Here is a 72,089-nt window from a genome sequence, read left to right on the forward strand (position 1 = left end):
GTAAACTAACAATTTGAGTGTTTCAAAGTGTCCATAGCGTAGAGCTCGAAAAGACAAAACCAATGTCTGTCAAATCACTCAAATCGGAGTTTAACTGAAGAAGTAATGGTCAAAACAAGTTAGGAGAAAAATCCAACGTGGCGGGTGACATGGACAAGTGGACTAATCCTACATGGTGGGTGATATGGACAAGTGGACCACTCAGAAGTTGACATGTGACATCAAGAGGACATACTTATGCTGACGTGACATCCAACAATCAAACAAATTAGAAGATGACATGTGACGCTTTGAATTGAATAACTGCCAGTTGTTAATAAATGCTTGTCTGCTATGCATGATGATTCTTGGTTATGACATAGAAGATTAGGTCATGTTAGCATGTATTTGATTTCAAATATTTCCAAGAAATCTCTTATTCGAGGTTTTCCAAAATTAAATTTTGAAAAAGACAAAGTTTGTGATGCATGTCAAATGGGTAAACAAACTAAGTCATCCTATAAAACAAAGAAAATGATTTCTACTTTAAGGCCTTTGCAACTATTACATATGAATCTATTTGAACCTACTAGAGTTGCAAGTCTAAGTGGAAAACATTATGCTTTTGTTATAGTTGATGATTTTTCAAGGTTTACTTGAGTTTTATTTTTATCTCATAAGGATGAGGCATTAAAAACATTTATTAGTTTTTCAAAGAAAATTCAAAATGAAAAAAGTTTTATGATTTCAAAAATTGGAAGTGATCATGAAGGAGAATTTGACAATGCAGCTTTTGAAAAGTTTTGTGATGAAAATGGTTTTCTCATGATTTTTCTTCTCGAAGAACACTATAACAAAATGGTGTTGTAGAAAGGAAAAATCGCTCTTTGCAAGAATTAGCTACTTCTTTGTCAAATGAGTATAATTTACCAAAATATTTTTGGGCTGAAGCTGTTAATACTGCCTCTTATGTGATGAACCGTGTTTTAATAAGGTCAATTTTGAATAAAACTCCTTATGAACTTTTTAATGATAAAACTTCCAATATCAGCTATTTCAAAAGTTTTTGGTTTCAAATGTTTTATTTTGAAAAATAAAGAGAAATTTGGAAAATTTGAGTCAAAAATTGATATTGGCATATTTTTAGGATATTCGGCATGTAGTAAAGCATATAAAGTTTTTAATAAACAAACCCTTGTAGTTGAAGAGTCAATGGATGTTATTTTTTATGATCTCATATTACTGCTAATAAAGTTTCAGCTAGTGATGAGTTAGAAATGCCTTTTGAGAATTTGAACTTTAAAGATAATAACTCGAAAGCTATAGTAAATGAGACTCCACAAGTTCTAGAAGAAACCATTCCTAAGGATTGGAGTTTCTCAACTCATCATCGGAAGGAGTAATTATAGGTGATGTATCCCAAGGGGTAAGAACTCGATCTTCTTTAAATGCATTAAATAATGTTGCTTTTGTATCTCAAATTGAACCAAAGTCTTTTAAAGAAGCTGAAGTTGATGAATTATGGTTAATTGCTATGCAAGATGAGTTAAATCAATTTGAAAGAAACAATGTTTGGGAATTAGTACCACGTCCTAATAATCATCCTGTTATTGGTACTAAATGAGTTTTTAGAAATAAAATGGATGAGTCTGATGATATTGTTAGTAATAAAGCTAAGCTAGTTGCACAAGGATATAGTCCGGAAGAAGGAATAGATTATGAGAAAACTTTTGCTTATGTTGCTAGACTTGAATCAATTAGAATGTTGCTTGCATTTGCATCTCATAAGAACTTTACTTTATATTAAATGGATGTTAAAAATGCTTTCTTAAATGGTTTTATAATGGAAGAAGTATATGTTGAACAACCTCCTGGTTTTGAAAGTGTTGAAAATCCAAATCATGTTTTTAAATTAAAGAAAGCTCTTTATGGTCTTAAACAAGCTCTTAAAGCTTCGTACGATCGTTTGAGTAATTTTTTGCTTGAACAAGGTTTTAAAATAGGACTTATTGATACTACACTTTTTATTAAAACCAAAGAAAATGAAATTTTGTTAGTGCAAATTTATGTAGATGACATTATTTTTTGTGCCACTAACATTTCATTATGTGAAGAATTCTCTAAGTGTATGCATAGTGAGTTTGAGATGAGGGGAGAACTCAAGTTCTTCCTTGGGCTTCAAATCAAACAACTTAAAGAAGGAATCTTCATCAATCAAGAAAAGTATACAAGGGATCTACTCAAGAGGTTCAAGTTCGATAACGCCAAAATAGCAAAGACTCTGATGAGCACTACCACAAAGCTTGATAAAGATGAAAAAGGTAAAAAAGTAAATATAAAAGCTTATAGAGGTACGATCGGATCATTGCTTTACTCAACTGCGAGTAGACCGGATATTATGTTCAGTGTATGCTTGTGTGCTAGATTTCAATCATGTCCTAAAAAGTCACACTTTCATGCTAATTTTTAAATACTTGTTTGGAACTGTTGATTTTGGTTTATGGTATCCTAAGAATGCATCTCTTGATTTAATTGCTCATTCCGATGCTGATTTTTCTGGTAGTTTAATTGATAGGAAGAGTACTAGTGAAACTTGCCATTTTTGGGTAGCTCTTTAGTGCCTTGGTTTAGTAAAAAGCAAAATTCTATTGCATTATCTACTATTGAGGCTGAATATATTGCTACTGCTAGCTGTTGCTCTAAAGTTTTATGGATGAAACAAACATTGCATGATTTCGGTTTAAATTTTGCACATGTTCCAATCTTTTGTGATAATACTAGTTCAATTAATTTAACCAAGAATCCCATTAAGTATTCTAGGACAAAACATATAGATATTCGACATCATTTTCTTAGAGAACATATGCAAAATGGAAATATTATACTTAATTATGTTCACACTGAAAAACAAGTAGCAGATATTCTTACTAAACCATTAAATGAAGAAGCATTTTATAGGAATGGACTTGCAGTTGAAATCATCGCATTTAATTGTCTAAACGTATTTGTTAGGGAGATAATTTTTTTTCTCTATGTATGATTGAGGGGGAGAATTTTTTTTTCTACCATGCGATAATTATCTTATTAAGGGAGAGTTGAATTTCATGAAATTTTTTTTTGATAATATCAAAAGGAGGAGAATATAGCCACTTTGAGAATGTGTTTTCTTGAGTGGTTTGTCATCATAAAAAAAAGGAGGAGATTGTTAGCTTTATGGCTTCAATCAAACCAAATATTTTGATGATCACAAACCAAGTATAAACTAACAATTTGAGTGTTTCAAAGTGTCCATAGCGTAGAGCTCGAAAAGACAAAACCAATGCATGTCAAATCACTCAAATCGGAGTTTAAACGAAGAAGTTATGGTCAAAACAAGCTAGGAGAAAAATCCAACGTGGCGGGTTATGTGGACAAGTGGACCAATCCTACATGGTGGATGACATGGACAAGTGGACCACTCAGAAGTTGGCATGTGGCATCAAAAGGACATACTTATGCTGACGTTGCATCCAACAATCAAACAAATGAGAAGATGACATGTGACGCTTTCAATCTCTACAAATCTATTTCCAACAATTTCTCTCAATCTCCTCAATCACTCCCAATCTCAATAATTTCTTAATCTCCAGCAATTTTTTTAATCACCATAATTATATTTTCATTTCATTTTCTTACCTCACCTCTTAATCTACACCTTTCATCCTTTGTTGCCCTAAAACCAATGGCCAAAATTCATCATCGAAACTCTATTTAAAGCCACCAAATTTCACCATTCTATACATCAACTATCAAAGCAAAATCTTTTATTTTCAAATACTCCTCTCAACTTTTGCAAAATCTTCATTCTCTCATACACATAATTTGTTTTTTTTTTTTTGTGAGAGATTCATTAGAGTGTGGCTTTTAGCCATTACTTTGGTGCAAAATTTGTGTAATCCACTTGTTTTTTTGAATTCTTTATTTTCAAATTGGGTTTTGTATTAAGGTGTGGGTACACCTTGGGTTGTGAGAAAAGTAAATTGGTTGGATCCTGAACTAGTAAAAATGATCTTAGGTTTCTCTTTAGCCTAAGACAAAAAGAGGATCGATCGGTTTGGTTCTCACCCGTAAGAGGGCTACTGCAGTAAAATACCCAAGAAGGAGTCTCGGGGAGTGGAGTAGGAATTTCCGAACCACTATAAAAATTCTCGGTGTCACTGCTATCTTCTTTTCTCTCTTTTAAATTAAGTATTTATCTACTTTGAATCTTGGTAGATTGCATATAGGTTTACTTAAATATTTTGTTCAATATTTCCTCTTCTTGTTAATCTTCTTTTATTGATTGCATAATGGTTCATTACCTTGAATTTATTTTTAATTTTTAAAAAGTGGTAAGCAACCCTATTCAGCCCCCTCTAGTGTTGCCATTCAATCCTACACCCATTTCATCAATTGAATTACTTGTAGAAATATTCATTTACTCGATGAAAAGAAAGTTGCATGTCTCTCTTTGTTCATGGTGTAAACAAGTTTGTTATTATTAAGCTATCTAAGGACAGGGATGTAACATGAGTTCTAATGGTTATGTCAAATGAGTTGGAGAGTGACTGTTACATCGTTGTGGATACTGTCTATGTAAATACCAACATTGATCCTAGAAATGGAAGTGCAACACTAGTGCAGACCACTGCAAATATCGATATTGACCCCAGAAATGGAAGTGTGACACTAGTGCAGATAACTATAGATATTGACATGTACCCCATAAATGGGAGTGCAACACCAGTGCAAACCACTGTAGATACCTACATTAACCCCATAAACGAAAATGTAGACCACAACTCATCATCAACTCACCAATAGTTATATATATATCTATTGATACATATATGTTGGGATGACTAATTTTGTCCTTAAAATACTTGGTCTTCTAACTATTTTTAAAGTTGATAAATTTAGAGTATGTTATTTTTAACTTTACTATTTTCTAAACCACCAAAGATAGCATATTGTTTCTATATAAATAAAGACTTATTTTTGTTTTATAAGTGAGAAAGAAAACCTTTTCTGAGCATGTTTATCAATTCCATTCGGCTTCGGCGAGTGCACGACTGGGTTCGAATTTTTGTTAAACTTGGGGAGCGATCGACAAACATACGATGTAGCACCATGGTCATGTCATAATTGCTTTTAGAGCAGTGGCTTCATCCACGACACAACAATCTTTTCCATTCAATCCTTATTTGTTCCAACAATCTGAAAGCAATTAGGAGCAATGAAATGGAAAAAAAAAATCTGGTCGTAGTAGCGATACATGTATGGTGACTGAGTCTATTTATGGATATACTATATTTGGCATTGGTGGTTCGTGGGCATAACACTACAGATCTTGGTTCGGGCATTGGGTGTTCAGGTTCATCTTGTAGTCATGCCGCATTGTATATCTGGATGCAACAAAATGTCGGTCGCCAGTTTGCTCGTGGATCTAGTGGTTTTGCACATCGGGTGCTGTTCGTGAAGAAGACGTCGCCGAAGCGAATCTGCATGTGGGTCGCCTTCCACCATACGGATTCTGCACGTGGGTTGTCGTCCGCTGATCAGATCTGCATGTGGGTCGTCGTCCGCTGGTCGGATCTGAACATGATTTGCACCTGTTAGCCGAAGCTGCCGTTCGTGGACTGCAGAAGCTTCAAACTGACAAGTTGCACCGGATCTGAATGTGTTATCGCACATCAGAATGTCGCTATAGCTGCTTCTACGTCATAGGTTGCTGGAGAGTATGTGATCTAGACCAGATCCACCATTTGTGCTACTGTGCCGCTTTGTTTATGGTCGGAGATAAGTGGGTATAAGTTGATAGAAGATGAAGGAGAAAGGAGGAAAAAAAATTAATTCCTTTGAGCGGCTAGAGGAAATAGAAAGAAAGAAAGGACGGAAAAGAAAAAAAAAGGAAAAGGATGGTCCATTGGGCGGCTAATGAAAAAGGAAAAAATGGGGAAGGGTTCTTTTCCTGGAAAAAGGAAGAGAGATGATGACACCTTTTACATCTTGTATGGTTTAATCATGTGAGATTTTCTCTGTTATTAATCTCTTAATTTTCTATGTTTTACAATTGTCTATTGGCATGATACATTTGAAGAAAAATAATCCTCTTGGCATTATTGCCAAGATGGATTGTGCGCAAAAACCACAATTGTGGGGGAGGTCGAAAATTTTGAAAGAAGGAGAAAATTATAGAGCAATAGCGAAGGAGAAGGTAGATTTGGTAATGTTTAATATATTTAATATATGCTTAGTTATCAATTATTTTTTTAACATATTTAATATATGTTTTTATCTACCATGGGCTTATAATACCGGTTGTTGGCAAGTTATTTGACTTGGCCTTTAATTAGTTGTTCTAATTTGGTTGAATTTTGTCCAAGATAATTGGAGAGTTAAGTTGATAAATATATAGGCGGGTTTTGAATCCTATATTATGAGCGTAAAATTTTGATGTTTATTGACAATTTTATGCATGAGCTAAAGCAAGTTTCTCTGTTTTCTTCTTTATAAAATTTGTAATTATTTATGATAATTGAAATAATTGCTACAGTTGTTTTGAGATGCAGCTTAAAATTTTGAAGAAGCAAATTGAGGTAATTGAGTATCTCAATTTAAGTTTATCTTGATTTAGGGGTGATTTGAGATCTTGCTTGACTATAGTTGAATATATAGTCTTATTTTGATTGAATATATACAATTATTCGTTAGGAATATTTTATTGTGAGCATGTCTATGATCTCAAAATGAATAAATTGTACATTATATGGTGCATCATTGTCGTCTTATTTTCTAATGTCAATTGACGATGAGATGTTGCTATTTAAATTATTTAGCAAACAGTGAAAAATATCATCTTAGTGAAGTTTATTGACATGATTATATTAAATTAAATTAATTATTGATAGAATAATTAATTTGAGATATTATGGTTATAATCATGTGAAATAAAATTCTTTTAATTACCTTCTTGATCGAAAATAAGTAGAAATTGATAGACTTACCTAAGAAATGGAGCTGTGAAACAGTTGCTCAATAGTGAAGTTATTTGTCTAGAGTGTGTGATGTACTGTGAAAATCCATAGCTCTCTATTTGGTGGTCTGTATAGACTTGATAGATAATACACTTATGTGTGTGATGTACTGTAAAATCCATAGCCCTTATTTGGGTGGTCTGTATAAACTTGATAGATAATACATTTATGTTGTGATGTAGTGTGAGAGTCCATAGCCCTTTATTTGGGTGGTTTGTATGGACTTGATAGATGATGTACGGAGTCTTCATAATTCAATTTTTGAGTGGTTCATCTGTGATAGACTTGATGAAGCAATAACGTGATTGTGAAGGTGGGCCGCCTTCTATGAAAGAGTTAAAAGGTATCTTTCTAGAGCTTTCACGATACGAACCAATGTTTTATGTGCATGACAATTAATAGCACTTGATTTTATCGTAGGATCAAAAAACAAGGAATAAAATGTGTTGTGGGAGTCTCTACCATACTTACTGGAAGTTCAAGAGGTAACTCACTTTCATTATTTAGGTTGTTGCCTCACTTCACTATGCATTAATTCAAATCGTAAGATATTAATGATTAAGTTTATTTTCTTTCGTTGCTCAGAAAATGTATTTTTTAAGAACTAGGGGGATTGTTGGGAATGAATAATTTGTCCTTAAAAACTTAGTCTTCAAGCTATTTTTAAAGTTGATAAATTTAGAGTATGTTATTTTTAACTTTACTAATTTTTAAACCACAAAAAATAACATACTGTTTCTATATAAATAAAGGCTTGTTTTTGTTTTATAAGTGAGAAAGAAAACCTTTTATAAGCATGTTTATCGATTCCATTCGACTCCGACGAGTGCACGCTTGGGTTCGAAGTTGTGTTAACCTTGGGGAGCGATCGACAAATATACGATGTAGCACTATGGTCGTGCAGTAATTGCTTTCAAGACAGTGGCTTCATCCACGACACAACAATCTTTTCCATTCAATCCTTATTTGTTCCAACAATATATCGTGCATTATGTTAATAAAGCGACTAAAAAAATACTTGGTCATCATCATCTTCTATATTAGAGATGACAAGTGTGACCCTTTGTTTCTTTGTTTTGTCCTTGCTCTAGCCTCCTTGTTAACATGAATCTAAAGTTTTGAATGGATGACAAGACAACTTCGAAGAGACGGACGACAAGGATGGAAGGCAGGACGACAAGATTGCACGGAGGTGGCAATGAGGAACGGACGACAACTTTGAATGCGACAGAGAATAACTTGACAAACCAAAGAAAAAAATGAAATGAATGAGAAGAAACCCTTCAACTTCAGGTGATAAGGCATGTTTGATTTTATTTGATTTGATTTCATAGAGTTATGCACCTTATAAACATATATATCCCTCCCACCAATAAATTTTAGATTTTATATTTTAACTTAGAAACTATTAGAGTTTGTTACTTATGTTTGTTAGAGTTTGTTAGTATATTGTTAGTTTTTATTACTTATTGTTAGAGTTTGTTCCATATTTTATATTTTTCAATTGCACATTTGGTCTATATATACAGACCTTCTTTTAGTGAATTGAATAAGCAATAATCCAATTGCTCTCAAAGTTCTAATATGGTATCAGTTGAGACAATTTTTCCTGAGAGTTTGTGATGGTTTGGGTTTTCGTCAGAAATCTTTTTAGTGAGCCATCTTCTAGCCACTTTCAAACTTTTTCAAAGTTTTTTTTTCTTTCTTGCACTTTTCATTTCCATGGCTGATGAGACGTTGCCTCCAGCCTCTAATACGCCTAATCCAACGCTCAATTCTTTTTCGGGTGTTCTTTCTTCTCATGACCAATCCACGAATCCATATTTACTGCATCATTCTGATAATACAAGTTTAGTTCTTGTATCTGATCTATTGACGAAAGAAAACTACACTTCATGGAGTCGATCTATGACCATTGCGCTTACAGTCAAGAACAAGATTGGGTTCGTTGATGGCTCAATCCCATGTCCTTCAGATGAATCGCTTTATTCCTGGATTGTTTACAACAATGGTATTATTGCTTGGATCTTGAACGCTTTATCCAAAGACATTTCCGCTAGTGTTTTGTTCTCTGATTTCGCATGCGATATCTAGTTGGATCTTAAGAAACGATTTCAGCATCAAAATCTTCTCTGTATTTTTCAACTTCGTCATGATCTCTCCACTCTAGTTCAAGATCAACTCTCCAACGGGTCTTATTTCACCCGAATTAAGACTATTTGGATCGAGTTGACATCCTATCGCCCGTAATGCACTTGTGGCAATTGTTCTTGCGGTGGAGTTAAAGCCATGGATGCTTATTTCCAAACTGAGTATGTAATGGTTTTTTAAATGGGACTGAATGATTCCTATAGTCTGATTCGCGCTCAACTTCTTCTTATTGGGTTTGGCGCCCTTAACTCGTATATTTGTAATTTATGAACAAATTATTTATTCAATAAAGAGTTATCTCATTATTTCTTTGCATTACTCGTATTTCAATAAACTAAGATCCAAAGTTATTTAATGTAACTGGAAGAGTATATATTTGATATACAATGTATATTTAATATACAATGTATATATTTGATGTACAGTATATATTTAATATGCAATGTATATATTTGATATACGGTATATATTTGATATACAAGTGGATAATATTCCAGTAATGACCTAAATGGTCTATTGTACACTGGTAACACTATGGATATAACCCACTTAGTAATAGTTACAAACGATTTTATCCAGGTCGTTCATATAGAGACATGCGAGTGCGGATATCCTATATAATAAATTTGTATAAGATCGCGAAATCATTAATCATTGGCTCTAACACCGTTAGTTAAAATATTGTTATCTCATAGGATGACCAGGTAACTTGGTTTTAATCTTGAGCGAGTTATGGACTCTTGCCTATGAGGGATCATCCTTTAATTTGTATGTCCCGGGTTGCCGACTCAATAATCCTACAATTTTGAGGACAAGACCAAGTGAGGAGCTGAAAATATAATTACGCAAGATGAAATTCACTCATTCCAGACTTTAGGGAAGTAGATGAGTGTTCCCTTACATGCTGACTCCAGGACTTGAACAAAGGGCCCTACCCTCACTAGCCCGAGAGGGACTTCCGGTTATTGGTCAGACCATAACCAGGTTGTTCATTAGAGGAGCAGTGATATTTAAGGAGCAAGTTGTAACTGAGGAGTAAAACGGTAATTTGACCCAACTAGAGTTACAATCACTCGTGAAGGATTGACTTGCCGTTAGTGGTCGTACATCCGTGGACACAAAAATATTCTGCAATGAGAAGAGTGCAGCTGCGGGTCTTTAGTGGAGTGACCCGCAGTTAACGAATGTTGATTAACTCGGTTAATGAGTTTGACTGATTAATCTCGTATTGTTTGAGCTTCTGATCTGTAAGTCCATTAAGTCCCTGCTAGCTCACAATGGGTAAACGAGGATCAAGATTTTGAGAGAATTTGAAATGTTCAAATTATATATCAAAGAATGTATATAATGTATATTATGATACATGATAAATATAGTTTATTTTTTAATAAAGATTCAAATTAAACTATATGTTAATGAGATAAATATTTGAATAGGATTCAAATAATTAATATGAACTGGATTCATATTAAAACTATAGGTTATATAAGAGAGATGCATTTGAATATGATTCAAATATATAGTTTTAACTAAATATGTGATATTTAATTAATTGTTATTTATTTATTTAATATTTGGATTTAAATTAATTAATTATTAATTAGATTAATAATTAATAATTTAATTAATTAATTAATTGTTAATTAATTTAATTAATTTGTTTATTATTAATTAAAAAGAAGAAGACATACTGATGATATTGAGATTTCCCTAGATTCATGAGAAGATATCCTATTTCCAAAATGATATCATATCCTAATGGTCTTATGATTTTCCCTCTCTATAAATATAATAGTAAGTTGAACCCTAAAGGGATGCTAAAAAGGCTAAAAAAAATCTTTCAACTCTCTTACTCTCTCAATCCCTTCCAATTGGATCCCACAATCCAGATTCTCAACCAAAGGAAGATCAAGTGGTATTGTTTATGGGATCACATAAAGAATCTTTAAAGGTAAAATCCAGCATTCTTCCCTGTTTTATATTTTTCTATGTTTTAAATTTCAAAAGAAATTCAAGAACGCGTTTTACTGCTTCCGCTCTGGGATTCACATCCCCTTCATTTCTCATGGAGTTTGAGCCCTCAATTAATCGAGCATTCTCGTTTGTTGCCCAAGAAGCTCAACAACGTGCGATTTCCTTGCCGCAGCCTCTAATTTCTTCAGCTGCACTTATGGCGCGTTCTTTTGCTTCTAATTCTTCTTCTTCCAACTTTCAGGAAAAGAAGAAGGAACGCCGCTGCACTCATTGTGGACTTCATGGCCACACGTCGGATCGTTGTTACAAACTTCATGGGTATCCTCTTTGCTATCGAACTATTGGAAGTCGCAATTTCTCCCCATCGCCTCCTTCCAAAACAGTCGATACTTCTTCCAAGTCTTCATCTGTTTCTTCAACTGTTCCTGATTCTTTGACTGGTCTTAAGTCTGCTACAGACTCACCTATCTAAGGGTAAAATTGGTTCTGATTTGGACCCTGGTTCTTCACATGTAGCAGGTATCTGCTACTTCCCTCCTTCAATTCCTGTTGAAACTTGGGTAATTGACTCTGGGGCCGCTGCCCATATCTGTTTTTCTCGAGAATGCTTTCCTTTTTTGAATGATGTTTCTGATTTTCTGTGACATTGCAAGATCAATCTCATCTTACAGTGGAATTTATTGGGGATATTCAATTAACTTCCACCTTGGTTATTCATGATATATTATTTGTGCCAAGCTTTTGATTCAATTTGTTATCCGTCGGCACTTTAACGAAGGAGTCTTCGCTTATGGTTAACTTTGTTTCTGATTCTTGTCTTATTCATGACAAGTCATCTTTGAAGACGATTGGCAGGCGTAATCTGTGGCATGGTCTCTACATTCTTGACATGGCTCGTTCATCCCTTGTTGCTTCCCGTAATGTTTGCAATGTTGTTTGTATGTCCTCTATTACTAATTGGCATGCTAGGCTAGGTCATCCCTCTAAAAGACATTTATCTGCTTTACAAACTATTTTGCCATTTTATCGTAAAGTTGATATGGTTAATAATTCGTGTTTGGTTTGTCCACTGGCTAAAGAAAACAAATTGTCATTTGTTTCTCATAATTTTGTTGCAAATCATCCTTTTGATCTTGTTCATTGTGATATTTGGGGGCCTTATCAATCTTCTACACATGCCGGTTTTTGTTATTTTCTTACGATCATGGATGATTTTTCAAGATACAATTGGCTTTTCTTAATGAGACAGAAGTTTTATGCATTGATGTTAGTTCCATGTTTTTTTGCTCTTGTTGAAACCCAGTTTGCAAAAACCATTAAGTAATTTCGTTTTGACAATGCTCCTGACTTGACTTTCATTGATTTTTTCCACACTAAGGGAGTTTTGTATCAATACTCTTGTGTTGCTCGCCCTGGACATAATTCTGTTGTTGAAAGAAAGCATCAACATTTGTTAAATGTTGCTCGATTCTTGTTTTTCCAATCTCGGGTGCCCATTAAGTTTTGGGGCGAATGTGTTCTCACTGCCTGGTTTTTTATTAATCGTACTTCATCTCTTTTGTTGCATTGGAAGACTCCTTTTGATAGATTACATGGTTGCATTGCTGATTATTCATCCTTATGGGTTTTTGGATGCCTATGTTTTGCTTCCACCTTGACTGCTCAACATTCTAAATTCCATCCTCGTGCTATTGCCTCTATTTTTTGGGTTATACTCAAGGCATGAAAGGTTATCGTTTGTATGATATTGAACGTGGTCGGATTTTTGTTTCTCGAGATGTTGTATTTCATGAAAATATTTTTCCATTTTATAATATTCCTCATGATGGTGTTAATGTTGATCCTTTCCTCGCTGTTGTTCTTCCAAAATCTTTTGATTTTCCAACTTAAGCATATGGTGGCAGAAGTTGGTTTGGGTGAAGAACCACTACCTGTTGATCACAATGATTTTCCCCACTGATGTAACTACGTCACCTAAGGAAATATTGGCTGCGTCCTCTCCTAATGCATCTATTTTGGCCCATGATGATTCTATACATATTTCTGATCCACCTACTAATATTCATTCGACCTCTACTGATACATCAGTTGGTGTTTGAAGATCTTCCAAGGATGTCCGTCGGCCACCATAACTTCAGGACTCTCATTGTAGCCTTGCTCACTCTAATGTTTTGGCCCCTTCTTCTTTGAAGTATCTATTACAAGAGTATCTGTCCTATGATAAGCTCTCACCTGGTTATAAACGGTTTATTCTCAATATATCTACTCATCATGAACCTTCTTTTTATCACCAGGCAGTCTCATACTCTCACTTAGGGGCGTCTCGAGATGATATGTGGCCTTAGGCAAAATTTTGAAATGGAGGCCTTAATATGACTATTTTTTCAGTTGAACTTTATTTGATTAGATGTTTCATTTTCAAAAATATCATTATCTACCGTTTTTGTTTATGTTTTGATTTATCTATACCTACTATTTCTTCTATTATTTTATCATTTTTATTACTTTTACTTCTACTAAAAAATTTTATTGATATTTTTTCATATTCAATCCGTTTTTGTAGCACATTTTTTAGATTCAATAAGTTTTTATATTTTATGTTTTCTTAAGTCTTTTATATCCATATTCATATTTTTTTTTATAGACATATTAATATTCTATATTGAAACAAGTAAACAAACCTAAACAAATCTCCGTATTGAACAATATGAAATACATTTTCAAAAAAGTAAAATAAATGGAACGAAAAAACTTAAAATAATAAACTTTGAAGCTTTGGGTTCTATTCTAACAATTTGGATTGAAATAATTAAGTTAAAATTAGTATTACCTACCGATTATATTTATGGTAGTCTTTTTTTAAAGAGAAAAGAAAAATTTTAATTGTGAAAAGAATAAATAAAAAGAGAAATAATACAGATGATCTAAAATGAGAGTTTTGAAGGGTTATGTTAATGTTTTTTTTAATGAAGTTGGAAAGGTTTTAAACATGAAGAAAAAGATAAAAGTGACAAATTTTGGAGGTATCAAATTAGAATTGAGAGTTCTTTGGTCTATGATTTTAAATATTCAGAACCTCTGTTTTCGAGAATGGAGTGTTAGTATCCGACAAATTTATTGTGAAGCCGATTCTTGTGCAGATTGGCTTGCTAGTCAAACAATGTTTCTTCCTTTAGGTTTACATATTTGTGAAGAGTCTCCTAATAGTCTCTTTTTTTCTATTGATTGCGTATGTAATGGGGTCTCCATGCCTCGTCTGGTCATTTTTTTCGTCTTATCATTTTTTTTGGTGGGCTTTAGTCTCATTTGCTTCCCAAAAAAAAAAAATTAAAATCTAGAGAAATTTATATGACAAATTGATTATGGGTTGTATATTTAATTAAAGATTTTTCTCAAGAGAATTATATTTATTATTAGTTTGTATTTTCAATATTGTAGGAACAAAATATATGGAAAAAATATTATTTTATATTCCAAAGTACATTTACAAGTAAGAACTAAAATGAATAGATAACAATATTATATTAGATTATATATACTAATATATGAAAAATGTGAGCCTTCTCGGATTGGGGGTCTTAGGCGATACCTTAAAACCCAGCCCTACTCTCACTGGCATGATACCATGAATGCCGAGTTGCTAGCCATGGAGTCTAATAATACTTGGTCAGTGGTGTCATTGCCTCTCAGTCATCTTTCTATCGGCTGTAAATGGGTTTACAAAATCAAGCACAATCCTGATGGATCCATTGAATGCTACAAAGCAAGGTTAGTAGCTAAAGGTTATACTCAACAAGAAGGTCTTGATTATATTTAAACTTTTTCCCCATTGGCCAAGTTAGTTACTGTCAAAATTTTACTCACTCTTGCTGTTTCTCGTAACTGGCCCTTGATACAACTCGATTTAAATAATGTATTTTTGCATGGCGATCTATTTGAATAGGTTTATATGGATTTACCATTGGGTTATAAGCATAGTGTGGTAGCACCTTAGGGGGAGCGATTGGTTTGTAAACTACACAAATCAATTTATAGCCTTAAACAAGCATCTAGACAATGGTTTGATAAATTTTTCCATGTTCTATTGCTTCTTGGTTTCGCCAGACTAAATATGATTATTCTCTGTTCTGGTGCCACATTTATTGCTTTCCTTGTTTATGTAGATGATATTATCATCACTGGTGCTTCTGTTGAATTAATTGATAGTTTGAAAAGTCATTTACATGCTGCTTTCAAACTAAAAGATTTAGGTCCTTTGAGATACTTTATAGGCCTTGAGTTAGCTCGTTCGGCCAGTGGTATCATTCTCTCTTGGCGGAATTATACTATTTAGCTTCTTGAGGATACAAGATTTTTGGCATGTAAACCTTCTACTTTGACTATGGATCATAATCTCGAGTTACTTGCTTCTGATGGTTCTCTCTTAGATGATCCTACTATGTATCACCAATTGATTGGTCGACTTTTATATCTTACTGTTTCTCAGCCGGATATTACATTTGCTGTTCATAAGCTTAGTTAGTTTGTTGCTCAGCCACGCCAATCTCACCTTGCTACCGTCCATCACCTTCTTCGTTACTTGAAGAGTTGTCTAGGTCAAGAGATTTTGCTATCTTGCTCCTCTTCTTTTCAGATACGAGCATTCTCTAATGCAGATTGGGCTTCCTGTTTGGATTCTCGCAAGTCAACTACTGGTTTTCGTGTGTTCCTTGGGGATTCTCTTGTTTCTTGGAAGACCAAGAAATAAATTATTGTTTTTCGTTCTTCTGTTGAGTCAGAGTATCGTGCTCTGGCTATCACTATTAGTGAGATTATTTGGCTTACTCATCTTTTGAAGGACTTGCAGATTATGTTTCAACCTCCTGCTATCATTTTTGGTGATAATCAGGCTGCCATCCATATTGCTTCAAATCCTTCGCTTGATGGACGTACGAAGCACATCGAGCTTGATTTCATTTTATCAGGGATAAGATTGTAAGATGGGCTCATTAACTTTTGCTTGTTTGGTCTGATTCATAGTTGGGCGATATCTTCACCAAAGCTTTGCCTCATTCTTCTTTTTCTCATTTACTTTCCAAGCTGGGTGTTTCGAATATTATTTCCCCATCTTGAGGGGAGTATTAGAGTTTGTTACTTATGTTTGTTAGAGCTTGTTACTTTGTTAGAGTTTGTTAGTATATTATTAGTTTTTGTTACTTATTATTAGAGTTTGTTCCCTATTTTATATTTTTCAGATGTACATTTGGTCTATATATAGAGACATTCTTTTAGTGAATTGAATAAGCAAGAATCAATTTGCTCTCAGAGTTTTAATAGAAACTTATAAATTTTAAATGTTAGACAAAATCTGAATAATTTGTTAGTCAAATTTTAAATTAATTTTTTATTTATCTACTTTTAAAATAATTGATTTCAAAATATATAAGCATCAAATTTTAAATGAGATTTTAGTAGTTTAAATTTGATTCTTAGATTTTAGTTGTTTAATTTTATTCTTCGTTATTGATTATTTTGATTTGATTTCTACCGTTAAGGTTTGTTGTTTTTGCAAATTTTTGTACCAAATAAATCCCTAACATTAAGCACATAAACATCATTTGTTATACGGTATATTCGTCTAAAATAATATTTAGTATTCTAAAAAAAATGTCACTTAGTATGTTTGACCATTTTTTAAAACATCTTGTTTTGTCTAGAATTGGGCTCATATATAGGTAGTCTATTTTGAGATCTCAATTTCACGAATGTTGAAAAGTACAAAAATTTATAATTTTGTCTAGAATTAGGCTTGTTATGGATGAGAAAATTTCTATTTTCTACAATTCAAATTCCCTTTATTTAAGGAATTCAAAAAGGGAAGATATCTTGATGGCCTCAGGATTCTTCCTACATTCAAATAAGATATCCTAGTGATACTAGGTTTTTCCTCTATAAATAGAAGGAAAATACTCATATTTGAGGCATGCTACAAATCTCTACTCTTTGCTATGCAAAAACACCTTATTCTTCCTATTCGACTACTCCGATTCTGACTTGAGCATCGGAGCCTGTGTGACAAGAGCCATACCGGTCTTTAGTGCTCTTCTGTTTTGCAGGTCTCGTTGATCCCTTTTATTCTAGAAGATTGGTGTGAATTTGGCGGAATCCCAAAAGGTCAAATTTCTGCATCAACAATTGACGTCGTCTGTGGGGACGATAGAAACAATATAGAAAGTTTTCAAGCAACAAAAGTAATATCTAAGGGACACCAGTTCAACATGAAAAGTATGGAATAATGGATTGAAAATTTGGTGAATAAATTTCACTAAATAAGCTTTTCGTAAAACTCAATGTCTCTCCCTTAATTCACCCAAAAAGATTATGAGAAACCCATTTATCAATTTCTAAAAAAAAGGAGGAAAAGTTGAGGGATTGTTTATTCCATTAACCTTCTTAATAAAAAAAACCTTTTTTATTTTACTTTCTACTTACTTTTTCTCTCCCCACTAGAGAAAACCCAAAGCCCATTATTCTTTCCTCTCTTTTTCTCTCTCCTTCTTGGAGCCGTTGCATTCCCTCTCCATCTCAACGTTCTTCTTCTCTCACAACTTCTCTCTATTCCGGCGACGCTTCAGTAGACAAACACTCGATGCAATCAGATCTAGCGAGATCCCACGGTTGCGACATTCCCCGGCGGCGGCGCAACCACAAACTAGACATGCATTGACTTCCGATGGTGACCTAGCACAGGCTCCCTTAGACGATGTCGTCTTTAGATCCGATAACACCTAGCAGGCTGCACGGCTCCTCCTCCGATGTTTCTGCATGCAACGCCGTGGCGGTCCTTCGCGAACGACAAAACCGACGAGTGGCGCCCTGGTTTTGCAGCAAGCTTCTTCCCTCGGCCTCCTTTTCTGACGATACCCAGCAGTGGCGGCGTTTACCTTCTGTGGTGCCCTCCGGTGCAGCGCCACAGCTTCTCCTACAATAACGTTGTTACAGATCAGGCGATTCCACGAGCAGCAGCGACATTACTTACTTCGACGACATACTCGGCTACACTAGCGATAGATCCTAAGTAGACTCGATCAATAGATCCCTTTGGCGAATGCGAGTGACGGTGCAACCACCTTGTGGCGGCTTTACCTCATGTTCGTGGGTACCATGACACAAGCCGTATCAGACCCCAACGTTCCACAACGTTTGATCTACCAATGATCTTTCTTTTTCGGAAAACATAGATCTACCAGTTGTTGACAATTTCTCTTTGATAGCCAACAAATAGGAGGATCTCATGCCCTTTAAAGCATTGATCCACGCTCAACTAATCTCAAATATGTGATATAATATGTGATATGCATTCTATTTCGACATCAAATTTATAATTATGTAAAAGGAAATATATGTCAACTAGCAAGGGTGTAGCTGAATCTTGACTAAACAAACCCGAAATTGTGGGTAAAAAAAGCGACATAGAAGGTAACGACAAACTATTAGAGGTGATGCATTATGAACTATTAAATTAAATTTAAGTATGTCGTATATTTGTTGGTAATTTTCATGCCTGATATATGATCTTCCTAGTATTCTTCTGTGTGATGTTTTGGTGATAAATTATTAAGTAAAAAATCTAAGCATGATGTTTATTTATTTTCAAATTTATTTAAGCATGATGTGTGATTTTTTTCACGCAATATTTTATTTGTGATAATTTAGTTTGATTTAAATTAATTATTTCATATGTTTTATACTTGAGAAAAATTTTGTTTGATACTGTAAACAAAATGTCCTCAAGTGGGGGTATGGTACGTTAATCAACAGCTGGTCAAGGAACTCAAACTATGACAGACCTAGAAGTAGGCCGATAAGCTAGAAGCTACTCAGCGAAACTGGGGAACAGAATCCCAAAGGTGTTGAAAAAGGCATGCGTACAGGCCTAGCAAGATTAAAACAGAAAGTAGGCAAGCCAAACCAATCAATGAAACCCAGGGTATAAAAACATTTGGCAAAAGCCAAAGTAGGTTAGAAACCAGAGGGTGTTGATTGAACTTGGGGTAAAAACCGGCAGAAGCCAAATATGTTATAAACCCAAGGGTACCGACTAAACTCAGGGTATAAAAACCATTTTGACAAAAGTCAAATATGTTAGAAACCCAAGAGTAAACCCTGGGTATAAAACATGGGCCAAAGCCAAATGGTTAGAAACCAAAAGGAGTACCACTGGCTCTACTGAAAGTTAGATCTCAAGGCCAAAATTTAACGATTAATACTAATTATATAGCAGAGCCCAAGAGACTTGATTGTAGTCAACTACAACAAAACAGAATGGAGGCTAGGGAAGCCAACTACAGTCAGCTACAACAAAAGGGTATGGGGGCTATTTTACAAAAATGGTCTGTCCATGAAACGGCAGCCAACCACGATAAAAGGGTATGGAGGCTATTCTACAAAAATAGTCAGCCCATAAAACGACAAAAAACCAATTGCAACAATAAATGACCAACAATCGACATACGACAAAATACTCTCAAAGCAGAAGTTTGACATTTTGAATAATTGAGAGTGGGAGCTATTGTTATGGATGAGAAAATCTCTATTTTCTACAATTCAAATTCCCTTGGAATTGAAAAGGGGAAGATATCCTTATGGCCTCAGGATTCTCCCTAGATTCAAATAAGATATCCTAGTGACACTAGGTTTTTCCCTCTATAAATAGAAGGAAAATACTCATATTTGAGGTATGCTACAAATCTCTACTTTTTGCTATGCAGAAACACCATATTCTTTCTATTCGACTACTCCAATTCTGACTTAAGCATTAGAGCCTGTGTGGCGAAAGTCACACCGGTCTTTAGTACTCTTCTGTTTTGCATGTCTCGTTGATCCCTTTTATTCTGGAAGATTAGTGCAAATTTGGCAGAATCTCAAAAGGCCAAATTTTTGCATCAACAAGGCCCATTTAAGAGTAAGTTCTCATGGAAATGATATTAGTTATCATTGTTAGATATTTTAAATAAAGAATTAAAGGATAATTTAATAGGAAAATACCCTATTTTAGGCGGAATTACATACACTTTTCCTCTGCTATATATAGTTTTTACCCAACCTTAAATTCTTCATACCCTAATCTCTTTCTCTCCCCATCCCTCTCTCGTCCTCTTCTTTGACTCAAACTCCAGCCTCTGTTTGGGAGCGCTATGGGACCTCAATTTCGCCTTAAATGAATGAGTATTCGCCATGTAGTTCAGGAAATTTACGTACCTTCTAACGAAATTATCCGTACACATACTCTTCGTCGGGATCACCACACCGTTGGATCTGTCGAAGCTGACGAATCATGGAGCGCTCCACGGCATACAGATCAATCGATATTTGTTGCTAGTAAGATCCCAATCGGAATCTTGGAAATTTCTACAACCTGAGAACGACGACCGTCCTGCCTGCAATATTTAATGGTTGCCACTCAAAACCCAAAACCCAAGTTAAACAATTTTATGTTCTCTCTGTTTTTAGTTATGAGGATATTTTGGGTATATATATATTTCTTTTTTCTTTTTTATATGCTGCATATGTTTGTAATGTTAATAATACTTCAATTGACTATTTTGTATCAAGTTACTTATATGAGATATTTTGGATATATGCTACATAAACTAACTTTGTAATGTTAAATCATACTTCAATGATATTGTTTTTATACACAGCTTATAGTGTAATGAATGATATGAAATGAAATTACTAATATGGAATATATTTTGGGTATAAGTTGCAGATATATACTTTGTAATAAAAGTATATGTTTTATAACATAATAGTTTATTATGTACCAATAAAAGGTATATTATATAACCTATTAGACAAGTATATGTTTATCATATTGTATATTAGATTAAAAAGTACATATTATATAATGGTCGTCGAAAATGGGAATTAAGCTACCAAAATAATTAATGGATCGTCAGAAAGAATAATAGTTGCTTGAAAAAATAGAGCCGCGAGAAAATGGATGGATCGTCAGAAAAAAAGAAAGAGACGTTGGAGTGTTTGAGAACATAAACAAGAATATATGCGTGAAGGTTTCGGCTGCTAGAATGGACAATGAAAGCTTAAGTGTGAACCATCCGAAATCGTGAGGCTCAGTGAAACTAGTTAGTTACCACACGGCGTACGGCGGCGGTGCAGCGATCCTTTAGCAGTGGCGGCGGTTCAGCGGTGTGCCTCGTGGATTTCGGTGGCCCGAGCTCAGATCCGGAATTGGTACGGTGTTCTAGTGACTGTCCACGGCGGTGCACGACAGACATATGAGTTTTGGTTCGTTCTCTGGCCTTGACAGCCCCGAACAGTCTGAATTCGCGAAGCCCAGCGAATTTGTGCAATGCACGAATATGTATCTAATTACATCATCCTTTTATAATTATTTGAATAAATTTTAACATAAAATATAAATAATATATTAATTATTACTAATAGAATATTATACAATTTAAAATTTTATTAATAATTAAAATTAATTTTATGTTCGATAAAAATTGGTTAATGTTTTATTTTAACCTATCTATTAATTGAAAAATAAAAATATATCATAGAACTAATAATAATTTTTTAACTTTTCATTCAAATAACTCTATAATATTATAAAATTTATGCGGATTTATACAAAATTATAATATACTCTTACAATAAAAAAGATTGAATATTTCATTTTGAATTAAATACTTTTGTCTTTTATTCATCTCAAATATTAGGTAACTTACTTTAAAAATATTTTTGATTATATATTTATATTATTATTAATAGGAAATAATAGAAAATAATTTTAAAAACATGCTAAATTTATTATAAACTTGAATCTATAGGACATTAAGCTAATAAATTTCAAGTATAAATATTCTAAAATAAAAATAATATAATTATAAAAGAATAATGAAAAAATAATGAAAAAATTAGTAAGTAAAAAAAAGTCTAAATATATATACATTTGTTAAAATAGAATTTGTCTCACCTCATAGTTGGAAAAGAAACATCATTATTCAACCACATCAAAGTGAAATTGTGTCATTTCAAACTGGATTTGAGATATATATATGATTAATCTCATACAACGTAAATGTATCACGTATGTTTTGAGCTACTTCAATTTCAAGATTAAAGATACCTTGAGAGCAACAGATTGAACGAGATTAATAATAAGAAAAAATGAATTTCAAATGTTGGAGAGAAATGGTGGAAGAAAACATTATTTTATAGTAGAGGTTAGGAAAAAAGTTACCAAACTTTTTGAATTCCCTAACTTATGAAATTATAATATTAATTAAAACTAAATGAATGAAACAACTCATCTTTTTATAGTCCACATTTTTACATTCTATATATTTATTATTGTTAATAATTAATTAATTTATTTATTTATTACTTATGATTTTTTTTTTGAGAAATACTTATTAATAATTGTTAATTGTTAATGATAAATTTAAAATTTTACAATAGATAAAATAGTCTAAAAATATTTATTAAAAATAGTTTTTTAATAGATTACAAATTATAGATCTAAAACTTTTGAAATTATATTAGTAATTACCATCCTTGAAAATCATTAACTTGTACCTAAATTAAATAACAAAATTTTAGTTCGTACTAAAAGAATAATAATAACAATTTTTAGTATACTAACTTTTTAAATTCCATATAATTGTTATGGTTGATAATTAATTTATTACTTATTATTGATAATTAATAAATTTATTTACTATTTAACATTAATTTTATATAGCATTAATTTTATATAGCATGTTTTGTAAATTTATAAATTGAAGAGAGGGTATAGTCTGAAAATGTTTTTTTAAGATCTTTTTTTTTGATATATTATAGATGTTAGAATTTTTAACTTGAGATCAAATTACTTTATTGATTTAATTTCATATTATAATTAAAATTATTAAAGAAAAATTCTTTAAATTATGTTATTAAAAAATGAAATGACCAAAAATTTTGTATCACATCTTTTAAGATTCCATACAAATTATTGTTGATAATTAATTTAGTATTTAATTAATAAAACACTTTTAGATGTATTACCTTATATGGTTTTTTCTTTCAACAACAAAAATATGAGCTCGTAATTATCTACATTTTAAACAAATATTATAAATAAAATTGCTCATAATAAACATATTCTAAATAAAAAAAATACACTAATTATAAAAGAACATTAAAAAAATAATAGTAACAAAAAAAATCCTAACTATACACTCATATTTTATAATACATATGCTCACCGTTGATAATTGCTTGTCAATACCATTTTCAACTTCATAAAATTGTGGAATGGTAACGTCGCAGGCCTAGTATTCGAGATATATAGATAGATTCGACAAGTGTATCCCTTGCAGTTTGATGAATATGCATCATTTGCAACTTGATGAATATGCATCCCTTCCAATTTGGTGTATTTGCCACAACTTGATGAATATGCATCCCTTCCAATTTGGTGTATATGCCACAACATATCAAGATGTTTTCAAGATAGAATAATTTTTGGAATCTTTGAGAGATGTTTTGAAGGAACTAAAAGTAAAGTAGAAACTGAATGATCCCTTGGCTCGGGGACAAATTTCCTCTTAACTGCGCAAGAATATGAACAAAACACATATAGTGAAACTTCTATGTTGTGAAAAATATGGTGGAAGAAAGTCTATTTTTATAGTAGTAGAGGATAACGAGTTACCAAGACTTTTGAAATTCTAAATCTCTTGATATTCTAGTATGAATTATAATTAAAAAAAATTAATTTTATGTTGTCGGAAAACTTTTTGCATTTTAACTTTTAAATCCTATGCATTTATTTGTATTGTTAATTAATAATTAATTTAAATTTATATATAATAATATACTGACATAATAATAATAATATATTATTATTATTATTATTATTAATATAATAGTAATGACATGGTCAGTAAATTAGTAAATTTTGTAAATTTAGTAAGAGAGGAGGGTGTCCAAAAATATTTTTCCTACCTCCTCTATTTTTAATATAGTATAGATATAGATATGGAATCTTTTCGTGAATTCTTTTGATAATTTTGGTAATTAATATAACAAATAATGAGAATAATTGCATTGATCACTTTCTATATTTGTTGAATAATTTATTAAAATATAAACATTTAATAATAAATGTAAATACTAGCATTAAATGAACGTTAATTCCTTAGGAAATAATAAAATTTAAAAATATATAATAAATGTAATAAGATGGTATTAGTGATGGTAATTTGGAGGAAAAAAAATCTTAATTCTTGAAATCTACATTTTTAAATATCTATAACAGAGAGCATCTGTAAAATATCATTTCTAATATGACTTACTAGACATGATTTCTGTAAAAGGGTTAAAATACACGAGTAATCCATATAGAGATACTAGTTACATAAATATACTAGTTACATCAATGAGTTAACTATTGAAATTTTACAATTTTATCTAAAAAAAGTCGGTTTAGGATGAAGCCCATGTTGCCCATTAAAGTGTATATTTAATAAATAAATAAATAAAAACAAAAAATGAAAAACTCATGATTTTGGATGCTTTCAATTTGAAATGACAATATATTTAGGGTCGGTTTGATAACTATTTCATTTCCTGAAAAAATAGTTTTTAAAGACAGATTTCTGTTTTTTTTTTTCTTTTAATCCTCAAATTTCTTTTTCTTTGACATATTTCTCTCTAATAAATTTCATTCCCACTCTAAAAATTGTTTTCTTCCTAAATATCTCTCTATTTATTTTTCAATCTTTAAAATTTTAATATTTTAAATATTTATTATTATTTCTATTGGTCTCCAAATTTTGTATCTCTTTTTTTTATCTTTTTATTTTTGTTATTTTAAATATTTATTATTATTTTTATTTGTCTCCAAATTTTGTATCTATATGTATATGTATTTTTTTTTCTTTTTTTTCCTAATAGATCACTCTCATCTATCTCTCTAAAAATTTAATATTTTCTCCAATTTTTCTCTCTAAAAATTTGTCTTTTACGCCCTTTTTTTATTCATAATATATTTTTCCTTTAAAATTATATGTTATTTTCTCGTTCAATTTTCTTTTACTGTAACTTTTATTTGTCTTTATATTTATTTATTTTCTCTAACATATATACTTCGAATCTTGTTTTCATCTTTAAATTTTTTCTTACTATAATTTTTCTTTTTCTTTCTAATTTCTTTTTTTTCTGTAACGTATCTTTTCCTCTCAACTTTACTCTTCCTCCTTAAAAGTTTTTTCTTTTTATTTATTTATGTTCTCTAACAAATATATTTCCACCAGATAGTTTAGCTCAGCCTATAGGAAGGTCCAAGCTGTTGCTCCTAACCTCGAATTTTGATCACAAATTTTAGATAGCAAGAGATGTGGAGTTTCTGCATTCTTGAATTGTCAACTTTCATGGATAAATAGGAGTTTTCTAGTTGGGTTCTCTGATGAAGTGTTTATTTCTATAAAAGAAAATTGTTATATTAAAGTTAAAAGGACTGGACCAAATATATGCCGGGATATTAACAGTCCGGTATAATTTTTTCTTCCATAGAAAATATCCAAACACAATTACAATATGCCAATAAGGAAGAAAACTGTAAAAAACAAGAAAACGACACACAAATTATACTGGTTCACCACTAAGACTATGTCCAGTTTTTCACTCACACGTGGGTAATTCACTAATAATATTAAGATTGGAATACAAAGCTCTCCCCAAAAATATCCGTCTCAGCAAAAACCCCTTAGATTTTAAGTATTTTAACACAATTAATACTTAGGAACATGAATGAAAAACTCACAAGAATCAAGATGTAATTACCCCGAATATGTTGATCTTGATCAGCCCCAATGCCTTTGCCAATACTTGAGCTACTGCCATAGATTTGTTGCTAAAACCCGCTCAAAATCGACTGCAAAATAACCCTTTTTCGGTTGGAAAACCATAAAACCCGAACTGCAGCCTTTGTAGACTCGAAACAGCACTATGGCACTATCCAGGTCGCCATGGCGCTATGGATGGAGTGCAAACACGCGAGCCCCCATCTCGACAGCGGCACAGCGCTGCCTTCTCGATCCGTGTGGCCTGCAGCACTCATTTTCCCGATTTTCATCCCGCTTCGATCCCGATACGTCCCGACCCATCTCTAGCTCATTCCAACATCATTTTGGCTCCACGAATCCCAACAAGACAGGATCTATTAGACTATTAACCCAGACTCAATGTCTGAAAATTTAAATTTGGGTTAAAAATTGATTGATCGGGAAGAAAAATGAACCCCTTCTTTTGTTTTTTTAATTTTTATTTTTGAACAAACATACGCAAACAATGGCCAGTGCGGCGTGGGCCTTTAATGGGCCCAAAGAATCCGAAGCTGCGTGGGGCCCACTCTCCCCCCACTACCTTTTCCTTTCTCTCTCTCTCTGGAGCGATTCAAAGTCCCCACTCTCTCTTCCACTTCTCCCACCGCTTCACCTTTTTTCATTTTTCCCTCTTCCAATTCCCCATGGCGATGGCGCACTCTTCCCCATTACTCCCCCTCTTCCTCTTCCTCCTCCTCCGCTTCTCCTCCGCCGTCTACTCCATCGGCGTCAACTACGGCACCGTCGCCGACAACCTCCCTCCTCCATCGCAGGTCGCCGCCTTCCTCAAATCCCAGACCTCCATCGACCGCGTCAAGATCTTCGATGCCAACCCCGACATCCTCCGCGCCTTCGCCGGCACCGGCATCGCCGTCACCGTCTCCGTCGCTAACGGCGACATCCCCCCGCTCGCAAAGCTCCCCGCCGCCCAATCCTGGATCGCCAGCAACATTCTGCCGTTTCACCCCAAGACTGTGATCGACCACATCGCCGTCGGGAACGAGATCCTCGCCACCTCAGACAAGAATCTGATTGCGCATTTGCTACCCGCGATGAAGGCTCTGCACTCCGCTCTCAAGCTCGCCAACATCTCTGATATCAAAGTTTCGACGCCTCATTCGTTGGGGATTTTGGCCGCGTCCGAACCGCCGAGCACGGGCCGGTTCCGTCGGGGATACGACCGAGCCATATTCGCTCCGATTCTCGAGTTTCACCGCCAGACCAAAACGCCGTTCATGGTGAATCCGTACCCGTTCTTCGGTTTCAGACCGGCAACGTTGAACTACGCGCTGTTCAAGCCTTCCGCCGGCGTTTTCGACAACGCCACCGGGAAGCATTACACGAATATGTTCGACGCGCAGCTGGACGCGGTTCACTCCGCCATGAAGAAGGTCGGTTACAGCGACGTCGACATCGTCGTGGCGGAGACCGGGTGGCCCTCCGCCGGCGATCCGAACCAACCCGGCGTCGGCCTGGAAAACGCCATTTCCTACAACCGGAACCTCGTGAAGCACGTCAACTCCGGGAAGGGGACGCCATTGATGCCCAACCGGACCTTCGAGACTTACGTCTTCTCTCTTTTCAACGAGAATCTGAAACCGTCGACCTCGGAGCGGAACTACGGTCTATTCAAACCGGATCTAACTCCGGTCTACGACGTCGGAATCCTGCGAAAGCAACCGGTAAACCGCTTCTTCTTTCTAGATTTAGCTCCGAGTAGGGCAGGAGGGGCATTTTAGTCAATTCATGCGGTTGCCGAGCACGCCATCAGTCTGCGGAGTAGTGGAAGGGAAGAGTAGTAGTTGTATACGTAATTACCTCTACCCCATGAGCTTGGTACACGTGTTGATTGCTAATTGGTTCCTGTTTTCACCTGTTGATTTGTTGTTTTCTAAACGAATAACACTTGGACACGTAAACATAGTCATATATCTCTGAGAATAGGTAAATAAAACCGATCTCTTACATCTACCGCGTAGTGCAACCCAGCTGTCTAAGGAATCAAAAGGACACGCGTCCTATTTTTTTTGTAATCTGACAGAATTGGCCTCTATTTCCAGGGCAATAAAGTCAAAGTTCTTTTTTCTGAACGTGGTAAATCGTAACCGTTGATTTTGTTGTAACAGGCGATGGGGCCCACGGCGCCGGTGGCACCGTCGGATGGGGGGAGGCAGTGGTGCGTGCCGAGAACGGACGCCTCAGATGAAGCGTTGCAGAAGAATATTGACTACGTGTGCAGCAGCGGAGTGGACTGTGGGCCCATACAAGCGGGTGGGGCCTGCTTCGATCCGAATACAGTGCGGTCACATGCATCGTACGCCATGAACGCTTACTTTCAGGCCTCCGGCCGCCATGATTTCGACTGCGATTTCAGCCACACCGGCCTACTCACCTCCACCGACCCCAGTAAGATTCCTCTTTTCTCCCACCAAAATATTTTTATTTTGTAATTTTATTGGAGCAATAATTTAGTGATTTTAGGAAATTTAATTATAATTGATTTTGTAAAAATAATTTTTATACCGGCACGTTTTTTCTAATGATTTTAATGTAATTAAAAATAATTTTGATGATTAATATTTAAAGTTTAAATAGAGAATTTTAAAGAGATGATTTAAAGGATGAGAGAAATTTTAGAGAGAAATAAATTTAGAGAAGAAATAGAGAACTAAAAATGTTGAGAGATCACAGAATTTGTAGAGAACAATCACCCTCAAGTGATTGATCGAAAATCTCTTAGAGTGATTTTGAATTTTTTCAAAATTACTTATGAAACCTTTCCTTGCTTGATTTTGGTGTGAGTAAAAGTGATTCTAATCGTACTAAAATCACCTATCTAATATGTCATTAGTTTCCTAATTTTAAATTGGTAACAATTTAGTTCTTTGTAGTTTATAAGTTTTTTTGATATCCGTGTGTTTGAGTTAGTTTGTGCACATCTCGACTAATCACCAGTTAATTAGAGGATACTAAATCTTAGAGATGACCACCATAGTTTGAATCCATTCCCTCTACATCATTTTTTACTTACATTGGTCCTTATTGACCCATAGACCATCCCATGATGGTTTTCTTTGTAGTTTATAGTTTGTAACGATTAGTCATTTTAAAATTCTTATATATGTAGATTGATAAACTAATGAATGATCAAAATATGTATACGAGCTTAATTTTTAAAATGAAAAAAATAAAATTTAAACTATGGGAATTAAATTGTTATGAATTGAAGTTTAAAACTAAAGTACGTGCAACTAACTTAACTAACGTATTTTCTTTAAAGTGCAAACTAAATTTCAATAATTATTTTAAAATTTGTATAGGTTACGAAGCCTGCAGTTACTCGTTGGAGGAGAAAATGTTGACGGAGAAATCGACGGCGGCGGCGAAGTGTGGGATGTGGGGGGCGGTGGTGCGGGCATGTATGGCGGTGGTAGCCGGCGGTGTTCTATTAATTTAAAAGGAAAGTGCCATTTGTTTTATTTTAGGCTTTTTAGGGAAAATGACCGTTGGGGTTGGAGCTTTTGGGAGTTCATAGAATTACATGTAATATTAAATGCCATTTGTTTTGTATTTAAAATTGGAGGCCTTTTCGATCTTATGCAATTCAATTCCAACGGCGCTACTTTTTTGTTCCTTTTTTTTTAATTGTTTCTTTTGTCCCTTTTTTTTTTTTTCCTGTCATTTGTCGTTTTCTATATGTTTTTAATTACTGTTGTCATGTGCGAACGGTGGGGGTGGCGCATGTTAGTTGCGCATTGGAGAATATTGTTAAAAAATAGGATCAGAGTTTGTATAGTTTCGATTTTAATTTTTGGGTTTTTTTAAAGCTATTTTATTTTTAGAAATATAATTTTAAAAATTAAGATTACAAACGGAAATGTCTAACTAACCTGCTAAAATATTATTCTATTTGTAAAGTTTCAATTTTTTTTGGATATTAGAAATTAAAACAATTAAGCGAGATGATACAAATATGTTTTTAACTTGGTTTTGTTTCCCAATTTACTCCATGAGGTCACGTCTAGAGAATAAGTTTAATAATCAAAAGTTAATATGATTTACCATCAATATCGACTTATGCATAAAAGAACTTTTTTAAATCATGTTGCAATACTCGATCGACTCCTCAATCGATTGAATATTTTTAAACACAAGCTCCCTTTGTGTTGTAGATCATTGCTTGAATTCCCTTCAATAGTGGATACGTCTTCTCCAAGTAGGAATCTCACAAAAGAAAAAAAAAAAAAACTCACACAATTGTACTTATCGAATTACATAAAAAATTCTCTCTCAAAATTTTATACCATAAACAAAATTTTGAACAATTTGGGAGGACAAACAAACTGCTTCACACTCCTTTGATATGTTCCAAGACTACACAATAAATAGATAAGAAAATTTGACATGAGAAAGAAAGTGAATTCCAATTAAACAACAAATCTCTCCATGCAATCAAAACACAATTTTCAAATAATGAATTAGTAAGATATTCCAAAAATAAAAAACTAGCTGTTGGAAACATTTAAGAGCTCAAATTTTAAAAAAATAATAATAATTGAATTAGACACATAAAAATAAAACTTAAATTGTTTGTTAAAAATACCAATAAATAAAATTCCTTTCATAATCATTGTTTTCATAGTGTTCCTTTGTCTTGGTATATAGTTTTCATACAATTTTAAAATTTAGGCCAAATGTAGTTTTCAAAATAATTGTTTCTTAAATTTGGGTAAAAATTTAAATATGTTTTTAAAAGGTGTGAAACTTACCCATCAAATTGTATAAAAATAAATATAATTTTGTTCATGTATTGTATGAAAAAAAATAATTGATGTGCTAGAACATCTGAAATTTATAGATTAGAAATAAAATAAACTCCAAACTTACTTCGAGAGTAAAACAAAATTTAAATTATTGGTTTAAATATTATTTTGGTTATTGTATTTTCCACTCTCGTTTATCAGCCCCTCTAGTTTCAAAACGTTTTGGTTACCTACTTTAAACTTTTGTTCATTTTAGTATCTATAATTTCAAAATATTTGTTTCGGTCCATGTATTGTTAAAAAGTGGCAAGTCCATTCATTTCCATCTATCTTATATTTTTCTATCATAATTTTAATATGACAATTCCTTCGATAAATTTCTTGAAATGTAGCTATATATTCAAGAATTTTTGTTTTGTATAAAATTTGTGACTTTGATTAGGATGGAAGGACTTTGTTGAACTTCTTCTCCTCATTTAACTGAACATGCCAGAATATAAAAAAAATCAACAAAGAGCGTGACTCAGATTAAACGACTTTTGACTTTGCGTTTTGCATTTTAGGAATACTTTAGGGAGGCATTCACTAGGGGTGTTCATGGGTTGGGTTGTATCGAGTTAGTGTTGGATTGGTATGACAACACTAGAGAGGGGGTGAATAGTGTTGAAGATCAATTTACTAAACTTTTTCAATTTTAAGTATAAATCAAATAACTAAGTAAACTTTTTAAACAAAAACAATTTAGACACAATTTATACAAACTCAAAATATCATAAAACAAATAATCAAGATAAACACAATATATATTTGTAATAAAAGAAAATATAATTAAAAGATAAATGACAATAAATACAAAGTAAGGGATAGAGAAAACGTCGCGCAGGAGATTTATAGTGGTTTTGCAAACCCTCGACCTACTCCACTTCCCAAGCACCTCTCGAGATTTTCCACTAAGCACGATTCTTTTACCGATTCAAGATCGGAAATCTGGTCATTTTACGGGATCAAGATCAAACCTTACAAACTGCTTTTTTTACGGGATCTAGAACTAAAACCAACCCTTTTCTCGAGACAAAGAACAAAACCCACACTTCGTTCCTTTTACCGGGCTCAAGAACGAAACCCAACTATGTGTGAAAATAAACTTTTTTTTCACACACTAAAACTCTCAAATAGAGTGGATGTACAAGTTTAAGCTCACAAATATATCAATCATCACAACAAGAAAATCTCTCACAATAAAAATGAAAGTAAAATTGAGAGCTTGGGGAGAACAATAATGAATTACAGATGATTTGAAAATAAGAAAATTGGTATGTAAAAATGAGAGAGGAGAGTGGTTTAAATAGGAGAGGAAAGTGGATAAAAAATTATTTAAAACTAAAAACAATTTGGGTCATTGGATCTTAATGATGAAGAATGAAAGATAGAGATTGAATTATAAAAAGTAATGATTACGTTACATTATAATAATAATAATATTATTATTATACATATATGTATATGTATGTATATATATGTATATATATAATGTATATGTATGTATGTATGTCTATATATATGTGTGTGTGTATGTGTATGTATATGTATGTATATGTATATGTATGTATGTGTATATATGTATATGTATATGTGTAACGGTAACTAGGATTTTCTTTTTTTTCAAACAGTAACTTCTTTCTTTTCTTTTCTTTTTTTTTTCAATTTTTTTTCATTTTCATTTTCTTTCTTTTCCATCTTTCTTTCTCTTTTTGTTCTTTCTTTGTTTCTTTTTTTTTTTTAACAATACAGCTCGTCATATGTCAACATAAAATTTGTCCATGTCATCATATCGGGTATTTTTCGTTCGACTTGTTTCGATCATAACTTCTTCATTTAAACTTCGATTTGAGTCATTCAAGTTGCGTTGGATTTGCCTTGTTATGCTCTACGCTATGAACACTTTGAAACACAAAAATCATCAGTAGACTAAGTTTCTTATCATTAAAACATATGGTATGACTGAAGCTCGAAAAGCCAACAGGATTTTTTGAACCAACCCGAATTTTTGGATTTGGCCAGATCAGCGAACCGACAGAATCGAGTTTAATGACCAACCCAACCCAACCCATGGGTTATCCGGTTACATTCCATTTGAGCTCCATATTTTTAACTCTCCACAATTTGAATCCCCAAATCTCCTTTATATTGTCCCAACACATAAATCGATTGATAATTTATCGTGTAGAATCCATGCTGCTCATTCCGCCATTCTCCAAGATGAGAAGCGCCATGTCCCACCGCTCTTGAAACCCACTTCTGGCTACATTCGTCCCCCCACAATTTTTGTACCGCATTTCAAACCTTGAAATTTGGGAAAACCAAGAAATTTGCTTACACAATTGTAGCATTAGCCATTGTTGAGGTCTCCCCTGCATTGGAAGAGGCCATTAATGGTGGCTTGGCCACTTGTAGTGTTGATCATATAAAATCTAGTCTTGATGGCTTGTGAAACCAAAGGAACCAAGAAGAACCGAAAGGGATTGGGAGTAAACACCCGTTGTAATCAAGAAAATATTAAATTCATGATGTTGGTTACGGGCCACGGTCGACGACTACAAGTGAGAGAAGAGATCAAGATGGAGATCTACACTGAGAGTTGAGAGACTGGAGACGGAATCGTTAGAGATGTGAGATGTAGAATGAGAGATGAAATCGAGAGACTGAGATTGAATGATAAGATCGAGATTTGAGAGAGGAGAAAGGCAGACGAAGATCGAGAGGATTGAGTTCGGTTCGGGTTGAATCAAACTTTTTTTTGTCGAACTTGAGAACCGATAGTTCGAAAAAATTGTAACCCAACCCAACTCTTACGATTTGGTTAGGGTTGCGTGGACTCTTTGAGTTGTCGGTTTTTTTAAACACCCCTAATCTTCACCTTTCTACTCACTTTTGCTTCTCCATAATAACCTCTAACAAAGCTATTAAAATTTTGTGTAAAGCCAATATGTGCAATGCAATTAAAGCAATTTTCAACGAGAATTCATGCCTAGATAGAAAGCAAACAGGCTAGATTGAAAGTATTTAATCCCAGTTGATGCAAAAATTTAGCTTCTTTGGAATTTCGCCAAATTCGCACAAATCTTCTAGAGTAAAGGGATCGACGAGACCTGAAAAGTAAAATAGCATTAGGACCGATGTGGCTTTGGCCAAACGGGCTCCGATGCTTAAGTTAATATCGGAGAAGTCGAGTGAGGAGAGTACGAGGAGAGTAGGGGGTTTTGGCATACCTATAGAGTTTAACTTACTTCTCTATTTATATAAATTGAATCCTAATTTCCCTAGAGTTTACAGAAGTCGAACCCTAGTATCTTTAGGAGATCTGGACTTCTGGGCCCATGTGTTTCGTCATGGATCTAATGTCGGATCAAGGGTCGAGATCAAGTGGGGTTTCAAATTGGGCTGGACAACGATCTAAGGGAATCAAATTAGGGTTCTCGGCCTTTTAGCCCAGAAAACCTCGATGCCAAGGCGTGGTCGGCGTCGAGCACTGCTCGGTGCAGACCATGGGTTGGTCCGGGTTGGCCCGGGCCGATGATCTTCAGAGAATCCCTTTCTGTTGCTTCGTTCGTTCTATATTTTCCTTCCCATAACAGTAGCCCCCACTCTCAAAATAGAAGCCAATAAGCATATGTAAAATGCTAAGACTTTTATATTGAGAGTACTTGTCGCTCGGTTGATGTATGGCTGTTTTTGTGGAATAGTTCTCATACCCCTTTGTCATAGTTGGCTGTAGTCAAGTCTCTTGGGCTCTACCATACAATTAGTTTTAACTGGTTAGGTTTTTGTATTGGAATCTAACTTTTAGTTTCGCTAGCTGTACCACCCTTAGGTTTTTAACTTGTTTGTATTTTGCCCATGATTTTATGCTCAAGGGTTTATTCTTGGGTTTCCAACCTATTTGACTTTTGCCAATGATTTTATACCTTGAGTCTAGTCGATATCCTTTTGTCGTTGTCGATTGTCGTTTCACAGGTTGGCCTTCTTAGCCCCCATACATTTTTGTCGTAGTCGGCTGTGGTCAAGTCTCTTGGGATCTGCCATACAGTTAATTTTAATTGCTTAGATTTTTTTTTGTTGGCCTTTGGATATAACTTTTAGCTGGGCCAGCAGTACCACCCTTGGATTTCTAACTTATTTGGTTTTGGCCTATGGTTTTATACCCCAAGGCTTACTCTTGGGTTTCTAACTTATTTGACTTCTGCCAATGGTTTTATACCCTGAGTTTAGTTGGCACCTTTGAGTTTCTAACATATTTGCCTTCTGCTGGTTTTTGACTCTGAGTTTAATCAATACCTTTGGGTTTCTAATATATTTGGACTTTTGCCATATAGTTTTATACCCTGGGTTTCGTTGATTGGTTTGGCATGTCTGCTTTCTGTTTTAACCTTGCTGGGCCTGTACTCAAGCCTTTCAGCACCTTTAAGATTCTCTTTCCTGGTTTCACTGATTGGCTTTTTAGCTTATCAACCTGCTTCTAGGTGTATCCCAGTTCGAGCTCCTTGACAAGCTGTTGATTAGCTTATCAATGCCCCCATTTGAGGAGTTTTTTTGTTTAGAACAAAAATAAATGTTCAAGTAGTAAAAGCTAATTAAATCTCAGATGCTAGAACTGATTAAAAGCAAGTAATCATTTTTGGAAACATAAAATCATACGTAATCTGAAACAAACGATATATACTACCTAATATGTAAGCAATAAAACCTATTTAATCATTAAAAAAGACATTATCTTGTGGTTTCTCAAGATGACGTAGTAGTATCCCCACAATACTCGTTGCTCTTCCCTGACTCTTATTCGAGCGGGACTATCGTTGGAGTATATTTTTTTTAGGGTCTCGTTGATCTGATTGGTCTTGAGTTTTGTCGAGATCCCATTTTGAATGGAGTAGCTCTTTTGCGCCCACATACTTATGGGTTCGAGTCAATGGTTTTGAGAAAGTTGTTGGGGCCATTTTTCTAAAAGAGAACAATAGCTCTTTTTCTCTTACCCCAGATATAAAAGCAAGTACTGATATTCCGTTCGTAAGATCTCTGACTAGTAATCTTTCCTCGTTGAAGCGAGCCACATATTCTCCAAGGCTCTCTGTCGATCTTTGTTTTACAGTAAGAGGTAGGTCACAGGGTGACTCCTATCTTGCCCTACAATGAATTGCGTGATAAATGCCTTAGCCAGTTCTTTGAAAGAGAAGATTGATTTTCTTTTCAATTGTCGGAACTATATGCGAGTTGTGCCGGCCAATGTGAATGAGAATACTCTGCACCTGATTGCCTCTGCTATTCCGTAGAGGTCCATCCATTCCCTATATGTGCACAGATGGTCGACAGGATCTGTTGAGCCATCGTATTGCTTTATAGTAGGGAGTCTAAATTTTGGAGGGATCTTTCCTTTCATTATCTCCTCCCTAAATGGCGAATCTGAATGATCTATGGTTTCTTCGAGACCACATTCTCTATTCTTCCAGTTTCTATTATGTTTCTGTGATTCTGCTGCATGTTGGTTGGGTGGTTCTTCTCTATCGATCATGGTGTTCCCGAGGCCTGGTCGGGTTTTCTATGTCGTTAACTTATGCGGTCCTGTGGTTTCTAGTTCCTGTAGGCGAAGAGCTTTGCCTTTCCGTGGATCTCGGATAAGTGTAGGTGGCCTATTTTATGGTTAATTAAGCCTTTTGAGGAGGAGAGAGATGCTGTGGTCAATCCCTGCAATCTTCTCTGCTAAAGCAGTCAATCTGTTCTGTTCAAGAATTTTCGTCAGCCGCTCTTCCTGTCCTGAAATATGTCGTCTTGTGTCACCCAGGACTTGCTCAGGAAGTTGTCGATATGCTTTACCTTCGGCCATCTCGGGCAAAGATAGCCTTTAAGCCATATGGCATTCTTCGTCGGAATGTTGTGGTTTATCTCCAGAATTCATGTTGATTTGTTTCTCCTTTGGATTCTGTCTCACGCCCTATTGATTTGCTTTTCCCATGGACCTCCTCTCATCCGAGCAGTTCTCGCCCAATTTGATCGTTCTGACTTGATCTTAGTCGTTCCCACAGACGGCGCCAATTTTTTATGTAGAAATTTGGCCTCTTTGGGATTTCGTCAAATTCGCACCAATCTTTTAGAGTAAAAGGGTCGACGAGACCTACAAAATAAAATAACACTAGGACCGGTGTGGCTTTGGCCACACAGGCTCCGATGCTTAAGCTAATATCGGAGAAGTCGAATGAGGTGAGTAGGGGGTTTTGGCATACCTCTAGGGCTTACTTCCCTATTTATAGAAGTTGAATCTTAATTTCCCTTGGGTTTACAAAAGTCGAACCCTAGTATCTTTAGGAGATCTAGACTTCTGGTCTTTGGTCATGGATCTAATGTCGGATCAAAGGTCGAGATCAAGTGGGGTTTTGGATTGGACTGCACAAGGATCGAGGGGAATCAAATGAAGGTTCTTGGCCTTTTGGCCGAGAACACCTTGGCTCCGAGGAGGCCTGGTCGGCGTCGAGCACTACTCGGCATCTACCATGGGTCAGTCCGAGTTGGCTCAAGCCGACGGTTTTCAGCGACTCCCTTTCTGTTGCTTCGTCTGTTCTATATTTTCCTTCCCATAACAATCCCTTTAAACTAAAGGTTATCACATTCCTATATATAAGATGGAATTTACAGCCTCTCAACAGTGGAGAGTGCAAAGTGTGCACTAATAGTTATTGACTGTATATATAAGTGATTCCAAGTATTGGTTCGGGCCTGTATAACAATGTACTTGCCTTCTTAATACCCAAAAAAGATTAATCCACGATGAGATCATGAACAACTATCCATTAAATAACCAGTGTGGGACTTAAGGAGGTAGGATATATGATGTAGTAAAAATTGACTACTGAAAGTGTACGTATGAGTTAAGTTTTAATATAAGATAATGTCTTCGGAGGGCTGTTATAGAAATTTATTTACACAAATGTCTATAATTTTTCTAATTTTACACTTTTAGATTTCTGCATGTAGGATTTTATTTTAATTCTGATTTTACCCTTATTTATTACATTTACATTTATTATAGTTATTTGTTTTTTTTAAATATAAAAGATTTAATTCCATAAATTATTATCATAATCATTTAATTATTGTGAGCCCATACAAATCCCTTAATTCACTCCTTCAAAATCTTAATTTACTCTTTCAAAAAAATTGATTTTCTTGATTTACCAATATTATTAATTACAAAAATATCCAAATAATTCTCTCCCCTTTTGTAATGGCCCAACATTTTCTCATCGGTGAGCTTCGTATCCTCAATTCTGCTATTGCTTGATTGACTCACCCTCCAATTACAACCCTCAGATATAAAGTAAATTCCATATAAACTTCCTAAAATCACTGTTAGCAACTCACTCTTCAACTACAACCTCGGATATATCCTGATATAAAATAAATTCCATATAAACTTCCCAAAATTACTGTTAGCAACTTACTCTCCAACTACAACTCTTGGATATATCCTGATATAAACTAAATACCATATAAACATCCTAAAATCACTTTTAGTAACTCACTCTCCAACTACAACCATCAAATATATATGGATATAAACTAAATTTCATATAAACTTCCTAAAATCACTGTTAGCAACTCACTCTCCAACTACAACCCTAGAATATATCCTAATTTTTTAGGCTTCTAAAATAAAATCACGGTTAGCAACTCTCCAACTACAACCCTTGGATATATCCAGATATAAACTAAATTCCATATACACAATAGTTCACACGAAATCAGAAATCGAAAACACTCGTTGAAGACTACTTGGGCATGGAAGGAACATTGAAAGGGTTTAACAGTATAAAAAAAACAGTGTTTTCAACATTGTACAAATATGATATGAAAGAGAAAAATATTAGGATATATTTGAATGTGAACCTTTTGATTGGGATAAACAGAGACGAATTGCTCCGGCAATGGAGGGGGACCGAAGACGAAGGAATGGCGACCGGAGACGAAGGAGCGGATGGAAACGGCGAATTTTTGAATAAGAATAACGGAGACGACGGTAGGATAAGAAGGAGGCACCCAGACGGCGACAGAGGCGAAGAAATGCAGAGACGGTCGACTGGAGACGGAAAATAAGACGGTCAGCTGGAGACAGAAACTAGAGAAAGCAGAGACGGTAGGCCGGAGACGAAAACCAGAGAAAGCAGAGACGGTAGGCCGGAGACGGAAACCAGAGGTAGCAGAAGAGTCGGAGGAAGGGGTTTCAAAATTTTCGAAAATGGATTTTGTATTTTTTTTTTGTGGTTTTGGTATTTTTTTTTAATTTTGGAAAGTACAATTAAACAAAACTTAAGGGATTTAAATTGTAACCTCCAAATTTACCAATTTGTGATTTTAAAAATGATTTAATACTACAAAATGATATACTACTAATTTGTGTGATGGGTACTGTTATGGAGAACAAAAATGACCCGAAACGAGACAAGGAGTTGAAGTGTGATTGGGGAAGACCGGCCCATGACATAACGGGCTGGCCTAAAAAATGACCTAACGCCGGGGCAGAGAACGAGGAAAGCGACCGGAGGGAAGCCCACTGAGCCACAATCCCCAATTTACGACACAAGAAAAGCAATGGTAGATGCAGAACTTAGATACCCGCCAATGGAGAAGCTGACATTGGCACTGGTCACTTCAGCTCGGAGACTACGCCCGTATTTCCAAGCTCACAAAATAATGGTCCTCACCAACTTTCTCTTATGACAGATCTTACAAAAGCCAGACACTTCTGGACGACTGGTAAAATGGGCTATAGAGCTCTGCGAATACGACATTCACTATAAGCCAAGAACTGCCATGAAAGGGCAGGTTGTGGCAGACTTCATAGCGGAATTAACACCAACAGAGCCTCAAGTATATAGTATCGACCCACAAGTGGTTGAGGAAGAACAACTCTGGACACTCTACTAATCTCTCTAGATAAAGAAAGATTCGAATATGCGCTGCGATTCAGCTTTCATGCATCCAACAACGAAGCCGAGTATGAAGCTCTACTAGCAGGACTAAAAGTGGCCAGGTACGTTGGGGTCAGGAACATACTGATACTTAGTGATTCACAGCTGATTGTGGGTCAGGTGAAAGAGGAGTTCCAGACTAGAGAACCGCGAATGGCGAAATACCTTTCACAGGTAAGAAACCAGCTCGACCAGTTCTCAAAATATGAGATTCGACAAATTCCACATGCTCAAAACGTCAACGCCGATGCGTTAGCTCGACTAGCTGCGGCTTATGAAACCGACTTAGGCAGAACTGTACCGGTCGAGATTCTACCCGGGCCAAGCATAGAAGCTCAGGAAGCCATTGATATCGACAATCAAGGGCAACCAGAAGAAAACTGGAAGAGCCCTTTGATCAAATATTTGAAAGATGGGATCCTGCCTACTGAAAAGATAGAGGCCCAGCAGCTACAACGACGAGCGGCCAGATATGTGCTTAAAGACGACAATCTGTACAAAAGAGGCTACTCGTTGCCGCTTTTAAAATGTCTAACGCCCGATGAAGCCGACTACGTCATTAGAGAGATACATGAGGGTGTTTGTGGGAGCCATTCTGGAGCACGATCCCTAAGTCACAAAATTGTTCGAAGAGGGTACTACTGGCCGACCATGCTAAATGACACGAAGCAATTCACCAAAAAATGCGACAAATGCCAACGGTTTGCAACCGTACCTAAACAACCGCCAGAGCCTCTAATAAGCATAATGAGTCCTTGGCCCTTTGCTCAGTGGGGAATAGACCTTATGGGGCCTCTCCCACTAGGAAAGGGCCAGACCAAATTTGCAGTAGTGACAGTCGACTATTTTACTAAGTGGGCCGAAGCCAAAGCCCTAGCGACAATTACTGTGAAAACGATCACCGACTTCATCTGGAAGAACATAATTTGCCACTTCGGAATACCCTACGCCATTATCAGTGATAATGGGAAGCAGTTCGACAATGCTGCCTTTCGAGAATTTTGCAGGGAGTTGGGCATTAAGCACATCTGTTCCTCGCCAGCACATCCGCAGGCTAATGGGCAGGTTGAAGCAGTCAACAAAATTATCAAAAGAACTCTGAAGACCAGATTAGAAAAGCTCAAAGGGTTGTGGGCAGAGGAACTTCCCAACGCATTATGGGCATACAGAACGACACCTTGTACTTCGACAGGTGAAACGCCATTTTCATTATCATTTGGCTCTGAAGCGGTAGTGCCAGTTGAGATCGGACTCCCCTCACCAAGGGTAGAGCATTTCACTCTACTTGACAACAACGAATCCGTAAAGCTCAACCTCGACCTATTAGAAGAACATCGAGAAACAGCACGACTACGAACGGCTGAATACAAAAATCGAATAGCTCGATACTACAACTCGAAGGTCAAGAAACGTGACTTTAAAGAAGGTGATCTGGTGTTAAGAAAGGTTATGCCCAATACAAAAGATTCAACTAGCGGTGCGCTCGGGCCAACATGGGAGGGCCCATACAAAGTCACTAAAGTGGTGCGAATAGGCACTTATGCTTTAGAAGACCAGCGGGGGAAGGCCTTACTACACCCGTGGCACGCCCAACACCTCAAAAGATACTACCACTAGTTCGACATATTTCTGGACATTTTTATGTTTCTCCATTATTTGGACCAACTAAGCTTATTGTAACCAAATCTTCGACAGGACGATTTTACTACTAATAAAATATTCGACATTCAGCGTGATACTTGAGTTCTTATATTCATTCTGAAATAAATTTCTCAAGCAGGGGGCATCATATAAATATCTAAATATCTACATATCTACGACCTGAACATCTACGTATCTACGGCCAATCAAGGAACTCAAAATTGGGACGAACCTAGAAGCAGGCCGATAAGCTGAAAGCCAATCAATGAAACCAGGGAAAAGAATCCCGAGGTGCTGAGAAAAGCATGCGTACGGGCCCAGCAAGGTTAAAACAGAAAACATGCAAGCTTAACCGATCAACGAAACCCACGGGTAGAAAATCATATGGCAAAAGCCAAAATAGGTTAAAAACCTGAGGGTGTTGATTTAACTTGGGGTAAAAAACCGGCAGAAGCCAAATATGTTAGAAACCTAAGGGTACCGACTAAACTCAGGGTATAAAGGTCCTTGGCAAAAGCCAAGTGGGTTAGAAACCCGAGAGTAAACCCTGAGGTATAAAACATGGGCAAAAGCCAAATAGGTTAGAAACCCAAAGGTATCGACATTAGTTCTGTTAAAGTTAGATCCCAAGGCCAAAAGTAAATGGTTTAAACTCAGATGAGAATAAAACCAGGCTCAGGAGACTTGATTATGGTCAACGAAAATTGGAAAAACTTCCAATTCATGAATAGTATCGACAAGTTTAAGGCACAAAACCAGTGGCAGGAACCAAGCACTAAGATCCAAAATTGGATCAAAAGCTTTTGGTAAAAGCCCTATGCGTTAGCAACCTTCCCATTTTTAGCCACTGATATACAATGATCTCGTGGTAACGACAAAGCGACAAGTACTCTCAAAACAAAGATCTTTACACAATTATTCGTCTTCTGTTTGAAAGTGGGGGCCATTGTTATGGAGAACAAAAATGACCCGAAATGAGACAAGGAGTTGAAGTCTGATTGGGGAAGACCGGCCCATGACATAACGGGCCGGCCCAAAAAATAACCTAACGCCGTGGGCCGAGCACGGCTCGGGGCTCGGTCCCGAGCCGTGCTCGGCCCACGGCCCAGCCAGTGATCCCCCATCTTTGATCGACGATGTCGCCCAGGCCCTGCAACGGTGAATTAGGGTTAGCTACGGAAGATTCTGGAACAACTTCAAGCTATAAGTATTGATCCAGCCTTAGAGGTAAGGGCATCGAAGAAAGTTGACTACATTTACGTTATTCTCTTGCTAACTTAAGCATCGGAGCCCGTGTGACTAGAGTCACACCGGTTTAGCTCGATTTGGTTTTGCAGGTACTAGTCCCGGATCAACAAGTTTGGTGGATGCGAGGTAGTGAACCGGAGGACCGAAATCCACGCATCAACAGGTACCATCATAATTAGTGTTGTGTCATGACAAAAGTGTAAATTCTATACATTTCAATCCTTTTTTGTAATTATGATTTCTAAATAGGTCATCAATATACTAATCCCTTTTAATATAGAAGATAAATAATTACTGATATCGTCATGTAGATTAGGCTTCTAGCTTATTTGAGTACCACAAATACGATAACTCAATTTAATTTAGAGAATCAAATTCGAATCAGAGAATAGAATCAAAGCAAATAAACACATAATAGCAAAAAAAATAAGGGAATTAAAGAAAGATCCTAGGGAATTCATTCACCTGGAAAATCTATCAACAAATTACTATCTCGATTTGATAACAATTTTTTGTTTTTGGTTTTTAAAAAACAGGGATGTTTGATAACCATTTCAATTTTTAATTTTTGGTTTTTAAACCATTTTGAAAGTCAATCTAAATTAAAAAAAGAAAAGTTTTGAGAAACTAATTTATGTTTTTCAAAATCTTATTTTTCTTCTAATACTCAACTTTTTTTTTTCTTTCTCATATTTATCTCTAACGAATATTTTTCTCACTTAAAAATTTTTTTCTTCCAAAATTTTTCTCTACAAAATTTATTTTTCTCTCTCTAAATTTTCATATTTTAAATATTTATTATTATTTCTCTCTCTTTAAAATTTCTTAATCTTTATATATTTTATATATTTTTTCTTCTTATTCTAATAGATCACTCTCATTTCTCTCTCTACAATTCTAATATTTTCTCGAACTTTTCTCTCTCTACAATTTTGTGTTTTTAAAACTTTTCTTTCTATTCTTAATCTATTTTTCCTCTTAAAATTATATTAAATTTTTTTACTATAATTTTTCTTTTTCTTTAATGTATCTTTTCCTCTCAATTTTAATTTTTTTCTCTCTAAAATTTATCACTTTTTGTCTTTAAATTTTCTTTTACTAATATTCTTTATCTCTCCAAAATTTCTCTTTAAAAAGGTCTAAACTTGTATTTTTGTGTCTCTACATTAGGGATGACAAAAATAGGAAATGCATGTCCCAAACTTGTCCCGGATTCCATTTAGTTTAATAATTAATATATATTTTATTAACATATTTACTAAATTGCGAATAAAATTTGAAATATTTTTTAAAACTAATTATTTATAATAGTAAACAACAATTCTAAAAATAATTAATATATATTTATTACAATTTTTTTAAATTCTGAAAATAATTAAAATTAATTAAAAAACTGGTAATTTTTCATCGAATATCCCCCAAACCCAAATAAACATTCATTAACTTGTTCTCAATTATCAAACTAAAGAACGAGGTGGAGATAGTGGACTACAAATTTTCACGAGCACGACAATGGAAGAGTGCATCTTCACTCGCGCCCCACACTATTTGTCATCTCTACTCTTGATAGAATTTTCTCTTTAATATATATTTTCAATTTTCTAACTTTTTAAAAACAAAAAACAAAAAATGGTTACCAAACATGTTTTGCTTTCTATTTTTTAAAAACAAAAAAAAATAGTTATCAAACATATAAGGTTTTTTATTTTTTAAAAACTAAAAACTAAAGATAGAAAAAACAAAAACCAAAACAAAAATAAAAAACCAAAATGGTTATCAAATGAGCCCTTAATTACTTAAGATTGATTGAACATTAATTCTATAGGCTAAGAACTCTCAAATCTCAACTGTCTCTCCCGATCGCAAGTTAGTTCTTCTTAATAATTAATAAACCAATATTTCTATCTAGTTTCAATAACAAGCAACGACTTTAATGAATAAATTTTTTGATGGCATTCTAAGGAACTACTAATTCTCCCTATTTTAAAACTTCTTTAGTCATAAGTTCTAACTCTAAACCACCTCTCACAGGCATAAGATTTTAAGTTTAATAAAATCAGTCAATCTATGACCAGTACTGTTGATGCTGTTTTCCACCAAGTTCACAGGCTGGCCACGTGCTACTGAGGTGCTAACTAGTGAACCTGAACAGGGAACAAACACCCTGACACCCAAGTTAGTTGAGCTCGAGCTATTAAGGTAGTTCTCAAAGGAAATAGCGTACCTCTTAATAGGGTGGAATGTCCCTTTTTATAGGCAGGCGAGGGAGACAAAGTCGTTGTGGTTGTTACGACCGGCGGTTACGGTTGTCGGGCCCCCTGGTCGGTGGTCGAACCTAAGATCCGATTCTCTAGGTCGGTAGGTGTGTTCCTTTCATCTCAGCTCGATATGGATCACCGACGGGTATTTGATTTGTTTTGAAATGTGGTTACTCCGAACTGACTTCATGCTTACACGTGTGAAGTTTGATTATGACCACCAACATTGGCCCCCTCTCTGGCAAAGTCGAGCTGCGGTTTGTCGAGTTTTTTTTCCCTCCGCGAAATGACATGCTTTGTGCGAACTGAGGTGACTCTTCTCTGTTCTGACAGAGTATGGATCGTTGCTCTAACATGGGAACACACATGCATGGTTTTTTCGTGCTTCGAGGTACGATCTTGACTGCTCATCGGTCGGTACGTGGACGGTTGGGATTGCTTTCGACATCTTATATATAGGGCACCCTTTGAGGTCTTCATTTCTTATGCTTTTCAGATTTTTTGCTCTCGTGCCGACCTCAGCTGCTGGTCACTTCTTGTCTATAGGTCAGTTATTTCTCTTAGCTATTCTTCATTGTTCGTAGATATGTTTAGGGTATATAATTGTAGGCATAATTAAGGGAGTGGTAGGTATAACAGCTCGTCGTCGAGCTATTCTAGCTTAGATTCGACACTAAATTCTAGAGGTGAGGAGAAAATCCTTAGAAGCGTAGGTTGTCCATCCAAGCTCGGCATAGGTTGCTTGGACTTTATTAAGGTGAAGTATGAGATTATTGATTTCGTAGGCATTAGGTATCTCGAGCGAGGTGAAAATTTGGAAGAACCGTCGGCTGGACACGTCGGGTTTTACCTGAGAATGTTCAACGGTGTTCGTCTTCCTCGAACTTTCAGATTGTGAAGCCCAGTTTGCTCGTCTAGATAGGTCAGCTATTCCATTCCTTTTTCTTCATTCTGTTGCTAATTAGTCTTTTCTTGCAGTATACGAGATGTTTATGTGGATCTTCGATCGAGTAAAGAGGTCCGAGGAAAAGGGATCCAGCCTAGCTCAGGATGTACCTCGAAGGTTGCTCTAGTTTAAAAGGTGGTTCTTGAGACCATCGTTATTGATGGTGAAGCTACTGCTCCCCCTACTTCCAAGGCCCGGTCCTCTTCAAAGAAGAAGGAGAAGAAAGACAAGAAGGATACGAAGGAAAATAGAGGGAGAGAGAGCTAAGAAGAGGGGCTGCGAAGTCATCACTACGGAGAAGGTGGGCGAGCCTTCTGCTAAAAGAGCTCAGCTCGAGGCCCACCAAGATTTCAAGTTTCACTTCCATGCCAACACTGTGAGTGATGAAATCAAAGCGGCCGTACAAGAAGTCGCTTAAGAATGTCTGGCTAGGTCAGCTCAAAGGCAGCACCTGACAATGATGCCTGCTGTGGGCAATATTTAGAGAGCTATGGACACTATAGCTGATGTAAGTATGCTCTTTATTTTTATACTTGCTTAATAGATTCGCAACCTGACCTGAAGACGTTTGTCTTTTGTAGGCTCTTATGATGGTTTGCCAAACGACTGCACAGACCAAGCTCAAGCTAGACGAGCCCAACGAGCTTCTGCGTAGTGAAAAGAAGTCTTGGAAGGTATCCTTGATGCCAAGGCTATGGGAGATGAAAATGTGCAGCTTAAGGTCGATCAGCGAGCTGCAAATGATACCCTACCTGAGATGAGCGAGCAGCTGGCCAAGTGCGAGACCATAATGAAGGAGATCATGGAGAGGTTGCATAACTATGAGGAGCTAGAGGCCAAGTCCGTTTCTTTCGAGCAGGACTTGAAAGCCGTGCGTGCTAAGAAGGAAGTCGTTTAGAAGGAGTTTGGCAATCTGCATGTGAATCTCAAGGATGTGAAATTTGTTAAGAGCGTTTTTAAGACGACCTCCACCTATGCTTCTTTCGCCAAGGACTTGATGGACAGTGGGATCAAATTTGCCTTGATCGAGCTGAAGAGGACTCATCCCAAGTTGGATCTCTCTGAGATGAAGAGGGCTTATGTGGAGGAGTGGACTACTCTTCCAGATAAGTCAAAGGCTCTTGAAGACGTTATTGTCAAATATATGAATGAGCTCTTCTCAGAGGGCGAGGACGTGGATGATAACTCTCCAAAATAGAGTTATTCTAGTGTATATTTGGGTGATTTTATACAAATGTCAAAGTGTGTCGGTTTTAGCTCGTAAACATCATGAAAAATCTTATAAATCGAACTTCGAGCTAAAGTCCCAGGTCTTGTATGCTTTGGCTAAAAATTGTGCTAAACTCTCTTATTTTTGGGCTTAAATGCACAGGTTTGGAAAAAGAAGACAAAGCATGAAAAAAGCACTGAGCCCAAAAAAGAGTAGATGAAGCATGTTCAAGACAGGGCAGAAGAGAGTTGCTCCAAACAATTGCTGGAGCATAGATTTACTATGTAGTAACAGCCCAGACACGGGATTTACCGTGTCCGTACAAATTTCAGCTGGATGCCCTAAAAAGTAGACTCGATATAAAAAGGGATGTTGTCCTAGCCGTCATATACAGATCCCAATGGAAGCACGTTTTTTTAGAGCTGAAACGATAAGGAGGATGATTCTCTCCATTTTCGAGGGCAGAAAGCTGACGACAGAGGGGGAGATTCTGCTGCAATTTCGAGCTGTCATCTTCTTCTTCTTCGGTTTTTATACTGTTCCCTAAGATGAGTTGTCTTCTTCTTTTACCCTTTGTATTTTCTTCTTTATTTATGATCTAAATCGGAGGAGATTCCCATGTTGTAACTGCTGTAAAACTGAACCTCTAACTACTATATTCATTTTTAAATGAAGCTGTGTTTATTTCTTATATCTTATTGAGCATTGTTGGCCACTTTGTTCTGTATGCTAGTTACGGTATTGACCCGGGAGGGCTTGCTGTTGTCGATTTGCTTCATTTGTGATTAGTACTTTTCTATAGTATTTTGTGGATTCTCAGGAATGAGGTCCCCTAATCATGCCTCGAACTTGTTTTTATTGCTTGGAAACTTAGCAACAGAAGTTATGGGTATCCATGTTCGGGTGTCTCGAAAGGGAACCAAGTCGAGTTGGGCATTAATAAATATTTGTAAGCTAAAAGGTAGGTTAAGAAGTCTGTGAAAACATGTTGAATCTCCCACACTTTTCCATATCTGTTACCCCTTATTTTTGCTGTTCTGTGCTGTAACTTCTTTATGTTATCAGCTTTTCGAAATGTGTCTACTACTGATATTTGTTTACTGCTCTGTTTGTTATATTTTTTTTAGTTACGACACAACACTTATATTTCATTGTTTTTACACATTTAGTATCTACAAACATCGTTTAAAATATTATCCAAAGTTCCTGTGGATTCGACCTCGTTTCGTACTACAATCGGCAATTTCGTGTATACTTGCACGTCTTGTCAGCAAGGTTGTGTGGACGCAACAAGTTTTTGGCACCGTTACGGGGAACTTATTGATTTTATTCTAAACAATAGTGTTTGTAGATACGGTGCTTAATCGAGTTTTCTTTTCCTGACATTTTTGTGTGGTTATAGGTGTATAAATGATTTTGAGAGCTTGGAATATATTTTAGATCACGAGATACAACACACATTTCATAAGAATCGACGAGAACAACAGAGAGTCCAAGTTGAAGCAAACATGAATCCACCTAACCCAAATTTACGCCAGCCTATTCCACCGAATGTGAGGATTGAGGAAATAGTAGATGAGGTTCCTGTTGCTACCAACCATGAGGTAGCAGTGCCCCCTTTCAATGCTGTATTACTAGCAGATGACATCGATAGAGAAATCAGGGCGTATGCAGCTCTAGCATTTTATAATTTTAACCTAGTAATCATAGAGCCAGAAATTGCAGCACCAAAATTTAAGCTTGGCCAGTTTTCAATAATGGCCAACAAAGATCTCTACTTTTTTTAGGTACAAAATTACCCTCCCTAAAACAGTTTTAAAATGAATATATTATTTTTTCTTTTTTACAGGAGAATCTTACCTATATTTTTCCATTATATTATAATTCAAATATTTTTAGAATCTTATCTATATTTTCTAATTCAAATATTTTCCCAACCAATTTTTAGGAGAATTATAGTAGGAAAAATATTCATTACAATCTAAAACAAAATTTAAACAAGAAAATCATTATTGAAAATTATACTCAAATCATAAAATGGAACAAATACGGTGAATAGAGGAGAGGGAGAAATACGATGAAAGTGAATAGAGAAGAGGAACAAATAAGATAAAGGTGAATAGATGAGAGGAACAAATAAGATGAAGGTGAACAGATAAGAGGGACAAATACGATGGAGGTGAACATGGGTGATGAACAAATATGATGAAGGTGAATGGAGGAGAGGAACAAATATGAAGGTGAACAGAGGAGAGTAAAAATATGATGAAGATGAACAGAGGAGAGGAACAAACATGATGAAGGTGATCAGATGAACAAATACGATGAAGGTGAAGAAAGGAACAAATATGATGAAGGTGAACCGAGGAACAAAACTAAATGAACAAATACAATGAAGGTGAAAGGAGGAACAAATTGAAGGGATGTGATTCCCGAAGTGGAAACGGACCATCGTTCACGATTTTTGGGAAAAAAAATCAAAACGTTCATCAATGAAAATACAAGGGAAAACTAGTTTTTACTTACCTTTCAAGAACTCTTCTTCAATGATTCAATCTCCAACCAACCAAACGATCTTCCGTACTATCCTCTTGGGTCTCGAGAACACGCTTGTGGGAGCGTTTCTTCGGAACGAGAGGGAGTATTGAGAAAGAGAGATTGAGAGAGATTGGGAGTTCTACAACTTTGCTATCCCTGTTCTGTGTTTTTGACCAACTGCAAAAGGGAAGGGATAACCAAGATAGTGACGTGAGGAGTTACGCCACGTCACTTAACTGCCCACTCCCCTGCAATTTTGCAGGGAAGTTTAATATTAATATTAATATTAATAATTAATATATATATATAATAATTAATTAATCATATTAATTAATAATTATATATATATATATGTATATATCAAATAATTAACACTTAATTATTTATCACATAAATAGAATGATATTTTATAGCATTTCTCTCGTATAACTCATAGTTCTAATGTACATCTTATGCACATTATTTTTAACCTATAGTTTTAATATGAATCTTATTCATATTAATTTTATTTGAATCTCATTCAAATAATTTCTCTGATAATATATAGTTTTAATTTAGAATTAACTATATATTATAATGAATCAATATACATATAATCCCTTAAGTAATTTGAACAGTTCAAATTCTTCAAAAAACTTGATCCTCGTTTTACCCGTTATAAGCTAGCAAGGGGACTTAATGGACCTACAGATCAGAAGCTCCAACGATACGAGATTAATCGGTCAAACTCATTGACCGAGTTAATCGACATTTGTTAACTACGGGTCACTCCACTAAAGACCTGCAGTTGCACTATTCTCACTGCAGAATGTTTTCGTGTCTACAGATATACTATCATTAATGACAAGTCAATCTTTCACGAGTGCTCGTAACTCAACCTGGGTCAAATTACCGTTTTACCCTTGAGTTACATCTTACTCCTTAAATACCACTGCTCCTTTAATGAACAACCCGGTTATGGTTCGACCAATAATTGGAAGTCCCTCTCGGGCCAATGAGAGGGTGGGGCCCCTTGTTCAAGTCCCGGAATCAGCATTTAAGAGAACACTCATCTACTCCCCAAGAGTCAGAAGAGGAGTGAATTCCATCTTGTGAAGTTATGTTCCCAACTCCCCACTCGGTCTCGTCCCCAAAATGGTAGGAATATTGAGTTGGCAACTTGGGCTACTCTCACCCATACAGATCAAAGGACGAGCCCTCATAGGCACGAGTCCATAACTCACTCAGGATTGAGAATGAGTTGTTTGGTCATCCTATGAAATAACAATCTGTTAGTCAACGGTGTTACATCTAAAGATTGTCTATTTCGCAGTCCGGTCTTATACAAACTCATTGTATAAATAACATAACTCACTCACATGCCTCCATACGAACGACATGGATCGAGTCGTCTGTAACATTTATAAAGTGGGCCGTATCCATAGTGTTGCTAGGATAAGGTACCCAACCTTATCCATATACTATAGACCCTTTAGGTTATTCACGGGACATTATCCACTTGTATATCAGGGGTATATCAAATATATAACTCATATATCAGGGGTATATCAAATATATACCCAATATATCAAATATATACCCATTATATATACTGTCCCGATTACATTAAAATAACCTTGGATGTTTATTGGATTTTGGACAATGCAATGCTATGAATTCAACAACAAATTTATTGAATAAAACTTTATTGAATATACATTTATTTTTACACAAAATACAAACTACGAGTTTAGGGAAACACACCCAACACAAATATGATGAAGTGAACCGAAGAAAAAAACTAGATGAACAAATACAGTGAATACGGTAACAGAGGAAAAATAATGGTAAACAGGGGAAAAAACAATTAATATAAAAATAAAAGTATAAAGCATTATACCTCAAACCAAAAGCAATTTGTAGAAACTCAAAATATAAGACTCTCTCCTTGCAACTCAGCTTTATCACCCATTACATTGCCCCATTGTTCCATCGCTCGATTCCATCAATTTGCCGTATCGCCTAACAGATCTTGTATCTCTCATTTGATTTCTGTCTCCCTTACCATACCTATAACTCAACTTTGATCGTCTCTCTCGGTGCGATGTCTCCTTAAATTTGGTTAATTATGTGTCTACCCATTAAGTTTATAATAAATATTAAGTTTATAACAATAGTTGTTGGAAAGAAAACTAGAATCAATGAGAGATCTATGAGAGATAATAGAAGTTAAAAGATGTTTTGTTTTTAAAAGTAATAACTAAATAGTAAGGGTAAAAGTGTCAAAATAAAATCCGTTAAATGGTTAGAAAAATATAAATGGACATTTTTAATTATCAAGGACCATTCGACCATTTTTCAAAACGGCGTGATAAATAAGGACACATGCTGTAAATTCTCTAAAAAAAACTAATAGTCCAATGTGGGCCTTAAAATTGAGCCTTCACAATGTGAAAAATAAAGACCCAACATAAGTATATAGCATGTTTTTGAGAGTTCAAGCGTCCATTCTGTAGTCATGTTAGTGAGGGGGTTAAGCGGTTATGAATTCGCTTAGGGGAAGTTTAGCATCACAGACCGAATTTTATGGTCTACTCATATCGGGGAATAACCATGTCTGAAGGTATCCAAGTTGATGTATTATTGACACGTGACACGGCGATATTCATCCTTAAAAAATAGAAACAACAAGACCAAAATAAAACTCAAGCATGCTTGTGATAAATTTGGGATATCAGCCGCCCTTTTTTCACGATAGATTTGATTTTTTCCTCTTCTTTGAAAATTTAAGTTTTCTAATTGTTGTGTAAAATTATTTATTTATCCTTCCTCAAATCATTCACTACTTCTATCTCTTCTCTAATTTTTATTATTTTGTCTTTCCATCTCCCTCTCGATTTTCCAATCGAAAAAATTAATTTCCCTCTTTCTTCCTCACAGCTCCTCACTGGACGCCCACATCTTTCTCTCTCTTCCCTCTCTCACTCACACTTCCTCACTACCACCCACATCTTTCTCTCTCTTCTTCACACTCACTCTCTTTCTAAAATCCAGTGCATCTTTCAATCTCTCTTTCTCAGAACTCTTTTCTAAAATCTAGCGCCTTTTTCTCTTCTTCTTCCTCACATCTCTCTCTCAAATCCAATGCCTTTCTCACTTACGCACACTAGTCGAATTCGAGTGAGAACGAGACCGTTACCGTGAGCGAGAGCGACATGTGATTGAGAGGATCTGACTGAGATCGACTAGATCTGACCGAGAGCAAGAGCGAGATCGTGAAGGAGAGCGAGAGCAAGAGCAAGATTGTGAGTGAGAGCGAGAGCGAGAGCGAGATCGAGAGGACCTGACTAAGATCGAGAGGATTTGATGGAGAACAAGATCGAAATCAAAAACATTGACCTAGAGGGAGGGAGAAAAAGATTCATTTCATCCTTTTCTTTTTTTTTTTAACATGTTCTCTATTATTTATTCATCTTTGGTCTGTGCGGTGATTTGAGGAAGAAATTTATTAAAAAAAATTCAATTTGCTATAATTGTCATAATTTTCAATCTTTAAATTTTTTTCGTTCTCATCCCTTTTATGGGTTTTTATTTATTTTTTATGGTTTTATTTTTTATTTTTGCCATAATTACTTTAGGAAGAAATGAAAGAAATTGAGAAATGATAAAAGGAATTTTAAACTTACCCAATCTGAGGAGGAGATGGGGAGAGAAGAGAGATGATAAAATATCCCAAAAAAAAAAAGAAGAAATTGATCAAAGAATTTGAGAAATTGATTAAAGGAATGTTCACGAACTAACCAAATCTAAGGAGGAGATGGAGAGAGAAGAAATGATATGATAAATTATCACCAATTTTAAACTTACTAAATTGAGAAGGAAATGGATGGAGAGAGAGATCTCCTGAAAAATGGGGGGACGCCGTAGGAAGGAGATGAGGGATGAGAAAGAGAAATAATTATGGAAGAAGAAAAAGGGTTAATATGTAATTTCACACCAAAAAAAATGACATAATCAAATGGGTAGAAAATATAAGTTTTTAAAAATAGGATAAAAAATCATTTTTTGTCTTAGTAAAATAGTTACTCAGCCCAATTTTCCTATACGTTTTAACATAATCAAAATCACTTGTATTTTATTGTCAAACATTAGAGTATATTTGAAATTGATTTTGACATGACCAAAATCACTTTTGTCATTGTCAAAATCTCTTCCATATAAAATAGTAATGTTTAACAATGATATACAAGTTATTTTAAAAAGGGTAAAGTGTACAAACCACCCCTAAGATATAGTACACGTTACAATTGCACTCATAAACTTTCAATTCAATTGGAAAACATAAACCCTCAACTTTCCTAATGGATTAAATTGCATTCCTAAAATATTTAAATTCTAAAAATCCAAACCCTTAAATTTTAAAAATTAGACATTTAATAACCCAAAGGTGGAAGATATCGAATAAAAAAAATTCCAAAATATATATATATATCACTACTAGAATTTTGGGTTTTTGTGACGCTCAGTAAAATACTGTTGAAGATTATTAAAAAACGTCACGAAAGGTAAAAAAACTCATTTTTGGAGGGAAAAAACGGAGATTTTTGGATTTTTACCTTTATTGACGTTTTTTAACCGTCGCGAAATGGTCGGCAAAATGTTGGTTTTTCGTGACGTTTAAAAAACGTCGAGAACGGTTCAGGCGTGTTTTTGGCGGGAAATGACGGGGTGTTCAAAATTTTTTACTTTTCGTGACGTTTCTTTAACCGTCACAAAATGGTCGTCAAAAAGTTGATTTTTTTAAACGTCAAGAAAGGTTGAGGCACGTTTTGGCGGGAAATCATGGAGTGCTCCGAATATTTGACTTTTCGTGATGTTTCTCTAACCATCACGAAACGTCGAAAGTAAATACGTTTTCCGTGACGTTTAGTAAATGTCACGAAATGTGTTGACCATTTTTGGTGCGAAAGGACTTCAGATTGCCATATTTACACATGCAGGATTTTTGATACTTTATAATGATTTTTTAACGTCATGAAAGGTCATAAAATTTCCATGAATCTTAAAAAATGTCATGTAAGGTTTCACACCCTTGTTTCCCATTTTCGAAATACTCAGTTTCTTTATTTAGATATTTATGTTTATAGATTTTGTGAGTTTTTCATGTGTTATGTGGTTATTTTCGGATATTTTAGTTTGTCTAACTTCAAAGTAGTGAGTCCTTATGTTTGTCCCACCTTTAATGTCATATGTTTTCAAATTAGTCTCCGGTTTACTTATATAGAATTAGAAGGACAGTGAATCAGAATAAAAATTAATCGCAATGAAATCAATGACAACGTGAAACTTATTTTTTGATGTTAACATTGTTTATTTGAAATTGAAATTGAAATCGAAATCGAAATCGGAAACCAAGTTGTCTACTTTTATCTGAAATTGAAATCATATCATTAGAATAATCTAATATATATTTATTTTTTTAATACAGAATATTTATTATAATTAATTTAAAACTGTATTATATTATTTAAAATAATTTTCTTTGAGTACTTACTTAAAATAGTTTTAGTTCTACCTTATGTTATTTTATTTAATATCAATCAATTTTATTTTTATATTGAAGTTTAAAAAATCTTTACACTTTATTTGACATTATTATTTACAATAAATTTTTTTTTACTAAATTCATTTTAAATTAATTTTTTTGAAATACAAATTAAATAATTAAAAACTTAAAAAAGTAGGTTGGAGTGTTTTATAAATTAAATCTATTAGAATTAGATGTACCATGACAAAAAAAAATGATGGTCTTTTCGTTAGCAAAGTTTATTTTTAATAAAAAAATCATTTTGTTTTTACTTGTAATTGCCTCAATCCCTCTCTCCACCTAGAAAACCCTATTTCCTTCCTTCTTGCCCCCTCTCTCATACCTTGGAGCCGTCTCCCCCTTTCTCTCCATCTCAATCTTCTTCTTCTTTCTATTATTCTCTCTAACAAATCACCAACACTAATATCACTCTCTCTCTCACTTTCTCTTCCATCCCTTACCTCCCAAAATCTCGCTTCACTCTGTCAGGCGAACATCCAACAGTGGCCAGAAGATCGCGTGGCGGCGCAACTCAACGAACTTGGCACAAAACTCGTCTCCTGTAGATCTAATTGCCCAGACGAACGGCGACGATAGACCCGATGGCGCGCAAAACCCACGACGCGAAGACCCAATCACAGCGTTCCTCCCTACGACGGTTTGACGCAACAGTAGCGAACACTGGTGGCACGAGCTCCTCCGGTGACTATTCAATGAGCAGGTGCGAGTAAATCTGACACATTCAAATCCACGACGAGAAGAATCGGCAGTAAGTGAGTCATGTGGGTGAGCATAGTTTTGGCACTGTTTATTGCTTTTAAATTTTTGGGTATTTTGACTTTTTGTGAGTTTGTATGTTCTGAATTTCTAAGTTATTTTAGATTGTTTATATTCTGAACTTGTATGAGTATTTTTTATTTTGAAAGTATTTATGGAATATTTGAATTGAATATGTTCTATTTTGATATATGAATTATTTGTGGTCCCAAGAGTTTAACTATTTGTTTGTGGTTATTTGTTTGTGGTTATGGATGATCTATGGTTATTTCGGTGTTAAATAAAACTTTGATAATGAAATTTTGAATTTTTTTAAGACTTTGATTCATGAGGCATGATGGTTAATTTATTTTGTGATTTTTTTTGGTATTTGTGGACATTTAGATGGTTTCGAATTTTTTTAACTGTCATAGTCAAGTATATTTTTCATATTTTAGAGCTTAATTCTATGTTGTCAAGTCATATTCCAAAATTGTCCATGATTGCTAATGTGTAACAGGTACCGGTACATATAAGGTTAAGAATTATATGTTTCACTGGTATAATTGAGATTTACTATTGTATTTGATTTAAAATACCTCGAATTGCAAATAACGAGTGACCCCCCTGTCGCACCATCTGCGCGACACGGAGCAGCCGATGTCATCCTCTGAAGCGTCTTTTTCGAGATAAAGGTTTGGAGTCGCCATCAATCATAACCAATCATCTACGAGGTGTGATTGATCACCTATTTTTAAAACTTGGTCTACGAAAAACAGATTTTAGATTCAGGAGTCAATTGAGCATAGGGAAAACGGTACCAAATTCTGTCAAACATTATCCTATTATTTTATTTGGTTCAAAGAAAATTATTTTTGTATTTTGATTGGAATGTTCCACGTTATATTAATTAACACTTTGTTATAAGATAGCTCACAACACATTGAGACTTGAACTTATGACATAAGAGTTAATATTCAAACCTCTTGCCAATGTGCCAACACCTCGGAATACTATTTAATTTCTTTTTTAAAGCATAAATGTTTTATTTTTTGAAATTTGTTTAAAAAAACGAATTTTTTTATTTTAAAAAACATTTTATTTAAAGTAGCTGCTTAGTAAAAACAATGATATAAAAATAACATTAACGTGGGAAAGCAAAGACTCAAACCTGAGACATGCAAATTACTCCTAAGAAACTTACCACTATGTCACACCACACGATACAACTTAAATCTCCTTAAAATACAAATCTTTATTTTGAAATTTTGTTTAAAAAAAAACGAAAACAAAAAAAAAAAACCATTTATTTTGCTTTGGATTTGAAATCTGTATAAAACAAACTTCCTTCAGGCTTAAAAAAACATTTAAAACAAATTTGTTAAAATAAATCATATTTAAAACAAACTTGTTTTTAAAAAAATCAAATTTAAAACAAATTCATTTAAAAAATAATCATATTTAAAACAAACAAATTTTAAAAATCAAATCATTTCCCAAAGCTTTTTTTCATACACGTACTGCAGAGAGAAATTTCTTGATGTGTCCACAGGTCTGAAGCTAGAGCACTTGAGGTGGGAGTCAGGTTGTCAAAGTTTCGTGCTATGTCGGTGGGTAGCCCAGTTCGTTATATTATTATTGTCCGTCGGGATTGTAGAGCTTTGCGCCAGACTACTACGATGTGGATTGTCGAAACTTGTGGTCGCCGGGGGACATGTGCAGCCAGAGTATCGTCGCCAGTGGTCATTGGGCCTGCCTGCCAATGCCGTGGGGTCGCTGGTGTGGGTGGAGAAGAAGAGAAGGTGATGGTGGAGAGAAAGAAGGAAGTGAATGAAAATTTCTTTGTTCCTCTTCTTTGTATGAGTTCTCTGTGTGTTCTTTCCCTCTTCACTACAGCTCTCTTTAAATACACATAAATACAACGGTAAAAAGAAAAAAAAAGAAGAGAAGAGAGAAAAAGAGGGAGGAGAAGAAGGGAAGAAGACACGTATGAAGGAAAAAATAAAAGGAGATTAGAAAAAACTGTTTTTAAAATATTATAACCAATTAAATAAAATCCTAATAAAACTAATTATTTTCAAACAAAATCTAATTTTAAAACTTAATTTTATTTAATTAAAACTTATAATAAAGTAAATTATGTTATTTTAAACTAAATCAATAAACATAATAAAATAAATCAATAATAATAATAACATTTTTAATTTTAAAAACAAGCTGGACCAAATACGGTGTATACAGAATGGATATACAAAATGTCTTTCAAGTAAAGTACTGAGATCAAAGTGAAATTTTCTGAAATACTTTGGAAACTATGCATAAAACTTTCGAACCTGATTTGAGTTGACTAGATTTAAAAACTCGCTGCCATCCAAGTTGGCCAGCTTCTCTAGAGAATGCCTTTTTCACCACAAATGGTCCTTCGTAATTTGGTGTCCATTTGCCTCGATGATCTTTCTGCAACGGAAGGATTCTTTTTAGAATCAAATCTCCCTCTGTAAACTTTCTTGGGCGTATCTTCTTGTCATAGGCTTTCATCATTCTTCTTTGGTAAAGTTGTGGTCTGCATAATGCCGTCAACCTCTTTTCTTCTACAAAATTTAACTGCTCATAACGCCTTTGGACCCATTCAACCTCTTGTAACTTAGCTTCCATGATAACTTTCAATGATGGAACTTCTACTTCAACGGGAAGAACAACTTCTATACCATAAACTAATGAAAATGGCATTGCCCCAATTGAAGTACGGACTGAGGTGCGATAACCATGTAAGGCAAACTGAAGCATTTTATGCCAGTCCCTGTAAGTTACAGTCATCTTTTCAACGATTCTTTTTATGTTTTTGTTGGTAGCTTGCACTGCACCATTAATATTAGGTCGATAAGGAGAAGATGCTTGATCTTAAACTGCTCGCAAAGCTTGCTCATCAATTTATTGTTCAAATTCCTTGCATTATAAAAAATTATGGTTTCAAGAAGACCGTAACAACAAATAATTTCTTTCTTGATGAATTTGACTACAACTCCTTTTGTTACATCTCGGTAAGAAGCTGCTTCTACCTATTTAGTAAAATAATTTATGGCTGGATACCAAAATGAATTGGTAGCCATTTGATGCTTTAGGTTCAATAGGTCCTATCACATCTATGCCCCACATAGAGAAAGGCCAAGGAGCTGTCAAAGTATGCAATTGAGAAGCAGGAGCATGAGTCTTGTCCGAGTAAATTTGACATTTGTGATATTTTCTTGCATATTTAATACAATCTGTCTTCATAGTCAGCCAGTAATAGTTAGCTCTTAAAATTTGTCTAGTCATCATGTGCCCATTTGCATGAGGGTTACAAACTCCTTCATGGATTTCCTCCATAATCTTATTGGTCTCTCTTCCCTTGACGCACCTTAGGAGAACCATGTCATGATTTCTATTGGACAGTATCTCTCTGCTTAAGAAAAACTTCATTGCCAACTTGCAGAGGGTGCGCTTATCATTTTCTAAAGCATTGGGTGGATATTCCTTATTCATGATATATTGCTTGATGTCATGAAACCAAGGGTTGTCGTCGGGTTCTTCCTCAATGCTCATATAAAAAGCTCGGACATCTCTCCTCTCAACTTTAATCGGACGAACCTCCTCATTAAGTTCTAAATTGAACATCACTGCTAATATGGCCAATACATCTGCTACTTGATTATTTTCTCTTGGCAAATAATAAAATGAGATTTCATCAAATTCTTGTGACAACTTTGTTATGAGTTGTTTGTAAGGCAACAACTTAGCGTCTCTTGTTTCTCATTCTTCTCTTAGCATAGAATCCTAAAAAACTTTAAGTTTCTTAACCTTCATATCAATAGCAGCTTGGAAGCCTATCAAGCATGCTTCATACTCGGGCATATTAATTATGTGTGCAGTCAAAACATAACCTGGCGGTAAGAGGGTATAGATCCCCTTTTGGTGATATCAAAATAGCCCATATCCCATATCCCATGACCTAGCTCGTTAGAGGCACCATCAAACATCATTGTCCAAGTTTCTGGGTCTAAATTTTCCTCACCTGCAGTTATGGTGAAGATATACTCGTCTGGAAAGTTGAACTTCACCGGTACGTAGTCATTTATAGGTTGTTGAGCTAGCTAGTCGACCAAAGCACTCCCTTTAATGGATTTTTGAGTCACATAGACAATATCGTATTCGGACAAGAGAACCTGCCACCTTGCAATTCGACCTGAGAGAGATGGCTTTTCAAAAATGTACTTTATGGGGTCCATCTTTTAAATGAGCCATGTGGTATAATACAACATGTATTGTCTTAGACGTCGGGTAGCCCAAGCTAGAGCACAACAAGTTTTTTCTACTTGAGAGTATCTAATCTCGCAATCGGTAAACTTCTTACTCAAATAATATATGGCGTGCTCTTTCCTGCCCGAGTCATCATGCTACACCAGTACACATCCCATTGAGTTTTCAGTCACTATGAAATATAAAATGAGGGGTCGTTCTGGAGTTGGTGGCACAAGAATTGGAGGATCCTGCAAATACTGCTTGATCTTATCAAATGCTGCTTGACAATCTTCACTCCATATACCATCGTTGTTCTTGCGGAGCAATTTAAAGATGGGTTCACAAGTTTCTGTTAAGTGAGATATGAACCTTGCGATGTAATTGAGTCGTCCTAGGAACCCTCTAACTTCTTTCTGCGTCTATGGAGGCGGCATCTCTAAGATTGCTTTGGCATTATCAGGGTCAAGTTTAATGCCTTCTTGGCTTACTACAAAGCCCAGAAGTTTTCCAGTGGTTGCCTTAAATATGCATTTGTTGGGATTGAGTTTCAATTTAAACTTCCTTAATCGATCAAATAGTCTCTTTAAAATAGTCGTGTGCTCTTCGCCCTTTTTGGTCTTGGCAATCATATCATCCACGTAAACTTCAATTTTTTTGTGCATCAAGTCATGAAAGAGGGTAACCATGGCATGCTAGTAGGTTTCCCTAGCATTTTTTAGCCCGAATGGCATAACTTTGTAGCAGAAAGTTCCCCATAGTGTAATGAATGTGGTTTTCTCGCGATCCTCAGGTGCCATCTTGATTTGGTTGTATCTTGAGAACCCATCCATAAAGGAGAAGGTTGAGAATCCAACAGTATTATCTACCAACACATCGATATGAGGAAGCAGAAAGTTGTCTTTTGGGTTTGCACGATTCAAGTCTCCATAATCTACACACATTCTTACTTGTCATTTTTCTTTGGTACAGGGAAATTGTTCGCCACCCAGTCAGGGTAATTAGATATTGTAAGGAGCCCTGCATCAATTTGTTTCCTCACTTCTTCCTTTATCTTGATCAACATATCTGGCCTCATTTTCCATAACTTCTGGCTCATCAGCTTGAATTCTGAGTTGATTGGCAATTTGTGCACTACAATATCTGTATCTAAACCAAACATATCTTAATAGGACTAAGCAAAAACATCAGTATAGTCATGGAATAACTCTATAAACTTTTTGCGACTCTCTAAAGACATATTAGTGTCTATTTTAACCTCTTTGGTCTCGGCTTGTGATCCTAAGTTAACTATCTCAGTTAATTCTTCATGGGCTCCCAACATCTTTTCTTCTTCTTCTAGTATTATAAACAACTCAGCAGAAGGCTCACTGACTGGGCGTTTATGCTGAACGCACGCACTAAGCGTGGTAACAATTATATAGATGCAAGCGCACACCTGTCAGATTAATATAAAATGGATGGAGTATCCAAGTATCGATCCTCAAGGACTTCTAAATAATTTCCAAACTCTAAAGTTTTAAAGAATAGTGAATGTTGAAATGAGTGATTCTTGTAAAATGGGAAGTGGTCACAAATAATGGTTTTGGATTTGGGATTTGGACTTATAATGATAAAACCTAGCCCGAATTACTTCAAGTTAGCCAACAAAGAATCAAGGACATGCTAAGGATAATATGCATTTTACTTTAGAAACCAACGACTACGCTTCTCACTTGACTTATGTCTAAGCAAGTTCAAAGTCCTAAGACATTCCCTAATATGTCTATTATGAGAGATATCTTAGTTTTAGGATGGAAATAGTCGCAACCTCGGGTTAAGGTCCTATGTCTAGGCTACTTAAGCGAAACCCTTATGTCTAAGGCGCTCCTCTCCTCGGTTTAACCACTCAACAATGCAAATAAGCAACCTTTTCAGTATTGACTTGTTAAGACTTACAGTGGCCTTCTCTAAATCCTAACTTTTTGGGAAAACATGTTGAGCAATGAATGGAAAGCAAAAACACTACTTCTTAGCAACCCTTTTTAGACATAAAAGGCTAACTATCCATAACTGGGCTAGAGACGGGAATTTAGAAAGACATATTGAAGAAAATACAGCAAATAAAATGGTTGAATGTGGAATGCATGTGTGAAAAACAAAAGTTAACTAACGGAGAGTTTTTATCGGGATTGAGAGCTTCGCCCTTCTCTTTCAAGCAAGGGGGAGTGTCACGTGCTCTTTCCTCCAAAAACACAACTCTCTTAACTAAAAATAAAGTAAAGGCAAAGGGAAGATAAGCAAAGTGCTGGATTTTTATATATTTGAATAAGTACAAAATGACCAAGTACAAATGGAAACAAAACAAAGCTCAATAAAGGAATGTAAAGTGCTCGGGATTTAAAAACCAAAAGCAACTAATGAAAGCAACTCAAAAGTACTTAGAAAGCAATAAAGAGACACTAAAAATGATCAAGAAAAGGAAGCAAGGCTTGATGATTTTGGTGGAGAAGTTGCTGGAATTTATAGCTGTGCAGAATTGGTTAGGTAGGTCCTAAAACGATGGTGAATCACCCATTTCCAACTCTTTTGACTGACCAAATCGTGCTCAAACTGATAGTGGAACACTTCTTCTACACATATGCATCGGTTGGAACCACCAAAACGCATTGGAAGACGCGTTTCATTAAGGGCAAAGTTGGAAGAAAAACTGTTTTTCTGCAGGCACGCAGGCGCCTGGCGCCTCCCATGAAGCTTTTTTCGTCTTTTTGCTTCTTTTGATTAATTTGCACTCCCAAATGGTCCTAAAATGTCATAAATACAATATAAGCCAACCACAAACCATAATATATGAATTTTGCATGAATTGGAACTCAAACGACCGAGAAAAATCCGAAACAAAGCTGAAACATTATAAAAACAGCATCTAAAACCTTCTTTTTACGCATGTAAACAAGCGTAATCACACCCCCAAACTTAACTTTTTGCTTGTCCTCAAGCAAAACTTAGCAACTTTAATCAGCTTTCTAACACATGGACAAGGAAAAGCAAAAGCAACCGAGATGTTCAATCATAAATTGTCTCAAGGAAAAGATGTCAGAGCCTACCATTCTATTGCCTTTGTAAACTTAGTCACTATAAACCAAGTTTGAAATGATAAAAACTTTTTCTTTCAAAATCTTTTTTCTCTTTCAAAAACAGAAAACGTTTTCAAATACCCCTAAGGAATCTGCACACTCCCTCCTTACACTAAGACTTTTACATCTGACAGACCGGCTACTAGCCCCTGAGGTTTCCACACACTAACATCGGTTTCAACCACAGCTACTCGTAGAAAGACTTTGAACTAACAGCTAGGTCATAAAACGACGACAATGAGAAACACGAAGTCACTTATCACCATCTTTACTGCTATTTTCAAAGTCAACACCCAACCTAAAACTAAATGGGTGTCTACAGTAGGACTCGGGAATCATAAATACGTTTTCTTTAACTCTCATTGTTTTTACCGCTCTTTTCTTTCTAACACAAGTCTTTTCCCCACTCTTATTTTCTCTCAACAAGACTCTTTTTACTCTTTTGCAATTTTTTTTATTGTTTGTTGTGTTTTTTTTTTCTTTTCAACACTTTCTTTTTTTAATAGCATTTGTTTTTCCAACTGACTCTTTTTCAAAAGAAAATAGCATGATTTTTCAAATATAAATAACACCTTATCTTTCTGAAACAACGACTGACACAACGACTGTCCCCCCCAAACTTAAGAGAGACAGTGTCCTCACTGGGAAAAGACTTTTGCATCAGATGAAAAAAAGCTTAACAGTAAAAAGGACAAGGACTTCCTATATAGGGGCAAAGAAAAAGCTTAAAGTCTGTAAAGATCAAAAAGACATAAAAGAAAATGAGTTTATCACATAAACAAAGGAAATAGCTCAAAGCTTAGTCAGGCATAGAACAGAAAACTCAACAATCTCTTATAATCATCATCGACATGAAATCACATGCACAACACAGATGCTTCAAAATAGGCATGTGAAAAGCTAAACTAAGGTTAAGTGAAGGCATACTTTAAGTGATCAGAAGATAAACGATACTAATTTATTCATGCTTCAACTGAGCTCGAAACATAATCAATACAAAAAAAACATGCGTAGTAATGCTAGAATATGCAAACTACGTCATTAACCTAAAGAAGAAAACACAAAAAATAGCAAAGAAGGAACCTCCCCTTCATGAAGTCGAAGGTTGTGGACTAGGATCAGTGTCAGTGCTGGGAGATGGATGACCAAGGATAGCAGCTAGCGCTGGAGGCCATGAAGGTAAAACCGCAAAATCCAATGAAGCCCTTAAGTTGTAGATATGTTGCACGACTTCTCGAACCTGATCTCGCAGCTGTTGGTTCTCCTCTCGGAGACGACGGATCTCCGATGTAGGAGACATCCCAGTACCTTCCCTTCTTTGTAACGCATGGGCGATAATACGCCGAATATTCTTCTCTTCCACAATTGGGGCATCTCTCTTAATTTGATCCTCAGGGAGCTGTACACCTTGTCGCAAGCATAAAGAAGTGACCAAACGTGGGTGATAAAGCTTACCACGTGTTCGGTGGGCACACTCATGGATACTAGTATTGATCAATTCTCCATAATTCACATCTATGCCCTTTAGCATGGCATAAACCAGCAGTGCCCTATCCTGAGTGACATACTCATCATGCTCCGTTGGCAGAATTCTGTTTTTGACTATGTATAACCATCCTGCAGCAGTTAGGGAAACATCCTCGGGTTTTAGTCGTACCTTGACATGAGTAGTCAAATCCCAAGTGGCAGAGGGCTTCTCAACACATTCTAAAGCCTCATCAAGCTGTGCTAGAGTCGGAGTCACTAACATCTTATTGCCCACAGCATCTCTGATATTCTTAATGTTAAAGGTGTAGTTGATCTGAGTGGCATCAAACCGTATTTCCTTCCCGCGCACTATGGCTATATGTGACTGGGGATGGACAGCAGCATAGAACTCTCTGACTAACTCCAAAGCCTCACATTGTATGGGCTGAATGAGTGGTCTCCACTCTTTGTCTCTAGCGGTCTCCCTCCAATCATCAGGCACATCTCCTAGAGTGAGATCGAATCCCAATTCTGTCATAATCTTACGGGATTTCATTAATGAAGTTCGAGTGGCTAAATTTGCCGCGTTCCATTTCGTCTCGACCTCCTCTCCCTCAGACAAGTCTAGTTCAATTGTATCAACTGGCCCAGGTGCCACTACCTTCTTCTTAGCTTCAGCTGCTTTAGCTTTCGCAACTCTCGTTTTAGGTTCATTCATGGGCACTGTCGGCTTCTTAGCCTGAACTGCACGACGTTTTGAACTCTTTCTCTCCCGCCTCTTGTATTGGAACATTTCCCTTATCGTCTGCGTGTCCTCAAGATCTTCTTCGCTGGTAGGTTCTTGAGTACTATTCTCCCCAACCTTGGATCTACCTGTATCACACCCAAGCGGGTTAACTGTATTAGAAGCAATAGTGTGAGCATCCCTTACCCCTGGTAGAGTGGCCATCGGTGTGACATACTCATCCGTTGCCAACGGAGTAGATCCAATTGCCCCAGTAGGCAACTCTTGGTGACTACAAAACGCTCCTTCTGTAGGTGTATCCAATGGGGAAGGTTCCTGAGTATCTGTTCTCACCACGTCGTTCTCGGTATCCTCTGTTTCCGGCATATTTGAACAATGTCCTCGTGAAACCAGTAGAAAATCATCATTACCATCTTCCGGTGTAATAATCAATGGAGATGAATAAAACTGCTCCTCGTCCCTGTTCTCCATAGATGAATCCTTAGGCGTCAGACGCCTACTACTCCCATCTTCTTCAATTTCTGGGTCTATCATCACCTCCTTGCCCTTCCTCTTTTGCCCTATCGAAACCCCGGGCTCTAGCCTATGGCTATGACTCTTCTCTTGCTCTCCTCCATGCTCATCTCCTGCATCCATTGGCATATTGGTTGGGGTTGGCATCCTAGGAGGCTCTAAGGGTTTTAGTTGTCCCATGTTGAAGGTACTCGATATGTTAGGGTTCAATTGGGGTGCTTGAGGTCCTCTTTCTAGGAATGGAAGTTGAGGTGGTGGGGAAACTCTAGGTGAAATCATACCATAATTATGTGGAGGTACCCAATGACCCATTCCATAATAAGGTGGAAGGCTAGGAAATAGAGTAGATGGGTTTGGCATTCCATAAGGATGAACACTAGCTGGAATTTGCATTTGGGACAAGGGAAAATGATAGGAAGGAACCGGGTTAAACATAAACGGTTGGTACATACCCGGATTGATCATTGGAGGAAGTTGTTGAGGATTTTCAGCCCTAAACTCACTGATTTGAGGTATATTAAAGGTGGGTAGTTGTTGAAAATTAACATAACCATCTGGGCTCATTATAGGACGTTGTGTAGGAGCTTGGGATGGAGGACATTCAAATGTTTGAAGCGGGTTTCCTCCCCTAACAGCAGCTAGCCTAGAATCTGAACCTATGTGGTGTTGGAAGTTCTCCAATGGTGGAAAAGGAATGCTTGTGGCATTTGGAGCTTGAGTAGAAGAGGTAGGAAGTGAAGTATGTTGAGAAGAGGAAGCCATAGATGTAAGCAAATGCTGTAAATTTCTTCTTCTCTTTGGTAGCTGAAAAATCGAAAACAAGGGTGATGAAGGGAGTGGGTTTTTGCCGAAAAACCAAGGGGAAGAAGAGAGTTGTGTGGGTTTTGGTGGAGTTGTAAAGCTTAGGCAATGGGTCTATTTAAAGCTTTCCCCAAACTAAATCCTAAATGGAAAGGGATTGACATTTAAGTTCAACTAAGTTTCCTAAACCTAAAAGGAAAAGAAAACAAATTTGAATACAAAATAGGATTAGGGAAACAAAATTTGAGTTTGAAGAGAAGTTTTTAAAGCTAAATCATAGAGGATTAATGTTTGACCCAAAATAAAGCCTATGCTATCGAAAATTAAAACCCAAACCGTGAAGGAAAACGAAATTCGAACTGCTGGAAAACAGGGCAGGCGCCAGGCGCCTGCGTAATTCTTTTTTTTTTTTTTTTAAACGTGTTTTTTTTGTTTCTTTTTTTTCAACGTTTTCAAAAACATTCTCTTAATAAGAAAAACTTTATAATGAAACAAAGAGAAAATACAAGATACAAAGACTTCCTTCCTTTACTTTTGTTCTTTCAAAAACGGATAAGAAGGAAAAAACATTTTTCGCAAAAATTTATTGACCTGAAAGTTGAATAGAGGTTTTTCCTCTATCCACTGGTTCTCCAAAATACGGCTTAAGTCTCTGCCCATTTACTTTAAAAACATTTCCCTTAGAGTCAACTAGATCCACTGCCCCATATGGGTAGACTTTAAAAATTTGAAAGGGACCAGACCATCTAGACTTAAGTTTTCCAGGGAAAAGTTTCAACCTAGAGTTGAATAACAGAACCAGATCACCTTCTTGAAGACTGTTCGGCCAAAGACGCCTATCATGCCACTGTTTAGTTTTTTCCTTAAACAACTTAGCATTCTCATAAGAAAAGTGCCTGTGTTCTTCTAATTCCAACAATTGTAACTTCCTCGCTTCACCTGCAGCCAACAAATCAAAATTTAATTTCTTAGTAGCCCAAAATGCTTTATATTCTAGCTCAAGAGGCAAATGACATGCTTTTCCAAAAACTAGCCTATAGGGGGACATGCCGAGGGGAGTCTTAAATGCTGTCCTATATGCCCAAAGTGAATCATCAAGCTTAAAAGACCAATCCCTACGGTTAAGATTTACAGTTTTTTCTAAAATGTTTTTTATCTCCCTATTAGATATTTTGGCTAACCCATTCGACTGAGGATGATATGCTGTTGCAACCCTATGACGCACATTGTATTTAGTCAGCAACTTTTGCATAGACTTATTCACAAAATGAGCCCCCCCATCGCTTATCAGACAACGCGGGGTTCCATAACGCGTAAAAATGTGCTTTTGCAGAAAACGAATGACAACTTTGGAATCATTGGTAGCAGTTGCAATGGCTTCTATCCATTTCGAAACATAATCTACTGCTAACAATATATAAAGCTTACCATTAGAAGATGGAAATGGACCCATAAAATCTATACCCCACACATCAAATATTTCAATCTCCAGGATCGGGGTTTGAGGTATTTCGTGGCGTTTAGATATATTACCTGTCCGTTGGCATTTGTCACAAACCTGGGCAAACTTATGTGCATCTTTGAACAGAGTGGGCCAAAAGAACCCACTTTGCAAAACTTTGGCTGCGGTTTTGTGTCCTGCAAAATGTCCTCCATATGGAGACATATGACAAGCGTCTAATATCGCCTCGTGCTCTTCTTCTGTGACACACCTGCGTAAGATATTGTCAGGTCCTAGCTTATATAAAAAAGGCTCATCCCAACGATAACATCGAACTTCATTTAGAAATTTCTTTACCTGTTGCTTGTTGAACTCATAAGGAACTATTCGACTTACCAAATAATTTGCTATATCGGCATACCACGGAACTGAATCAACTCGCAAGAGTTGCTCGTCAATAAACTGTTCACGTATAACAGTTCCATCATCACAGAGCGGGGATTCCAATCTAGACAGGTGATCAGCAACTTGGTTTTCAGTACCCTTCATGTCCCTAACTTCAATATCAAACTCTTGAAGTAACAAAATCCACCGTATCAAACGTGGTTTAGCATCTTTTTTAGCAAATAAATATTTTAAAGCAGAATGGTCAGTAAAAACAATGACTTTTGTGCCTATCATGTAAGACCTAAACTTATCAAAGGCGAACACAACTGCTAACAGTTCCTTTTCAGTAGTAGTGTAATTGAGTTGTGCACCGGTCAGAGTCTTACTAGCATAATACACAGGATGCAAGATCTTGTTTTTACGTTGTCTTAACATAGCTCCTATTGCATAATCACTGGCATCACACATGAGCTCAAAAGGTAAATCCCAATTAGGTTCGATAATTATAGGAGCTGAACTTAGAGCAACTTTCAACATTTCAAATGATTTTAAACAGTCATCATCAAAAACAAATGGTCTATCATGTTCTAACAATTGACACAAGGGTTTAGAAATTTTAGCAAAGTCTTTTATAAAGCGGCGGTAAAATCCCCCATGCCCTAAAAAACTTCTAATCCCTTTGACATTTGTAGGAGGAGGTAGCTTTGAAATGATGTCTATCTTAGCGTGGTCTACCTCTATTCCTTGCTTGGAAATTTTGTGACCCAAAACAATACCCTCTTGTACCATGAAATGACACTTCTCCCAATTTAGGACTAGGTTTGTTTGTTCACATCTCTCCAATACTCTCTCCAAATTAACTAAACAAGCGTCGAAAGAATTTCCAAAAACAGAAAAGTCATCCATAAAAACTTCTAGAATATTTTCTACCATGTCAGAGAAGATGGCCATCATACACCTCTAAAAAGTCGCGGGTGCATTGCATAGTCCAAAGGGCATTCGCCTAAAAGCGAACATACCATACGGACACGTAAATGTTGTCTTCTCTTGGTCTTCTGGAGCAATAGTAATTTGATTATAACCCGAATATCCATCTAAAAAACAATAGAAATCCTTACCTGCCAGACGGTCGAGCATCTGGTCAATAAACGGGAGAGGAAATGGTCTTTCTTTGTTACCTTGTTGAGTTTGCGATAGTCAATGCAAACTCTCCACCCACTCACAGTTCGGGTTGAGATGAGCTCATTCTCCTCGTTGGCCACCACGGTTATACCCCCTTTCTTTGGTACACACTGTACTGGGCTTACCCAGCTGCTGTCGGATATTGGGTATATAACACCGGCGTCAAGCCATTTAAGAATTTCTTTCCTTACAACCTCTTTCATCTTTGGGTTCAACCGCCTTTGACTCTCAATAGAGTTCTTAGCATCTTCTTACAATAGAATTTTGTGCATGCAAAAGGCCGGGCTTATCCCTCGGATATCTGCTATCGTCCATCCAATGGCCTTTTTGTGCTTCTCCAAAATCTGCAATAAAGAATATTCATTAGTAAGTGATAAATTGGAAGCTATAATAACTGGTAAAGTGTCGTTATCCCCTAGATACGCATATTTCAAATGCGACGGCAATGGCTTCTGCTCCAACGTGGGTGGTTCCACTATGGACGGAAGTAACGACTTGCATTCTTCTTTTTGTATTTTTTCAATAGGATTAGCCACATCTTCTGGTCCTTCTACTATCTTATCAAGCTCTTCTTCAATCTCTGTAACTAATAAGTCATAAAACTCATCAAACATAACAGGATTCAAGCTATTTATAGCAGAGCACTCTTCAAAGTCTCCTGGTAATTTCATGGCGTCTAGAACGTTAAATTTAACTTCTTCATTATTTACCCTCATTGTAATTTCTCCCTTCCTCACATTAAAACTTGTATCCCCAGTGGCTAGAAATGGTCTTCCCAAAATAATGGGAACGTCTAAGTCTGCCTCGCAATCTAGAATGATAAAGTCCGCAGGGAAAATGAATTTGTCCACCTGGACTAAAACATCTTCTATCTTTCCCTCAGGTCTTATAATAGATCTATCTGCTAGTTGGAGGGTAACCGTAGTAGGTCTAGCTTCTCCTATGCCTAAAGATTTGAAAACTGATAATGGTATAAGATTAATGCTAGCGCCTAGATCACATAATGCCCTACCTAAGTTTTTTCCTCCTATGGAACATGGAATGGTAAAACTGCCAGGATCATTACATTTCATGGGTAGCGGGCTGCCTACAGCTTCACTACTACATTTTGTCATGGCTACCAGTTCATGCTCTCCTATTTTTTTCTTTCTAGAAACTATATCTTTCAAAAACTTAGCATAATTTGGCATCTGTTCTAGAGCATCTACTAATGGTATATTTATATGCAATTGTTTTAAAATATCTAAAAATTTTCTAAACTGGGAATCATTATTTTTCTTAACTAATCTTTGTGGAAACGGGGGAGTAGGGGTAAAAGAAGGCTGTACCTGTGGGGGAACACTCGGGGTGTCCTCATTACCTTTTCTAATATTTTCTTTTTCTGGTGTTGTTGGATTTTCTGGTATCTTTACAATTGGTTCAGTGGACGGAATCTGTACATCTGTTGTTGGCATTGTTGGTCCATCATATGCCAGTCCACTCCTGAGGGTGACAGCTTTGCACTGTTCTTTCCCTTCTCGTTTTGGTAATTCAGTATGGCCTGGAAAAGAACCTTGTGGTCTATTCTTCAATTCATTGGCGAGCTGTCCCAATTGGGTCTCGAAATTCCTCATTGATGCCGCTTGGGATTGTATCACTGCGTCGGTTCGGGCCATGTACTCCTTCATCATATTCTCAAGATTTGAGTTGTTATTTTGAACTGGTGGAGTCTGTGTTCTCTGATTGTACTGCTGTTGCGGTGGTGGAATGTATTGCTGTGTAGGTGGAACATAGGGCTGCTTGTTCTGCTGGCTCTGCCCTTGATTAAAACCGCTCGAACCTCCTTGACCTCCCCATGAGAAATTAGGGTGGTGCCTCCAACCTGGGTTGTAGGTGTTCGAATATGGGTTAAAGTTCCTATTGTTACCATGTCCCACATAAAAAACGGAAGCAGGGTTATGTGGACAATTATCATAAATATGGTTTTCACTGCAAAATGAACAAATGAGATCGTTGACTTGGCAAACAGGGGCAGGAGTGCAATAATCCGACTGCACAGGTTGTATCGGCGTGGCTAATGAATTTTTTATTCCCAATGCCATCTCTTTTAGCCTCTGGTTCATTGTAACCATCTCTTTTTGCATCGAGGTCGCAATGTCCAGAGCCAAAACTCCAGCTGGATCTTGCTTCTTTGGTGCTGCCCTA

General features: G+C 35.9%; 1 protein-coding gene across 2 annotated transcripts; it reads left to right on the forward strand.

Moving 5' to 3' along the window:
* Positions 1 to 25,973: 25,973 nt before the first annotated feature.
* On the forward strand, positions 25,974 to 29,668 carry LOC111022263 (glucan endo-1,3-beta-glucosidase). 2 transcript variants are annotated; one of them, XM_088122003.1, is made up of 3 exons: positions 25,974 to 27,745; positions 28,160 to 28,441; positions 29,356 to 29,668. In XM_088122003.1, exons 1-3 carry the CDS (start codon positions 26,527 to 26,529, stop codon positions 29,490 to 29,492), a joined length of 1,638 nt encoding a protein of 545 aa, XP_087978129.1. In that variant the 5' UTR covers positions 25,974 to 26,526; the 3' UTR covers positions 29,493 to 29,668. The 2 variants fall into 2 exon arrangements, with proteins under 2 accessions (XP_087978129.1, XP_022155123.2); XM_022299431.2 differs by having other exon boundaries at positions 25,994 to 27,717; positions 28,162 to 28,441.
* Positions 29,669 to 72,089: the final 42,421 nt, after the last annotated feature.

Source organism: Momordica charantia (genome assembly GCF_013281855.1).
Source record: "Momordica charantia cultivar OHB3-1 chromosome 3 unlocalized genomic scaffold, Mcharantia_2.0 BLBB01000003.1, whole genome shotgun sequence".
In the NCBI taxonomy this organism is placed as follows: Eukaryota; Viridiplantae; Streptophyta; class Magnoliopsida; order Cucurbitales; family Cucurbitaceae; genus Momordica; species Momordica charantia.

Bases quoted from the DNA above. Each gene is read 5' to 3' on its own strand.
- LOC111022263 (XM_088122003.1), top strand. From the start codon at position 26,527: ATGGGCCCAAAGAATCCGAAGCTGCGTGGGGCCCACTCTCCCCCCACT. The intron at 27,746-28,159 runs CTCCGAGTAGGG...TTTTGTTGTAAC, and splicing joins CTTCTTCTTTCTAGATTTAG to AGGCGATGGGGCCCACGGCG. The intron at 28,442-29,355 runs GTAAGATTCCTC...AAATTTGTATAG, and splicing joins ACTCACCTCCACCGACCCCA to GTTACGAAGCCTGCAGTTAC.